The sequence below is a fragment of the Armigeres subalbatus genome, chromosome 1 (assembly GCF_024139115.2).
Source record: "Armigeres subalbatus isolate Guangzhou_Male chromosome 1, GZ_Asu_2, whole genome shotgun sequence".
NCBI classification, from domain to species: Eukaryota; Metazoa; Arthropoda; class Insecta; order Diptera; family Culicidae; genus Armigeres; species Armigeres subalbatus.
Genome location: NC_085139.1, coordinates 62,118,975 through 62,191,063, shown reverse-complemented (window position 1 = coordinate 62,191,063; position 72,089 = coordinate 62,118,975). Strand labels below are relative to the sequence as shown.

At 40.4% G+C, this 72,089-nt stretch overlaps 1 pseudogene; it reads right to left on the bottom strand.

The window, feature by feature from the left end:
• Positions 1–43: 43 nt before the first annotated feature.
• LOC134205648 (uncharacterized) lies at positions 44–2,030 on the bottom strand (annotated as a pseudogene).
• Between the last annotated feature and the right edge of the window lie 70,059 nt (positions 2,031–72,089).

Below are 72,089 nucleotides of genomic sequence, written 5' to 3'. Positions count from 1 at the left end.
CATAAATCCGGCCCTGATCATAGGTTTAGGAATTTGAGCGAGTAATTCAGAAATATCATCCTTTTGGATTTGGGTTCCGGGAGGGAGGTATACGTTTAGTATGTTAGCATTTATTGGTGCACCTACTTTTACGGCTACTGCTTCCAAATTTGTATTTAGGTCAATACTCTTGCTGTCTATGTCCTCTTTTACTGCCGTTATCACTCCACCAGCTGATCTGGCTCCACCAGGTCTTTGACGGTGGTATATTTTATACTTACTGATGTTAGCTTGCTGTTCTTTTTGGCACATTGTTTCCTGTAGACATACTACCAATGGGTTGATGGAGGCCATTAATAGTTTTAAGTCGGTTCTTCTTTTCCTTAATCCTCTGACATTCCATGAGACCGCAAAATTTTCGTTGTTTGCTGGACTGTTATTATTTTGTGTTATTTTTATATTATTTGGGATTGTTTTGACTACTTGTTTATCTTGGGTATGGTGTTGTGGTCTCGTTTAAGCTGTTAAATATTCTTACTACATATTATCGTCGTGGTGGGTAGATCCTATGGATTGTTCTGAATCCGATTCAACAAACTCCATCTGTTCACATGGTTGCATTGATGTGTTTCCTTTTTTCTTCCTAGGTGGTGAGAGCAAGGTGTTATCCAGACTCCTTGTGTGTTTGGGGCTGTTTTTGTTGGTATGATTTCAATAGATTTTCGAGCTTGTTGCAATCTTCTTTGAGTTTTTCCGCCTCTTTTTCTGCAATTTTTCTTCTATGTTTTTTCTTTCTTGTATGCTTTGTGAACTGAGTCTAACGTCTCCTGCATTTCCTCAATTTTTGTTTGCATTTCCGTCACTTTTTTTCATTTTCCTGGCAACATTTGATCAATTCTTCTTTGTATTGCATGAGCTTTGTCTCGAATTGTACTTCCATTTTAGCTTTCAAGGTGTCAGCATACATTTTCTTCTCTTCATTTAGCTCGTTGATTTTAGCTACGTAGGCTTTGTTTTCATTAGTAAGTTTTTTAACATCTTCTTCAACTGATGATATCACTGTATCTGAGTAAGCTGTTTTGCTCTCTGATTCAACAATGTTTCTGGCTTCCCAAAACGAAATGTTTCTGTCCACTTTCACTTTTGTAATAGATTTTTCTTTTTGCAGAACTGGGCACTCTTTGGAAAATGCACCATGCCCACCACCACAATTAATACATTTTGCTACGTTGCCATATTCTTCATGGTAGACTTCACTGCATTTACTGCACTTTAATCCTTGGCCGGGCAGCTGATGCTAGTACGACCAAACTTGAGACACTTGAAACACCTTAGCGGGTTAGGATACCATGGTCTTATCTGCAAGAGGAGGTAACCCAATTTGAATTCTTTAGGTGGCCTGGTTCCTTTCACGGTTATCACGAAAATGCCGGTAGGTATTTTATTGTCCTCCACGCCCTTCTTAATTTGCTTTACATTTATCACGCCTTGATCTGACAACATGTCTCGAATTGCGTCGTCCGTATCGTTTTTCACATCACGGCAGAACACTACCACTTTGCAGGAGTTCAATGATTTATGTTCATAAATCTTCACCGTAATTCCGTCCACTAGTTTTTCAATTTTAGCCAGGTTTTTGGCCTGACTTTCATTCCTCACTGTTACAAATATTTTTCCTTCTCTCGTTTTTTTAGCCGCAATTATTGTCCCACAGTGGCTCTGGATTGTTTTCTCCACTAATACTGGGGACACTCCATGGAAGCTTTTCCCCTCCTCCATCCTTTCCATTACCATAATTTTTTCCCCGGCTACACCGCCGGGGTTTTCCCCCATACGGGGGAAATTAGAACTGTTCATTAAATAAGCTCTGCTCGTTGGTTGGTTTTTAATTTGCACTCTTGGTAGACACTTGCGTTGCTTATTCGCGTTACCGATTTAGTGAGTAATCACTTTTACCCGAAAGACCGGAGGCGTAATTGGACACCTCTCAATGAATTAACTGCGATCGACCGATTGCGCCGATGCGACTTAACTCGACCGTAGTCAAACACGGAATGCCCCACCTTTTGGTGTAACAAAGTATAACGCAAGTTGGACCTCCCCCTCCCCCCAAAAGCGTTACGTAATTTGTTAACAGACCCTATGGGTATGCAATACCTTATTTTATCGTGTCGAAAATAGATCACCTTTTGTATTCTAAGATTTGAATATAATATTCTTGTAGACGAATCGATTTTGGACATCAGGAAGATCCGGAACATCGGAATTTACTTTGGTATTATGAGAGTGAAATCAATGCAAAGTCAATTATTTGAGCCTGGTTTGTCAGTAAAGGGTTGTCGGATTCACTGGAACGTTCAGAGAAGTAGCGAACAGCTTTTTCTTAACCGTTTGTTATAAAAATCTAAAAGCAAGATTATAGCCGTAAAATACAGTCCAGATAACTACTTTTATTCTTAAGCTTCTGTGGAAAATTCTAAGTCATAAAAACCCTAGCATCAAGGGAATGCCGTCCAAGAAATCTATGATCTCTGGTTTCAGATTTAAGGCAGTCCAGAAGAAATGGGTGAAATTTATTCCGGAATTCCACTGAATTTTGTTTCATTTTTTTGAAAACCATTTTTTCTGACGAAATTTTTTGAGCAAAAATCCGATATTAGAAATGCAAAACTACCCGAAAATCCACGGAAGTCGATTCCGATTCAAATCTCCCCTCAAACTGATTTTTTTTCGGACACCGCATATTTTTGTACCAAATGACTTGTGTTGTGACTGCTGATTCACTCGCCTGATCCCTACTTGTTATGTGTCCATTTATATAGTAAACCTATATACGACACACTGACTGACCAGTGACTAGCGGTGCGATAGCGAATGTGAGATACACAGAATAGGCAATAGCGGTTTAGTCTTACAGTGACCTGCATAATAAAAAGCCCACTTGCCGTTTTTCATATAAAATGGTCAACTTTGGAGATCTAGATCTCGATTGCGTGTGAACCAATTCTGCTGAAAATTTGACCAGAGTTCAGATATAACTTGAATTTTACCACATCTAAGTTTCGACTATATTGATTCATAGGGTAAATAATTATCGCGGTAATACCAAAACGATTTTTTTGGCAAATTTTTGGCAAAAATTTGGCAAAAAATTGGTTTTATAATATCTTAAAAACTACAACTCTTAGTGTCCAAATATATTCCGCAAACTTTTATGTACTGCCAAAATACGCATTTTTGTTTAATAAGTCATCAGTTTACAACCTATAGAATTCAAGATATTTAAAAAATAAATTTGTGCCAAAAAAATCATTTTGGTATTATAGCAATAATTTTTTTACCATATGAATCAATATAGTCGGAACTCAGGTGTGGTAAAATTCAAGTTATATCTGAGCTCTGTTAAAATTTTCAGCGAAATTGGTTTACACGCAATCGAGATCTAGATCTCCAAAGTTGACCATTTTGTATGAAAAACGGCGAGTGGGATTTTTATTATGCCGGTCACTGTATATACACTCTCGTGCTGGGTGCACGTGGTTAGCACAACTTGTACATACGGCCAAATGAACTTTTATGGCCTTTTTGACAAAATGACTTTCGGTATAGTGGCCTTCGGTCAACAGGCATCCGGCCGAATGGTTTTCGGAAAAACGGCCCTTCTACCTTCGGATGGCTGCTTCCTGCAATGTTGAAGCTTCGGAGTTGACGCGGGTAATGGGACGCACCCTTTGGTGGCTCTTACCGGGCATCGAAACTTGTTGTTCAAAGTTGTTGAAAGTACTCGAATCAACGTTTAAGCTGATCAGTTGGGTGAATAACTAATCTGTCGCATCTTTCATCGGTGCATCTTCGGATTTATCCTTGCTCCATTCAGGCGTCATGATCGTATCGTAGAGGTGGCAAATATCACCAGTTGTCTAGCACACCCACGCTTCCCTGTCTGCAGCAACATTTAACTTCCATCTCTAGAACCGAATACCGTTGACGGGACTCGCTCTGGTTCTTGCCGCTCTATTGCAGGCTTTGCTTCTCTACGCTCCTCAATTTTCCGCCAGGTCGTATCTGTAATCCACTCCTTCCGCTGAGTGCGCAGCCCATCCTAGTTGTCCTCGCTTGTTTCGATAAAGGCATTCTTGATGGCCCACTGCTCTGCTACGCTACCACCTTCTGGAACATACGCTTCCCGAGTTCCAAGTTCTCCAACGAACTATCTCTTCACGGCTGAATGTAAGAAGTTGATACTAGCCAGAGGGTTGGGGGATGGAATGAACTTCAACTTAAAAGGATATATTCTGGAAAAAGCGGGGGTAGGGGGGTAGCTAATATCAACGGTGAGAAGCGGTTGTGGTTCTCAAGCCGCTGGATACTATCCGCTCACCCAAATCTTCCTCGAGGAATCTTCCCCGGCAACAATACTATCACTTTGTTTTCTGTCTCTTCCCTTGGAAGGAGGATGGATGAATTGCCTTGAGGAGAAACACCCACACTGTCATAGCAGGTCGTTGCTGTTATACAAAATAAAACACTAAAATGAGATTGAAAGTCAAAAACAAGATTTCACGTTGGATTTAAACAATCGGGTACCAATAGTGGAGGTATTAGTAGAACCACATTTTTTTTTGAAAATTTGGAATTTACAACTTTAATATCTTAGCCAATAAATAAACCATGGGCATAGCCAGGATTTCGAGAAGGGGGGGGGGGCAACTTTTTTGGTCTTCTAAATCGTGGTTTTATAGTAGTTTTATAAAAACACATGAATATTAACATATGAAACCAAATCCAAACCAAATCGAAACAATAATGATTAAAACAATAATGGATTTAAAAATGCGTGATTTATTGCTCATCAGATATTTTTAAATAAAGTGAGAAAAATATTAACGAACTTAGTATTCAGAAAGAATATAAAATCGGCTATAACAATTATTATAAAAATCCTGCATTCTTCCATAAGTTTAAGAAAACTAGAACCATACATCTGAATTTCTAAACAAATCCTCTCTGAAATAATATTTATTATAAAATAGGAAGAAAATCAATATGCAAGCTTTCTCCAGGAATTCCTTCGATAATTTCTCCTGGCATTCTATCCGAAATTCTATCAGGGATTCTTTAGGAATGCCTTCTTCGGCAGTGTCTTCAAGAATTCCACCATAAATTTTGCCGGGAGTTGATCTGAAAATTCCACCATTATTTACTCCAAGAAAATCTTCACGAACTTCTTTATAGGTTCTGCAGAATTCCCTGCAATAATAATGTGACAATAATTTCGTGATGTTTCCCATAATTTTCAAGAATAAGAATATTCTGTGGAAATTCCGCAGAATTGCCAGTAAACATTCCTGAGAATTTCACGAAAAATCTTCGAATTTCTTGTGTAAATTCCATAAAATTTTCCGAGAATTGTTTCGAATAATTTCTTGTGAAAATTTCAAAGAATTTCTCTAGGAATTCCACCGGAAATTTATACCGAAATTATACCTAAAATGAAATCAACAATGGAATTTTCGGAGGAATTCCTAGGTTAATTCGCAATGAAATCCTGAAAGAATTTCGGTGGAAACTTCAAGATTTCCATTGGGAGATCCTCCAGGAGTTTCTCCGAAAATTCCTCCTGGAATTCTTCCACCGGAGTTCCACCGGCATTTCCAATTTCTCAAGGATTTCCTTCGAAAATTATTCCGGTAGTTCTATCAGTAGTTCCTCTGAAAATTCTTTCGGGAATTTCGGCAGAATTGGAATTTATTTAAGCTTCTTCAGGAATTTATATAGATTTTCCACCAGAAGCTCCTCCGAGAATTTATCTTCGAGCTCCTCAGAAAATTCTCCGGGAGGTCCTCTGATGATGATGATGGTCCAGCTACAAACCCCAACAAAGGTTTCAGCTAGACAAGATTTGTCTATAAGATGAATTCTCTTGTTTCCGAGAATGCTTCTGGAAGTTTCCCCGGGGTTCCTTTGAAAATTCTCCCGGGAGTTTCTTCAGAAATTCTTCCAAAAAATTACTTTGAGAGTTCCTCCGGGAATTCCACCAGCAATTCATCCAGGAGTTTCTTAGGAAATTCCTCCGGGAGTTCCACCTAGACCTGTGCGCCGCCGCCGCCGGTGGTTTTACACACGCCGCCGCCGCCGACGATTTTGGGTCGGCGCGCCGCCGATCATAATTTTGCCACGCCGATGACTAATCGCAATAAACAAATCAATTGACTGGAGTCGAGTCTAGTAAAATAAGAGACACTGAAGATGGCCTTACAGTTGTGAGACAATACATCGTGGTGGAATTGATTGGAATAGTACTAAACTCGTGTTATGATTGTTGTTGTTAGTTAGTCGTTAGAATGTTGTTGAGGTGGAACTCGTCAGAATTCAATTTCAAATCTACCTCATGTGATGGTGTATCTAAGACAGTGTGGTGACAAACATTGGTTAATAAATAGGTTGGTTGATTAGTTGTGAATTTGAATTAGGTTATCTACTAGAATTTAATCTACTTAGTAGAATAATACAAAAAATGTTTAACTGGTCTTTGGAATTCGTCTAAGCCAAAGCCTCATTCAGTTGGGCACCCAAATCTGTAGGCAATGTGTCCAACCCTCTGTGCAAAAAATTCTGCTCTTTGATTTTACTCCATCTAAACGATTTTACAATCTTTACTAAGTAAATGCTAGAAGTCTATTTGAATTTTCTAAATGTCCATATCGTTTGGATGGAGTAAAATCAACACTGTAAGACAACACTGCCTGTAGGTGACTCACAAATGATGTTTGTTGTGGTACAAAGGCTTTTGTGAAGGCTTGAATACATGCCCAAACGCCAAAACCACCTGGTATAATTCTTAGTAAATTCCTCCAGATATTCGTCCGAAAAGTTTCAATAAAATACCTCAGAAAATTACTCTATGTATTTTTCTGGAAATGTCTTACGAAATTTCTCCGAAAATTCGTTTAGAAATTCCATTACGGATTTCTTCAGAAAATCCTTCAAGAATTCTTCAGGAAATTCCTTATGGAATGCATAAAAAAAATGTTTCAGTAATTTCTACGAAAATGTTGTTAGGAATTTCTTAGGAGAATCGTTGAGGAATTCCTTAGAAAATTTCTTTAGCGATTCCTCCGGATATTTCTTAACAAATTTCTCAAGAAATTCCATTTGGAGTTTTTTCAAAAACTGTTTAGCAACTCTTTAATTTTTTAAAGCAATACCTCCTTATGAATTTCTTCGGCAATTATTCTATGAATTCCATAAATAAATTCTTCAAGAGATTGCATATAAGATTTCTTCCAAATTTTCCTAGGGAATTTCTTCAGAACTTCTTCCAGCTATTCCTTTAAAACATTATCCGGGAATTCTTCCAGAACTTCCTGCAGGAATTCCATCGAAAATGCTTTCATGGGTTCTTTACGAAATTCTTTCAGTAATACCTTCGGATTTTCTCAGTGTTAGTTGTTTATTTTGTTTGTTTTATTTTTTCGAAAATTCAATTAGCAACTCCACCGAAAACTATTTCATTCTCTAATTAATTTTTCAATGGATTTCCTGGAATAAATCTAAGTAGAAATCCCGGAGGCTTTTCGAAGAAACTTTTAAAGAAATCCCTTGAGAAATATCCAAAGAAATTCTTGGTGTATTTTTTTTTAGAATATTCAAGAAAATTTTTTTTAAGGTCCTCTTAATCTTCGGGGACTCACGCCGATGTCAAAAGTACAACATTTTTGAAAAAGCACGCTTCTCGTTCACAACAGAAGTGGGACTGCGTTAGCGGTTGGGGATCAAGCGAGTCACGGAAGGTTAATAAATTTTTGAAGAATTTTTGTAGAAATTCTTGGAGGGTTTTGTGCAGGAATTTCTAAATGTCTTTCCGAAGACATTTTTAAAAGAGGGCCTGATTGGATTTTCAAAAATAACGTTTGAACTACTTTAAGAGATTTTGAAGGTATTTCTGAACGACTTCCCAAAAGAATTCCTAAAGGAATTTCCATAGGAATCCATAGAGGAATTTCAGAAGAAATTGTTGAAGGAATTTTCTGAGGTATTCTCAACGGAATTTATGAAGAAATTTCTAATAGAATTTCAGAGGAAATGCCTACTGGTATTTCTGAAGTAAATCCTAGATTTCTCCATGAATTCCTTCGGATTTGTTTTATAATTCTCCAAAAACTCATAGGAGATTCGTCCACGAATTCCCTCGGAAATTGCCTGAAGAAATTTCACAAAACTCCTCCGGAAACGAATTTCAGAAAATCTTTCGGAAATTCTCTCAGCTATATTTTGGAATTTCTCTCAGGAATTAGTTCAGAAAAAGTTTCTTCAGAAATTTATTTAAGAAAACCTTGGGGAAATCGTAAAGATATTTTCCCAGTAACTCTTTAAGAAATTCTTAAGAAGTTCTAGCACGAAATTTTCTTAAGAATTCCTGAAGGAATATCCGAAGAATTCCCTGAAGGTTTTTTTTTTCAAAGTAACTCCTGAAGGAACTTCTGACAGTCTTAGATATCTCCGAAAATTCCTTTGTATATTCCGTCAAGACTTCGTTCAGAAATTCGGATATACCTTCTGAAAATCCTTCGCAAAATCTTTTTGAAATATCTACAGAGAATGTTTTAGGAGTTCCTTTGAAATTGTTTAAGAATTCCAAAACATTCTCTAAAAACTCCTTCAGAAATTTATTCACGGATTATTTCGGAATTTCTTTCAACTTTGGAGATTAGCTTTGGAATTTCTTTGAAAATTTATTTGTTATTTCTTCGGAAGATAATTTTAATAATTTCTTCGGTTTTTTTCAGTAATTCCTCTAGAAGTTCATTAGCAAGTTCCTTGACAATTTTTCCTGAAATTTCCATAGGAATTCTTCCAAAACTAAGTTAAGCAATGTATAGAGAATTGTTCCGGGTAATCCTTTGAAAATTCCACCAGTAAATTATTTTGTAATTTTATGAAGCTACCTACAGGCACTGACAAAACTAGCTCTATACACATCGTTATGGACGTAAAAAATGCAGATTATCGAATTATCTAAGAGTTTGAGTTGATAATAGTGCTCTCAATAGTTGGCAGCGTGGTGGATAATGGTAAATGGCGCAGACGAATGAATGAATCACGAATTAAACAAAGTATACAAAAATGCAGATATAGGCAGGTTGATAAAATAAGGCAGATAACAAAGAGTTGGACATATAGTGCGAATGCAGGAAGAGAGATCAGCTAAAGAATTTACAGAGAAGGGCAAGCATATAACAGTGAACACACACTTGGCAGCCTAGTTTTTGCATTTGTTGAGCTGGAGCTGCAACAAAGCTGGGACATGTCCATCCATATTACTCCGATGGTTATCTGCAACGTATTTTGGGAACGTAAATAAATATATGCTTCCGCCACATGGATAATATGGTCACTTATTTCTACAATACATACCTTAGGAACTATGAATTCCCGATAATTAGAATTATAATAAATTGTTATTCAGCAATGACTGACGTGTTGAATTATTTTGACAGCTAAACATCAAGCTGCGTAAGGTTCTCAGCTTATGTTCACTAATGTGAAATTCACGTAAATTATACCGTTTATTTTGGTTTAATTAAAAAAGTTTTCAGTCAAGAATCATGTGCCACTTCTTACTTTTTATAGATATCAGGTAAAATGAGTGGTGTGAGTGAAATTTAGTGGCTACGTGATTTTTCACGTACCATTAATGTGTAGATTATTTTTAGTGATATGACACCGAAATCTTATTCTTAACACAGGAAACAGTGAAGCAGGATTTATTGTTAAAATTTGATTAATCAAAAAATAACAAAATAGTGGTAATTCAAATAACATTTTGAAATTAGGTATTGATTAGTATCACCGGCTATTGACTATTTCGAATGTGCTGTTTTATGATCGGCAAACGCAGAATATTGCAATTTTAATCCGCTGAAGTCGGTTTTCATACGGACGATTCCTACCGTGTGAATCAAAACCGCGTAATTCAAAACCGTGAATCAAAACCGCGTAAAATTGATTTTTTCGTCCAGGCCGGCTCACGCCGCCGTGACGCCGCCGCCGATAATATGACCGGCGCACAGGTCTAGTTCCACCAGAAGCTATTCCAGGAAATTATTCAGGCTTTTTTGAGTAAATCATTTAGGCTTTCTTCAGAAATAAAGCTGGAAATTCCTCCCGAAGTTCTTCCGATAGTTTCTCTGGGAGCTCATCCGGGAGGTCCTCTAGGAATTCTTCTAGGAGTTCCACCTGAAATTCCTCCGGGAGTTTTTACGGGAGATCTTACGGGAGCTCCTCCAGCAGTTCCTTCGGGAATTCCTCCGAGAGATCCACCAGCAGTTTCTACTAGAATCTCTCCGGGAGTTTTACCGGCAGTTTCTCCGGGTGTTTCTCTGAAAAGGAACTCCCGGAGGAACTCCCAGAGTAATTTCCGGAGGAACTCCCGGGGGATTTCCTATAGGAATTTCCGGAGAAATTATCAAAGGAATTCTCGGAGGAACTGCCGGTGGAACTTCTGGGGAAATTTATTGAAGAACTACAGGAAGAATTTCCGGAGGAAATCCTGGAGGAACTCTCTTAAGAATTCTGATGAACTCCCAAAGGAACTTCCGTAAGAATTCCAGGAGGAACTTCTGGAAGAATTCTTAAAAGAACCTCCCGGAGGAATTCATGTAAGAACTCCCAGAGAAATTCTCAGAGGAACTTCTGGAGGAATTTGTAGATAAATGCCTAAAGAAATGCTAAATGAATTCCTGGAAGAAAGCCTAATTGAATTCCCGAAGGAACTACTGGTGGAACTTCAGAGGAACATCCGGTGGAATACCCTAAAGGAAGAGAAAAAATATTTCTGAAGGAACTTCCGAAATTCCTTTTCCCGTGAAATTCCTGCCAAATATCGTCCATGAATTCCCCGTAAAGTTCCTGGAGGTATTACCGGAGAATTTCTTGGAAAAACTCCTGGAAGAACTCCCAGAGTAACTCCCACAAGCACTTCCGGAGGAATTCCCAATTCCCTAAAGGAATTTCCGAAAAAATATCTGAAGGAATTCCCAGAAAAATACCAGGAGGAATTAATGCAGAAATTCCCAGATGAAATCGTGGAAGTATTCCCAGATGAATTGCTGAAGAATATCCCTGCGGTTGGCTCCGAAGAAATTTCTGGAAGAACTCTTGGCAGATATCCGAGTAAATTCCGAGTGAAGTCCGGAAGGAATTCTAGTACACTTCCGCGGAAAATTTCCAGAAGAAATACCTGAAGGAAATCCTGGAGAAGTACCTGAAGAAACTCCCAAAAAAATACCTGTAAGAATTTCTGGGGAAATTCTTGGACGAATTCCAGGAAAAATTCATGAAGATATTTCTAGAGGATTTCTTGAAGGATATTCTGAAGTAATTGCGAAAAGAATTCCAGATTGGAATGCTAGGAAGGAATGCCCGGAGAAGTTCCTAGAAGAATTTCCGAAGGAATTTCTTATAGATTTACAAGTGGAATTATGAAGCTAAATCGGAGGATTTCCGTCATAAATTTTTGAAGAAACTTCTTGTAGAATTTTGGGAAGAAATTCCGTATGTATTCTTGACGGAACACTCGAATGCATGCCTGAAGGAAATGCCGGATTCTTCCTGAAGAGAGAATAGCCGAAGAAATATCTAGAAGTAAATCTTGGAGAGAAGAAAAGAAATCTTCAAGGAATTTCCTCATGAATTTCCTAAAAAAATTTAGTGGGGGGTTTCTAGATAAGAAGGAATTACAATTACATGAGAAGAACCGTCTAAGACGAATTAAGTACTATCCATTTAATTCCACCAGTTAATTTTCGTTATCTTTGCAGATACGTATTTCGACCACAACTGTGTGGTCGTCTTCAGTGTCTTGTACTTGACTCGACTACTTGACTTGACACTACTTGACTACTTGAAGTCGAGTCAAGTACAAGACACTGAAGACGACCACACAGTTGTGGTCGAAATACGTATCTGCAAAGATAACGAAAATTAACTGGTGGAATTAAATGGATAGTACTTAATTCGTCTTAGACGGTTTAATACATTCCACTAAACGAGCTTAATATATTTTTCTGTACATGAGAAGGATTTTCGAACGATTTTCAGAGGAATTTATGGATAACTTTCCGGAGGAATTCAGAAGTTCCCAGGGGAGCCTCTAGAAGGATTTCAAGGAGAATTTTTGAGCCCGCAATGTTTCGAGTTGTTTTGAACTTTCATATATTATGGATCCTGGATGCCCTAATAAGTTTTGGGAATCTTTTGAATTTCAACCACCAATTTCTGTATATTATTGGATCGTAAAGTGCACATGTTTGAGGGAATTTATTTCAGTACCCGTTCAATCTTTCCACAATTTTTTCCCCCCTGCCCCCCCTTGGCTACGCCCTTGAAATAAACTAGTAAATTTGCTAATAAAAGTGATATTGATTTCATCATTTAACATCAACAACTACCAAATATTGCTTGCACCACTAATGGGTGTACTGTTCCTTTAGTGGCGGTAGAAATTAATTTTGGTTCCCATAGTGGTGCTTTCCATTGATTTGTTTTGAGACTCGCCACTATTACTACAGTTGCACTACTATAGGTGCAAGGGAGTCAAGTTTATTATGGCAAATCATTGTTTTCAATAGTTTTTCAAGCGATATCTTAGGAAAAGTTGTATTTGACATAATATTTAAAGCACGACGCACCAACGCACTACAACTCAACACATCCACGCAGAATAAGCCAACTTTTTTACGATATGATCGGTTATTGTATCTACTGCGGTTATCTGGGGAACCTCGCTAGTATAAAACACCGTCTTTTCTAGTCAATCTTGATTTAAATACATGTGGATGAAAAAGACTTATTCACATTACATTCAATCTGTTTCATCAAATTTCTACGCATCTTTGAATTTCTCGCATATCAATCTCTGATACAATCCCACAAAAAAGCAAGATCCATTTTAGAATCAAGGAAATGTATTATATCTTCACCTTTCTTTTCCTTTCAATTTGCAGCTACATTCGGACTCAATAGCTACCCTAATCGGGACTTATTATCAGGCAACCCTCGAAAATTCACATGACATTTCTTCCACATTATGCAGACATATTTTTCGATATGCTCCCATTGCTCCCATTCCAGCATAACATTACTTTCCCCTTTTTGTCAAAACAAACAGTTGTTTTTGGTCACTGTTTCATAGTTATCATCAGTCCATTATCAACATTAGAATCAATAACATTAAAAAACACCGTCACCAATAAAGATGCTTGCATGCTAACAATTATTCATGGATACGGAACATTCGACTGAATCCTATTTGCTCGAATCGTTTACCCTTTCTTACAGTCGATGTGAGAGGGGTCTTATCAAGCTCCGTCATTAAACAAGAATACTATAGTGATACCAATTCAGAGCAGTCCACAAATAGTCCAGCTTATACGTTAGTATTGCATTCAAAGCATATCAGTATATGATTCTGATAATCTCAAACCCAAAGTTTTCTATGGTACATTGTATGGCATTATATAGGGACTGAAGTATCAATACAATAAACATAAGTACACGTGATACAAACAATAAATAATAAATCTGTCCAAAAGTCACAGCTTCAATCTACATAGAAAAAACGAGCTTCTGATGAAGCACTAATTTCCAGCAATAACCATTAACATTTCAATTTGCTCCTCATTTCCAGTTGGTTTTATCCACCATCCACATCATTCATTCAGATAAACATAGGCCGTCATAAATATCAGGATTCGATCACGAGCTAATTCAATAGTGAAGTGAAGACACATCTTCTTCACAGTCCCAAGCCAATCATACTCCGTCGGATAAAAACGTAAAACCCGTTTTTGAGCATAAGAAGACTGAAAGTCATAACCTCAAATATACATATGTTCTACTTTCACAGCCGCTGATTGTAAGCCATCAGGATCATTTGGCCGAAAGAGTCGTTGGTCGAAAGGGTTTGGTTGAAAGGGTTGTTTGACCGAAAGGGTCGTTTGGTCGGAAGGGCCATTTGGTCGACTCACTTCGCGCTTCTCACTTTTTACAGCGAGAAGTGATAAATAAGGAGTGAGACATCTCACTAGTCACCTTTTACAGCGTGAAGTGTGGAATGAGGAGTTAGAATTGAGACATCTCACTTCTCACTCCTCATTTATCACTTATCGCTGTCAAAAGTGAGAGGCGCAAAGTAAGTAGTGAGACGTCTCGCTACTCACTTTGCGCTTCTCACTTTTTACATTGAGAAGAGGAAAACGAAGAGTGAGATGTGAGACGTCTTCCTTCTCACTCCTAATTTTTACTTTTCAAATGAACTATTTGGCTAAATGACCTATTCTGCCAAATGTCCTATTCGGCCATATGACCCTTTCGGCCAAATGTCCTATTCGGCCAAATGACCCTTTCGCCTAAATGACCCTTTTGGCCAAATGACCCTTCCGGCCAAATGACTCTTCCGGTCAAATGACACTTTCGGCCTAACGACCCTTTTTTGTCTTTATTATAGGGTCATAAAATCATAAAACGGTCTCTGGCCAGTGGCCACTCAGTGCCTCTTAAACATACTGAGTAAATCACAGCTCAACTCATAAGCGTGTACATCTCAGCGCAAGTATATCCAGTCCACACAAGAGGCAGCATCAACCAATGCAATATTATTATTTATTATTTATTGAGACTAAGGTTGAAGTGGCCTGTGCGGTATATAAGAGCCTTCTCCATTCGGCTCGGTCCATGGCTACGTGTCGCCAACCGCGCAGTCTACGGAGGGTCCGCAAGTCATCTTCCACCTGATCGATCCACCATGCTCGCGGCGCACCGCGCCTTCTTGTGCCCGTCGGATCGTTGTCGTGAACCATTTTTGCTGGGTTACTGTCCGACATTCTGGCTATGTGCCCGGCCCACCGCAGTCGTCCGATTTTCGTAGTGTGAAAGATGGATGGTTTCCCCAGCAGCTCATGCAACTCGTGGTTCATTCGCCTCCTCCACGTACCGTCCGCCATCTGCACACCACCATAGATGGTACGTAGCACTTTCCTTTCGAAAACTTCAAATGCGCGTTGGTCCTCCACGAGCATCGTCCGATCTCGTGTCCGTAGAGGACTACCGGTCTAATGAGCGTTTTGTAGATTGTCAGTTTGGTACGGCGGCGAACTCTATTCGATCGGAGCGTCTTGCGGAGTCCAAAGTACGTACGATTTCCAGCCACTATGTGTCTCCGAATTTATCTGCTGGTAAGTACACAAATTCTTCTATCACCTCGATTTCGTCACCACCGATGCAAACTCGAGGTGGGTGGTTCACATTGTCTTCTCTTGAACCCCTTCTTATCGTGTTTTTCGTCTTCGACGTGTTAATGACTAGTCCGATCCGCTTAGCTTCCCTGTTCAGTCTGATGTAGGCTTCCATCCTCTCAAAGTTACGTGCCATAATATCTATGTCGTCGGAGAAGCCAAATAGCTGGACGGACTTATTGGAAATTGTACAACTCGTGTTAATCCCTGCTCTTCGTATTACTCCTTCCACAGCGATGTTGAATAGCAGACACGAAAGACCATCACCTTGTCTTAACCGTCTGCGCGTTTCGAAGGGACTCGAGAATGTCCCTGAAACTCAAACTACGCACATCACCCGATCCATCGTCGCTTTGATCAACCGTGTCAGTTTATCCGGAAATCCGTGTTCGTGCATTAGCTGCCATAGCTGGTCCCGATTGTATCATATGCGGCTTTGAAGTCGATGAATAGATGATGTGTGGGAACGTTGTATTCGAGGCATTTCTGCAATACTTGGCGATTGGCGAACACCTGGTCCGTGGTGGAGTGTTCGCCCATAAAACCCGCCTGGTACTGCCCCACGAGCTCCCTTGCAATTGGTGCTAGTCGACGGCATAAAATTTGGGAGAGTACCTTGTAGGCGGCGTTCAGCAATGTGATTGCGCGGTAGTTGCTACAATCCAGCTTATCGCCCTTTTCGTAGATGGTACACACGACACCTTCCATTCAATCCTGCGGGAAAAGTTTCCTCCTCCCAAATATTGGTAATGACCCAGTACAGCGCTCTAGCCAGTGCCTTACCACCGTGTTTAAATAGCTCTCCTGGTAGTTGGTCAACCCCAGGAGCTTTGTTCTTCAGCCAGCCAATTTCCTTTTGGATTTCCTGGAGATCCGGAGCTGGTAGAATTATGTCCTGCGCGCGTTCTCCCAGGTCCATCACCATACCGCCATCTTCGTCTGCCACATCGCCATTCAGGTGTTCTTCGTAGTGCTGCCGCCACCTTTGGATCACCTCACGCTCGTTCGTAAGAAGGTTCCCGTTTATGTCCTTACACATATCAGGCTGTGGCACGTGGCCCTTACGTGAACGGTCCCACTTCTCATAGAACTTTCGTGCGTTATTAGCGCGGTACAGTTGCTCCATGCAATAATCCATCTTATTTTTTAATTGACAATCATTCTGTCCTTGCCATTAAACCAAATTATCAAGCAGGTCTGTCTCAAGAAACTCGCATATGTTTTCAATGAGGGTTCCTCCATCCTAATTATATCGAAATCAAGACTTTGTCTCATGAACACGTGTCCGAATTCCTCCACTCAACATGATTCAGTGCTGGTAGCCATTCAAAATAGTGACATTAGTGATCAACGATGACGAAAAACTAAGTAAATAGTGACTTCCAATTGTAGAAAAGTGACCAAATAGTGACTTTTCTATGAAGTTTTAAGCCCAGATAGAGCTACAAGTTGCATTGGCATTGTTTTGATATAATTCGTATATTTCAACTTAGTGTTTTATATTTGAAATCCTTATCTAGAATGCTATCAGAAACCAAGAAAAGAAAACACAAAAGCATGAATATTACTGCTACTGCCCACGCCCAACTTCACCGTAAGGAGGGAGATAATGGAAGCAAGAGGCCAGTGACTGCGACACTCTCGTAAGTATCACGGAGTTGGAAATTGAGGATGACATATGTTGGATCAGCTAGAAGATAGCAATGTGAGTAATGTGACCATGGTATCATATTAAGGGATCATATTAAGTAGCACACCTTGAGAAAGTTTTTACCCGTCGTCACTGGAACGTGTAGTGAATTACAAGTTATTACATAAAATTCTGTTGATAAAGAAATTTGTTGTTCATTATGAGCTCGAAGTTTTCTTAGTTTTCTGTATAAGAGCAAACGAATGATATAAAATTATCTAATTTATTCCAAGACGGTGAACTATTTTGACTCACAAAGCTTATAAATCTTTTTAATTTCTTTTGTCACATTGACTTCTAGATAATGAAGGTGTGGGAATGAAAAAATTAAGGCATAGATTGATAAAACTGAAAACTCATAAGTATTCTTTAAAAAAAATTATATTAAAGTTCAAAATTTAATTATTTTTCCGTAAAATTTTTGAAATTCACCCTCAAATAAATGAATTTGGAGAGGGGTGATGACAGAAGAAGATATTAAAATTTGTTCCCGCCTAATAAAGAAATCTTAAAAAATACGATTTTACCTTTTATTAAACTATGGTTTAATAACAATAGGGGCGTAACTGTATTGATTGATTTCTCTTAATCGATTTTATATTTTGTTGATAACACAATTGTTTCAAAAGCTACAACCGTGATTATTGATTCTGGTGCAAGATAAAATTATCCTATATCACACCAAACCATTAAATCATCGACAAGCGCAATTTGGTACAATAATTAAAATAAAACATCGAGGAAGAGAAATCGACCAATACAGTTACGCTCCTATGAAACTTAGTGCGAGAGTTGTACAATTTCTGTTGCTTAACCACCTTTAATTTTGTTGGGTAAGGTAAAATACTGAAACTGTAATTTGTTCTTTCCATGTCCGATCATAAAGCAAAACGCGAATACACTATACGTCCTATTCAATTTGTGCTCTTTGTGAAAACTTCTTCCTGTTGCAACAACTCTAAGATAAAGCGTCCATTTAAAACTATCGTTCTTCATCCCTAGACTAATCTCTGCAACATTGTTTCCAACATTCAGCCACAGTATCACATGATGTATTCAAATGATTGTTTGCACCCAATGAAACGTTCCCATGCTCGATTTGATTAATCGCTTTATCATTACGTTCATGCCCCACAGCTGGATTGAAAATAGGGAAAAATCGCAATGAACAATCCTAACCAAACAATCGCATGTATATCGGCAAAAAAAATCGAAGCAGAACCACAGTAAAATCATAAAATGTTTTGATTTATTTGCCGATTGTATCAATCTCGGTCTCCGTAGCCCAGTCTGGACCATTACTGATAAACACTTCCCGCCCAGACACGTCTTCTCCATCAGGTCCTCAGCTCTGCTGGCAGCTGCAAACGATCACAGCGCACAACTCTTGGCCGTTTCCTTCCGATGCAATTGGACAGAAAAACGTATACAGCACTCGCCTATCTCCAGTGCAAAATCACATTCGATGCTTGTTTTTTACGATTCTCTATCATCGTAAATTTGCCTTTGGCACACAGGCTGCGTGGACGAAGCATGAGCCTCGAGTGAGGAAAAAAAAGCTACCCATCTACACACCCCCACCCCGAAAGTGAACCACAACCACAACGGGCGCCGCACCTAGAATCAACGCCCAAATATTGGACAAAATACTGGAGATCAATATCGAATCGCCCGTATGGTGCAAAGTGAAGCGATGGCGAGGGCCGTCGTTAGTGTTTTGCTTTCAAAAGCATCCTTTCGGCTCGGGATGATGGTCGCCAGTTTCCGGCATGGAAAAAAAAAATCAAATTTACGTTACATTCAATGGGCGATGGGCCTTCATTGGATGTAACTTTATGGTGCCTATTGATTCGTTGCGGGATGATTTTTTTTCCTCTGGTTTCCTCCACAACCAACAACCGATCCATGTACAATTCGCGCCTTCATACATCTGTCTCTGATGACCGGAACGATCGGTTCCGGTGGGTTTGTCTTCAGCGGCAACCGGTCGCAGAAAAAAAACAAAACTCATGGACCAATGTTTTTTTCCCTATTTCGAAATGCTCGAGCCGTTATTCCTAACCATCTACCATGTAGGACCTGCGAACGAATACAGTTTCTGGACCGAAATGAATTTGAAATAGATTTCACTATAGATAGTAGAATCTATAGATGAGCGAAAGCATGGCTGAGTCGATTTTTTTGCCCGTGCACACGCACATATGACGTCACAGCCCTTAACGTTTCCATTGAAATCGTGACGTCATGCTCGTTTGGAGACACGTTTGACAGTTCGTTTGGAGACAGAGGATTTATCTTCGCTCATCTATATATTCAACTATCTATAGATTTCACCGGCTGCTGATGTTTTGTGTTTGTTTGTTTTTTTTTCAGTAAACCGTGATTTGTTAAATAGTGTGTGGGGCATTTCCCTCATTTGAGGCAGTGTAAACGACGAGTGGAATTGCTTTTTCAAAAAAACGAACCACGACGAAAGCTACCGCAACTACTTTAAATACTGGTCACATAATATGTAATGTAGAATTTAAATTTAGGTTTATTTTCCAAATATCAATCAAATAAGTTCAACACATGAAGAATAACATCTTGAGGAGATCCCTTTACGGGCCAACCGTGGATACCGCCGATGGCAAAAAACAGAGCTGCATTAAACAAAAGGGTCGACCGGAAGAGCCGCCCTTGCGTGCCAACCGAGGGCATGGCCGATTGATTTTATAACCTATCTTAAGATTAAACTTTTTAAAATTGTAACGTAATAGTGAAGGAAATAAAAATTAGACGATTAAGGACAGTACAATAAAGATGACACACTGCACGAATGAAAGGGGAAAACGGGGGTATGGTTGCGAAAGTAGTTCTTTTCCGTTATGGGGTGGTATCCATGCTCCGCTGGGCTGTCCTATGAAAGCTGGGTCCCTGCTCCGCACTCCAGTGCGGTAATTCCTTCTATAAAACGGCATCCCAACGGTCCATGGTGGTTATTAGATGATCTTGATTGCGATGTTCTCCGGTGGGATCTAATTACCTGAAGGAATGGGGCCTAGATTTAGTTGCCATGAAAGATCCAGTGTTTTTAGACAATTTCTGCCTTAAAGAATCTTTGATTTTTTAAGTGATCTCAATTGAAAGGTTCGAAAGCCGATATGATTATTGGCTAATTCCTGAGTCCGAATTTAATAGAAGGGGTCCAACTTTGTGATCTAGAAAATCTTCCGGAAGCTTTGGTGAAAAGGTAGAAGAGAGTCGTTCGATAACATGACAGAATGTTGTTTAAAGAATGGCTGAAAAACGGGAAAGGCAGAAACCCCCTCAGCTGAACAAAAACTCAAAGGTGCAGCCCAATCGGGTTGTACGCAAAGGTGACGTTGAACTACGAGGCAGTACTGGTAGTTTTCGTGATTGTCTACTGAGATTAAGTGAGCATTACAAACCATGGTGATGTATATAATTTTTAGACCAAAATTTGAAAAGGATGATGAAAATAAAATTTTCAGATAATCGAGGATGAACAACACTTTCAAGCGATCACATATCCAAATTATCAATTGATTAAAACTCGCAAGGGAGTAAAAGTCGTTCGATAATTGTATCTCGATTCGAAGCATTGGTAAATGCTACTTTTGAACTTTTTTTCCTTATGCTAATAGATTACTAAAAGCAGGCCAAGTTCCAATTGGAATGTAGTGCTATGGTAGAAGAAGCTTGCGATGCACTTACGAGTTTGACTGATTCACCAAAACCAATTGCTAAACTGTTAGTAAGTGTTCAGTAGTTAATAATAATACATAAATATTGTAACACACTGGAGTCAGCTTTTACGCGGAGGATATGGGCCGCGTAAATTAAAACAACGTAAAAAACCGCATTAATTCCAAAATATGTTTAAATAAACCGCGTTAATCCCGAAATTCTAATGAAAAAAAATTGCATAAAAAGCGATTCGTGTAAAAATAAAACGCGTAAAAAACAACTTCAGTGTACATCGGGAATGAAGCGTTGACTCTTCCTTGATCGAATGGTCCAAGAAAATTGAAAATCCATCGAGAAACGGCTGAGATATTAACGATCAAAGTCTATCATATTTTCGTGACGTTTTTCGATTTGTTGCAATCGTAAAGTGTACCCCAATATAGAAAAGACAGACGTAGTCCTACATCAAAAAAGGGGTTCACTGAGGGGGTGGGACTTAAATCCGAAGAACGCCCGTTCGCCTTTGGCAAAAGTCCGGATATCTTAATTTCGTGGTAGAGACTTGCATCCTTCAGAAAGCGAAATAAGGCAGCCGCATTTGCCTTATCGCCTAGAACATCACGGATGCTGATTGGGATACCGTAGTTCTACGGTATTCATGACTTGGCACAAGTCGCATTGAGACCGGAAAGGGCCTTCACCGAAGTTGTGGGAGACCCTGGTGTGGCCGGTCCAGGAGTCTTGACAGAATAGTCTGCTCTTTTTGTGAAGCAAAGTCGGGCCAGGGGCCGGTAGTCTCTTGAACCTTTCTTAGGGGTAGTGTATCGTTGCTGTTTCAAATCCGAGCCCAGTCCTGGCCGACGACACTTTTTGTCTATTTTTTAACGTCGTCGGCCGATCGGGTGTAGGGTAAGCCTTCAAGCCCCACGCAGGCGAGGGCTTCGGCATCAACGTTTCCTCTATAATGTCACAAAAGTCGGGATTCCAAGCAAAACAGGTGTTTGGTGACATACCTGCGAGGATTCCCTTGATCCACGGATGTTTAGGGGTGTGGTTCTGAAGAGCAGCCACCACACTGGCTGAATCCGTGGGTATCGCTATCGGCTTGTTAGCTGGGTGGCTGCGACGAAGATAGCTGCGGCTTCGGCGGAATTGCGGTGAGTTGCAATGGTGCATTGAGGAGTTAGGCTCTCGGGCCTGGCTTAGTTGGTACCAGAAACGCCGAATCCTACCCCTCTGCAAGAAACAGATTCATCCGTACACATTATGGTATGATTCCGGAAGCGAATAGCGATGAAGCGTGCGGCAATGGATTTCTCGAACTTGACGGGAGGCATCGACCAGCTTCTTGCTCCGTGCCAAACCATCGTGACTGTCTATTGTAGCTTGGTTTATACTTAGCCTAGTGTGCCGGTTGTTGGCACGGTGTTTTGCGGCTAAGGTTTTCATCAGATTGATCCGGAGCTTGCAAGCTACCTTCACGGCTCGGAAATATGGTAGAAAGGTGAGCCACCGGTCGATGTCCACACCAAGAACGCGTACGACTTTTCGGTTGGGTATAGTATCATTACCAAGCTTGATAGATGGACCTTCGATTTGATGGCAGCAATGGCAAACGTGGCATCGGATGGATGCAGCCCATCGGTAAATTACGCTAACCGCCACCTGCGCTTTTATCCTGGTTCGTCCGGGAGTTCCTCCTACAACTAACAGGAGGATGTCGTCGGCGTAAACGAAGAGGTGGACGTTAGCCGATAGTATGCCGAAGACCCCGTTCATTGCAGTCAAAAAGAGGGTGGCTGCAATAACCGATCCTTTGAGACCCCTGTTTCATCGGCATACTCTCCGGATGCAGAGCCGCCAATGAGGACCGTGAAGGTGCTTCCGGTCAACAAGTTTTTCAATAAAGGCACTGTGAAAAGTGGGAAGAGCGAAAAAAGAAGAGAGACGTCTCACTTCTCACTGTACAAGTGAGTAGACGTTTCACTTCTCACTTCACATTACTCATTTTTCGCAATGAGAAGTGAGAAACGAGAAATTATTACTGAGAAGTGAGATGTTTGGCATCTCACTTATTACTGATCATTTTTTACTTCTTACTTCTCCCTGTGATATGCAAGTAGTGCGAATTGAGAAATGAGACACAGTCTATATTTTTTTCAAATAGCCCTAATGATTATCTAAAACATTGCCGAAGACACCAAAACGATCGGACAAGCCGTTTTCAAGTTATATTTTTTTTTAAAGTGGTCCAGGTGTTTTTGCTTAGGCCCTTTTCAAAAGTTAGACTAGAGTCAAAATGGCAAACCAATTATGCAAATTACGTTTTTTGATCACAAAGAAAGTATATGCGAATTTTCAGGGAAATAAAAAAAAAACATAATTGAAATCTCGAAAATATTTTTATTGAAATTCAATTAGAAATTCCGATTGTGATATTTCATTGCCATTGCATTTATTCGTATACCTCTCGGCAATATTGTTCAAGCATTTTGCCAAGACGAGGATCATGCTAAATATCAGTCTACCCACATCAATGTTCAAAATCTGACAATCTCCGATCCTCCGGTAGCTTAGTATGCGAATACATTGTTTAGACATTGTCAGTCTGTTCCTGATACTATTAATTGCAGTTGATGCTTGTTCAGTAGCTTTATCTACAGAAGAGATTATCACTGCAACTAATAATGATGGATGATGGAACTACAAGAGCTCATCCAATAGCTGCCATATTCTCCAAGACGTTGGCCGAAAACATTATCAAGATATAAGCAATCAGCGAGTAGCATAGCTACCAATGCAATGGTGATGTTGTTATGAAAAGACTAAGACAGTAAACTCGTAATATGGGGGAGAGGTTGTTTTGCCGAAACCCATTCGGCCGAAAGCCATTTGGCCGAACGGGTCATTTGCTTAGCTTAGCTTAGTTTGATTGACTGTGCACACCGTAGTTTCTAGTCGTGATTGGTCGAGAAACAACAAATATGCACAGCTCACCAATTGAATTGTTTTTTTTTTAATAGAAAGCCATTTGCACTGTAGGTACATGCTTCGGAGTTTCTTCAATAACGACCAATAACGATGCCGGCCACGTCCTCACAATCAATAAATATAAGGGGAGGGAAATTAGTTCGAGAGACCGATGAATCCTCTGCATTTCCATGGGTGCACTGGAAAGGGATAGTATATTATTTGGGAAGGAAATCTGTTAGAAATCGCCTTGGTAAGCGACTAATTACGTCCTTTGACCGACGACATATTCATGATGATACAAAGACGGAAAAGCAACGCGTGTCTAACGTAATTTCTCGAAGACTCATTCGATATCTCAACTTTTTCGCGACGACTAAAACACGCACTGTACTTACTTGCTCGATTGCTACAGAAGACCGAACGGGTCATTTGGCCAAAAAGGTCATTTGACCGAAAAAAATTTTTGGTCGAATAGGCCATTTGACGTCACTTCTCAACCATCATTTGAAATGAAATGTCTCATTTCTCACTTCTCAACTCCTCATTTCTAACTTCTCTCTTTTCACTGTGAAAAGTGAGAAGTGCGAAGTGAGAAAAAGGACGTGTCACTAATCATTTCTTACTTCTCATTTCTCACTGTGAAAAGTAAGTAGTGCAAATTGAGAAGTGAGACGAACTACTCATTTTTCACATCGAGAGACGATAATTGCTTTCTTCTCACTTCTCACTGTGAAAAGTGAGGAGAAAGACGTCTCACTTTTTACACAGATAACAGACATACAGGCTAGAACAAATATTACTCAATAAGCTGTGTAAATAAAAGTACGTTTGAATATTGACTGTGGCAATACGTCGTTTGGTGGCGCTAGGCGTCATTCATGGTGTCATGCGTACCAGCTGTCACACCTATCAAACAAATCTCGGGTACTTATTCAAAAGGACGTATGTGATTTTGTAAACAAAGATTCAAACGTCGATTTGTCCAATCTGATGACACTCCCACGCAAACCAACACCACCAACAGGTAGCCGAAGGCTTCCCCTGCCTGTCTGTGGTGATAGTTTGCGTGGGAGTGCCATCAGATTGGACAAATCGACGTTTGAATCTTTGTTTACAAAATCACATACGTCCTTTTGAATAAGTACCCGAGAAATATTGCACGCCAGAATGATAGCATCAAGCTTGCCGCCTCTTCCAGCACGTGATAACTGTTGATTTTTTTATACATGCACTATAGAAGATGGAAGTAACAAGGTAAAAAACAAATTCTTTTTGTTCTTTCAAGCAATTCAATTAGGTACCAAGTAGAATTTTTGCTATCCATGCCGCTTTTAATTTCATATTGTTTAATATACATTATAAGTAGGGGAAACCGCCAAATGTTGAACGGCTAATTTTGTCGTCTATTGTTGAACTCCCATAAGAAATACACGTGCGTGCAACAATAGGCGAAGAAATTAGCCGTTCAACAGTTGGCAGTTTCCCCTATATATCATGTTCAGATTACGGCTAGTTAACTATCGAAGAGAGGTAGCGTTCCAAAATATTGTGTATCCGGAACAAAGTTAGAACGCTTTTTATACCGAAGTTGGATTTTTCTCCAGAAACAGGCAACTTTCCCAACTTCGGAAGTAGTGCGCTGGATTCGCCTAAAGATGCGCTAAACAACGCATCAATTAGTATGACAGATAAAACTTCGGAAGAAAGTTCGGTTCGGAAGTCCCGACTTCCGAATTCTAAGTTGGTGCTTCAACGACAATAATTCACTACCAGAAATGCCAGTTAGCTTCCTATACACTTTCCGAATGGAATGACTAAACGGGGTATATCTGAATGATAGAAAAATTATGAATATCCTTGAGCACAAACTATGTCCTTTCCATTTTTTTAGTGTTCTGGTACTGGCTGTGGTGACGATGGCTGGGAATCGATATTTTCGCTCCGATTAATGGATATTTTGTATCGATTATTTTATGTTCGATATTTGACCGTATCGATTTTTCGTTGCTGATATCGGATTTCGATTTTTTTTAAAGTAAAAATATAGCACATTAGGCACAATCTGTTAAAAACAGCGAATCTTTGATGTGTGAATCGATGATCTGAAATGGGAAATCGAAGTTTCCATTTTTTTTTGCTCGTGCTTTTAATTTTTTGGGCGTATCGATATATCGGAATATCGATGTTTCAACGCCGATATTTTTCGGCATCGATATTTCGATATTAAAAACATCGATTCGGCAGTATTTTATATTTTTCGCCCCTTCCTATGTGGCTGATGAAAGCGACGGCAAAGATTCAAAAGAATTATGTACAATAATGAAAATATAGTCAAAGGTAGTAGCTGTTGTTCACCAACGAAATATCTTATCACAAAACAAAACATGCACTCATCGATAGAAGCAAAATCGCTTGCGTTAGTGTGAGAAAGAAACATAGCATCAGAGTGAACAGGAGGGTTTGTTGTTCATGTCTGATGAGTCATGGCGCCTAAAGTTTTGACAGCTTCTCGATGAGAGAAACTTTGTGATGCCAGCGCCGCCATGCGATTGCCACTTGTGTTGCGTTTCAAAACAATCGTTAAATTCCTTACACACGATTGAGAACGGACTTGTATGTCTGTATGTGTATGTGTATGTGTGTATTCTCTGTGCTTTTTACTCATTATTTTTAACTTCTTCAATGATTGATAAAACTCACAAATGTCACCGCTCTTTATTAGATGTTCGAAATATACTAGAAAAAAATAATGGAGCTTTATAAAATCAAAGTGAAAAGTTTTGCAAACGCTTTTCCTGGTTTTTCAGTAAATAACCAAAATAAATTGGTAGCTAAGATAGCATGCAGCGTTTAAAGCAATTCGGCGTCGGAAGCAGATATTGTCAAATTATTTTATATCAGCCTCCATTATAGCGAGCGTGGAAAGCAGGATAATACCAACATTTTTTTTATTAAGTAACGGAATTAAATCGTTATTGTAATTGTTATTCCTTCTGATTCTTTGTCCACATATATAGCTATATATGTAGACAAAGAATCAGAAGGAATAAAGTTTGGCTGTTACGCTCTTTTCAAATGTTGATCTAGATTTGTCTTTATCGCTTACCATTGTCAACCAAATGCACTTGTCAAGTAAATAATAATCCTAAATCCTTCATTGTTCGAAGGAAGGAAATTTCAAAACGTTGGATTACCAAGGATTTGATTCCTTAAATACCAAACAGTGAGTCTACGATGAGCTCTCGATTATGACCAGTCATCCACGGTCATTGGATTCCGATTACGGTCGATCGATGATTTTGTTCGCAGTATGACTTCTCGTTCCGTTCCAAAATACCCCTTCAATCCGGGAGGAACAAAAGGACGAAAAGGTCACCCCACCCGTGTTGCTTATGGCACTGTTATCCCCTTCGAATACTGTACTACCAATCCGATGCGAAACGAAATCTCGAAGTCTGGGCAACGTGCGCCTACTCACAACGCATAAAAACGGTACTTTCCTTCCGTCCATTTGCGTTGCGGCAGAGTCATCAGGAATTGGCGATGACGTTCCCTGGAATATGTAAGGGGGTGATGGGTGCTGAATGCAATTTGTGCACTAATGTTTTCGATTTTGTTCGTTGCATATGAAAAAGTAAGCGTTATTCGTACTTTCGTGAAACCTAAGCAAATCATTATATTCTTGTACCTTGCGGAGTACGGAGGAGGAACGTATTAGACCATGATCCCTCTGGTTGCTGGATCAGGTTTTATGGCTGAATGATAATGGGCGGAACGGAGGGAAACGATTTATATGCAAAGTGGAAGCCCGTTATTTTTGTCCTTGTTTATGGCTCTGTAAACACTGTTTAAATACACTAACTGGTGCCATCGGTGGTGGCTTGAGCGAGCGACTTAGCTTTTGGTGGGCAGAATCAACATGGACGCGCCTCGCAATGAGAACACAAATCGGCAGAACGACGGCAGAAGATGCATATAAATGGGGAATAAATCACGTGCTTGTGTGTAAATGTGAAATTAGAATTGAATGACAAATCTCAAGTTGCTCGCAGGATCGACGTGACCTAATGACTAGAATACATTCTCGCTAATGTTGGAATGCTAATTTATATCCTTCTATTATTACAAAGTACACGCTTGCAGCGAAATTATCATAGGATTAGTATGTTGCGGAATTTCACGAACAAAAGAAGATTGTCACTAACATCGTAAACAAGCAAATTGCAGAAAGTCCTGAGCAAACTTGAAGTGGTATTGTGCAGCATCCGTCAAATCCGCAAGAGGATTTCCTCATGCCTTCACCTCGCCAATATGCAATCATGAGCAAGCGGAATGATTTTTACGACCGTATCAAGTAATTTTCAAGTGACTTCCCACCGACTTCTAAGCTTACCGACCGAGCTTTATCCTTCCTAGAGCTTGCCCTGCCCGATACGCACATCCATTTTGGGGTCGGAGGCCCTTTGTTCGCACTGTGCACAACCGTCCTAGAATGTGGGAAACGACTGCCGCCGCGTCAAAGACATCAAATATAGCGTGAGCATCAGCCTTGAGCCTATTATACTCGATGGGAGATTTGAAAAGTCAACCCTGGGACCAGTAATGCAAGCCAGCAAGCAAACCAACGATCAACTCCACAACAAGAGAATGGGATTAGCCTTTTTTATGGCCTCATGCCGGTACGGGCGCGGAGTGTGAATCACGTTCCGATGTCATGCTGCGTGCTTTGGTGCGTTTTTTTTTGCTGATAAATCGTCAAACTGACGATACGATGGACGATGATTCGTCTCGGATGAGTTGTGATGGCGAAGAACAATGCGAGCAGTTGCTTTTCATTTGCCGGTAAGCACGCGATTATTGGATGATGCTTCCAGTTGGGGGTAAACCGGATAGGATCAAATCTATTTCTGCCACTAGAAGGAATAGATAATTGCTCCGAGAGCTTAGACCTAGAAATTTATTTTGAATTAGTTATGGGTTTATGTATATCTCTGTTTGTATTTTAAGATTAGTAATAACTTTCTTGAATCGATTTGGTGATAATGCGCTTAAAATCGTAATGAGATATATGTAGGGGAGGCAGGGTAGGCTTGAACCCTTTTTCTCATTTCTAATGTATCAAAAATAAATAAACTGTAGCCAAAAATAAGTAAACTTACGCGGTTTCTGCACAGACTCATTGGTGGATGATTTTTGTTATGGAAATTGTCTTGTGATTGCAATCTTGTAATTTGGGGAGCCTTGATCTCCTTTCTATGTTATCTACACCTAACAAGCGGATGGCAGATTTTAATACAGTTCTGCATAAGAACCTTACAGAAACTGTAAATTAATTTGACATATACAATTTCGGAAGGGGTCCTCCTTATGCTAGCGGTAAGATTCGCGGCTATACAGCAAGACCATGCTGAGGGTGGCTGGGTTCGATTCCCGGTGCCGATCGCTAACTAGTTTTGAACCACTTGGCCGATTTCAACTAAATTTGGTACAACCATTCTCTATTCTCAAATGAAGTTAACAAAGGGTGTGAGAGGGTCATTTGGAAAAGGGGAAGGATTTGGTTTAGAAAACGAACAATTTAGTGTAGCTTTCAACCCCCAGGACGATTATAGAGTAAATAGTTGTGAAAATGAGCAGGTTGTGGGTGGATAGAGGGGTATTGTTTGAGAATGAACAGTTGACTGTAGCTTCTGAACCACTGAACCGATTTCAACCAAGTTTGGAACATATATTTTAAATCCTGAGAAGTAGAAAAGAAGGCATGGAAACTGATGGGAAACTCTTGAATGAAACACATGTTAGGAGTGTTATTGATTAAAGGGGAATAAATGTTTTTTTTTAAGGAAACGAGTAGTAGTTTACTAAGTGAACGCACAGAGTGATTTCAAGGAATGAGAAAGGCTGAAATATAAACGAAGAAAAAATAGAATAAATAAAGGAAACGAAAGAAGGAGGAATAAAGAGGAAAAAGGGAAAGGAATAAAGAAGGAAAAACAAAGTTGGAAAAACGGAAGAAGGCAAAAGGAAGAAGAAAAACTGGAAAAAATAAGAAGAAAGGAGGAAGATAGAATAAAATTAAAGAAGGGAAAACGGGAAGAACAAAGAAGATGGGAGAAGAAATAATGCCCGAGAGTTGCGTTTTTCAACCTATTGTAGTACTAAGCCAAATTTCCTCACACCAAGACAAGCCACCCGAGCACACTATACCCATCCAGTTGCATCTATGTAGGTATCGATTTATCTTTCGTTAATCTTCCTGCTTATGTGCGTTTAGTGCTGAAATAAAACATTTGAATTGCACAATTCACTTTTCAAGTCCGAGCAAAGTCGGGTTTATAAAGCTAGTATCTGTTTAAAAAGCTTACAGAATTGTATATGCCAAGATTTTATACAATAATTGTCAGATCTGTTTTTTGGGTGTACGCAATAAATATTTTTTCGAGCCAAACCTTCCCCGAGTAGCACACATGTCACAAATAAGGTACAGTGACATATATAACAGTCTCCAGTAGCCTTGCGAGCAAAAACGAAGGATTGCCAATCCGGAGATGGCGAGTTCGATTCTCGGTTCGATCTAGGATGTTTTCGGGTGGGAAACATTCTCGACACCCTGGGCATAGTGTATCCATTGTACTTGCCACACAAGATACATACTCTTGCAATGGCGGGCATAGAAAAGCTTTCAATTAATAACTGAGGAAATGCTAATAGAATACTAAATTGAAAAGCAGACCAAGTTCCAGTTGGAATGTAGAGCCATTGAAGAAGAAGAAGAAGAAGAAGAAGAAGAAGAAGAAGAAGAAGAAGAAGAAGAAGAAGAAGAAGAAGAAGAAGAAGAAGAAGAAGAAGAAGAAGAAGAAGAAGAAGAAGAAGAAGAAGAAGAAGAAGAAGAAGAATAAGAAGAAGAAGAAGAAGAACAAGTTGCTGTGAATTGAATTGTGCTGCTGGGGTTTATTTTATCTGTTAAATCTACATTAAACTAGAGGCTGGCTTGAGAACAATTTTATATACATTTGGTTTTTTATTTTTTCGACAAATTTTTGTAGGGATCAAATGTTCCCATATTGAGACAACAACTTTAAATAAAAATATCTTCAAATTGTGATAAAATGTTGACATTTTTGTTAGTACAGATCACTTTGCATATTTATGGATTTAGGCTGCGTTGTCCTACACCAACGGTTCTCAACCTTTTTCTTGAGAGGTACTCCTTCGCACTTTTGCATCGTTGTCCAGCATAGTAGGCGAAAATACGCGTTGTGGGCTGCCCATGCGAAATTTCCATGCGAATCTTTATTTCAGATTTTTACCATTGACTCAACCCTGCTCGTAATTTTATCATGAGGAAATATCATATAAACCCTTCGGAAACGGTAATAAACATATTTGCTGAAGGAATGAAGAAAATGCATCCAGCGGATCTCGAGTTATGCGTATACGAGCACAGATAATTTAATTTTTATATATAGATTCATAGGTAGATAGAAGATAGATGAAACTGAAAATTAACGGGATATATGACTCTCCATAAAGTTGGCGGAAATTAGCATTATATCGAACACTTGGAGAGAAGCTTCTGAGACTCTTGAAAGGCAGCTTTCGAGCCACTTAAAATGAGGCTTCTGAGCATCTTGGAAGGACGCCTCTGAGTCTCTTAAATGTTGGCTTCCAAGCTTCTAGAAAAATAAATTCAGAGATCCATTGGAAAGAGGCTTCCGAGCTTGTTGAGAGAAGAATTTCGGGCCTCTCGAAAAGAGGCTTTCGGGCCTCTTGAAAGGAGGTTTCCGGGCCTCTCAAAAGGAGGCTTCCGGGCCCCATGAAAGGAGGTTTCCGGGCCTCTCGATATGAGGCTTCAGAGACTCTTGAAAAAAAGGCTCCCGGGCCTCTTAAAAAGAGGCTTCCCGGCCTCTTGAAAGGAGGCTTCCCGGCCTCTTGAAAGGAGGCTTCCCGGCCTCTTGAAAGGAGGCTTCCGGGCCTCTTGAAAGGAGGCTTCCGTCCTTTTTAAAGGAGGCTTCCGGGCCTCTTGATAGGAGGCTTCCGGGCCTCTTGAAAGGAGGCTTCCGGGCCTCTTGGAAGGAGACTTCCGGGCCACGTGAAAGGAAGCTTCCGGCCCTCTAGAAATGAGGCTTCCGGGCCTCTGGAAAGGATACTTCCGGGCCTCTTGAAAGGATACTCCCGGGCCTCTTGAAAGGGGACTTCCGGGCCACGGGAAAGGAAGCTTCCGGCCCTCTTGAAATGAGGCTTCCGGGCCTCTGGAAAGGATACTTCCGGTCCTCTTGAAAGGATACTTCCGGGCCTCTTGAAAGGAGGCTTCCAGGCCTCTTGAAAGGAGGCTTCCGGGCCTCTTGAAAAGAAGTCTCACTGGGTCTCTTGAAAATAGGCTTCCGGGCCTCTTGAAAGTAGGCTTCTGGACCATTTGAAAATAGGCTTCCGTGCCTTATGGAAGGAGGCTTCCTGACCCCTTGAAAGGGAGCTTCCGGGCCTAATGGAAAGAGGCTTCCAGGCCTCTTGAAAGGAAGCTTCAAAGCCTCTTGACAGGAGGCTTCCGGGCCATTCGAAAGGAGGCTTCCAGGTCTCTTGAAAGGAGGCTTCCAGGCCTCTTAAAAGAAGGCTTTCGGGTCTCTTGTAAGGAGGCTTCCGTGCCTTTTGAGAAGAGGTTTCCGAGCATTTTTAAAAGGAGCCTTCCGGTTCTCTTGAAAGGAGGCTTCCGGACCTCTTGAAAGGACGTTTCCGGCCCAATTGAAAGGAGGCTTCCGAGCCTCTTGAAAGAAAGCTTCCGGGTCTCTTGAAAGGAGGTTTCCGGACCTCTTGAATGTACGCTTCCGGGCCTCATGAGAGGAGGCTTCCGGGCCTCATGAAAGGAGGTTTCATGACCTCTTGAAAGGAGGTTCCCGGGCCTCTTGAAAGGAAGCTTGAGGGCCTCTTGCAAGGAGGCTTCCAAGCCTTTCGAAATGAGGCTCCCGGGCTAGTTGAAAAAAGATTTTCGGGTCTTTCGAAAGGAGCCTTTTGGGCCTCTTGAAAGGAGACTTCCGGTCCTTTTGAAAAGAGTTTTCCGGGCTTGTTGAAAAAAGTGTTTTGGGACTCTTGAAAGGAGGCTTCCAGGCCTCTTGAAAGAAAGCTTCTGGGTCTCTTGAAAGGAGGCTCCCGGGCCTCTTAAAAGAAGGCTTCCGGTCGTCTTGAAAGGAAGCTTCTGGGTCTCTTGGAAGGAGGCTTCCGGACTTCTTAAAATAAGGCTTCCGGTCCTCTTGTAAGGAGGCTTCCGGGTCTTTTGAAAAGAGGCTTCCGGGCCTCTTGAAAGGAGGCTTCCGGGTCTCTTAAAAGGAGGCTTCCCGGCCTCTTGAAAGGAGGCTTCCCGGCCTCTTGAAGAAAGGCTTCAGGGCCTCTTGAAAGGAGGCTTCAGGGCCTCTTGAAAGGAGGCTTCCGAGCCTTTTGAAAGGCGGGATCCGGGCCTCTTGAAAGAATGCTTCCGGGCTTCTTGAAAAGAAGCTTCTGGGTCTCTTGAAAATAGGCTTCTGGGCCATTTGAAAAGAGGCTTCCGGGCCTCATGAAAGGAGGCTTCCTGACCCCTTGAAAGGGAGCTTCCGGGCCAAATGAAAAGAGGCTTCCGGGCCTCATGAAAGGAGGTTCCCGGGACTCTTGAAAGGAAGCTTCAGAGCCATTCGAAAGGAGGCTTCCAGGTCTCTTGAAAGGAGGCCTCTAATCCTCTTAAAAGAAAGCTTTCTGGTCTCTTGAAACGAGGCCTCCGGGTCTCTTGTAAGGAGGTTTCCGGGCTTTTTGAGAGGAGGTTTCCTGGCCTCTTGAAAGGAGCCTTCCGGGCTTCTTGATAGGAGGCTTCCGGACCTCTTGAAAGGACGTTTAAAGCCCAATTGAAAGGAAGCTTCCGGGCGTCTTGAAAGGAGCCTTCCTGGCCTTTTGAAAGGAAGCTTTCAGGAAGCTTTCAGGAGGTTTCAGGACCTCTTGAATGTATGCTTCCGGGCCTCTTGGAAGAAGGCTACCGGACTTCTTTAAAGGAAGCTTCCGGGCCTCTTGAAAGGAGGCTTCCTGGTATTTTGAAAGGATGCTTCCGGACCTCTTGAAAAGAGGCTTCCGGGCCTCTTGAAAGGAGGCTTCTGGAGCTCTTGAAAGTAGGCTTCCGGGGCTCTTGAAAGAAGGCTTCCAGACCTCTTGAAAGGAGGCTTGTTGAAAGGAGGCTTCCGGGCCTCTTGAAAGGAGGCTCCCGGGCCACTCGAAAGGAGGCTCCCGATCCTCTTGAAAGGAGGCTCCCGGGCCTCTTGAAAGGAGGCTTCCGGACCTCTTGAAAGGAGGCTTCCGGGCCTCTTGAAAGGAGGCTTCCGGTCCTCTTGAAAGGAGGCTTCCGGGCCTCTTGAAAGGAGGCTTCCGGTCCTCTTGAAAAGAGGCTTCCGGGCCTCTTGAAAGGAGGCTCCCGGGCCTCTTGAAAGGAGGCTTTCCGGCCTCTTGAAAGGAGGCTTTCGGGCCTCTTGAAAGGAGGCTTTCGGGCCTCCTGAAAGTAGGCTTCCAGGCCTCTTGGAAGGAGGCTCCCGGCCCTCTCAAAAGAATGCTTCCAGGGCCGGTTTTGAACTTAATCTAAAATTAAAAAAACACCTAAATAAAGATTAAAAAAAAAATAAAAAATGCTTCCAGGCCTCTTGAAAGGAAGTTTCCGGGCCTCTTGAAAGGAGGCTTCTGAGCCTCTTGAAAGGAGGCCTCCGGGTCTCTTGAAAGGAGGCTTCCGGGCCTCTTGAAGGAGGCTTCCGGGCCTCTTGAAAGGAGGCTTCCGGGTCTTTTGAAGGGAGGCTTCCGGGCCTCTTGAAAGGAGGCTTCCGGGCCATTTGAAGGGAGGCTTCCGGGCCTCTTGAAAGGAGGCTTCCGGGTCTCTTGAAAGGAGGCTTCCGGGCCTCTTGAAAGAAGGCTTCTGGGCCTCTTGAAAGGAGGCTTCCGGTCCTCTTGAAAAGAGGGATCCGGGCCTCTTGGAAGGAGGCTCCCGTCCCTCTCAAAAGAATGCTTCCGGGGCTCTTGAAAGGAAGTTTCCGGGCCTCTTGTAATGAGGTATTCGGGCCTCTTGAAAGGAGGCTGCCGGGCCTCTTGAAAGGAGGCTTCCGGGCCTCTTGAAAGGAGGCTTCCGGGCATCTTGAAAGGAGTCTTCCGGGCCTCTTGAAAGGAGGCTTCCGAGCCTCTTGAAAGGAGGCTTCCGAGCCTCTTGAAAGGAGGCTTCCGAGCCTCTTGAAAGGAGGCTTCCGGGCCTCTTGAAAGGAGGTTTCCGAACCTCTCAAAAAGAGACATCCGAGGTGTTTTGAAAGAGGCCTCCGAGCTTAAAAGGGGGCTTCCGGGCCTCCTAATAGGAGGCCTCCGAACCTCCCGAAAGGAGGTTTCCGAATCTGTTGGAAGAAGTCCTCCAATCCTCTTGAAAGGAACCCTCCGAGCTGTTTAGAAGAAGACTTTCGAAGCAACTGAGCTTTTCGGAAAGCTTTCAAATGGAGGCTTCCGAACGTGTAGACTGTAGACTCTCAATTTCAGTTCAGTTCTTTTTTTAGCTTTATTCATGTGTTTTTATAATCTGTGTATTAAAAAACACTTAAATAAAGTTAAAAAAAAGTTCAGCAGCATCTTCTTAACATACCATTCATTATTTTGTTTCGATCAGGTAGATTGCATAGAAGATTTTTAAAATTTCTTCATTCGTCTTTTTGTTTTTTTGATCTTTGCTTCCACATCCTTTCATCCACTGGATTGTGAAGGAAATTATTCAATAGTCTTTAAGTTATTGATCGCCATGCATATTATGTATAAGACAAAATTTTGAAATAAAAAAAATTATACGTATATCAAAACTGTATCAATAAGTTTTGTTTAGAATCCGCCATTACGCATTTTTATCCGAGGTACCCCTGGGCCCGGTGAAGGTACCCTCAGGTTGACCCCAGGTTTAGATCCGCTGTCCTACACTAGTTGGCAAAAAAATGCCCTTTTTGTTTTTCACTAATTTTTAACAATTAAATAAAATTCATTCAATGAGTTCAAATAATAGATGGATATCCAGATTTTCTAAATGTGCGCCATTTTGACAGATCAACGTGACTTTTAGAAAACACAAACATCCATCAATTAGTTGTACTCACTGAATGAATTTTATTTAATTTTTAAAAATTAGTGAAAAACTAAAAGAGCTTTTTTTTGCCAACTGTGTAGTACAACTCTGGGGCGAGATTGATTCTCTCCGTTTTAGTTTCTTTTATATTTCAACCTTTTGATCTTTTGGACCGTCTGTTCTTTTTGATATTTTGTTTAATTCAACCTTTTGCCCCGTTCGACATTTTGTCCCTTCGACCATTTGTCTTTCAAGGTTTTGTCTTTCGTCCTTTTGTCCTTTCGGCCATTTGTCCTTTCGATCCTTCGTCTTTCGACCTTTTGTTCCTAACCCAAATTTTAGACCAACATTTGAAAAGGATGATAAAAAATAGATGAATCAACTGTGGAAATCCAGAAATTCGAGTGAAAAAAAAACGCATAAAAAGCGATTCATGTAAAAAAAACCGCGCGGAAAACGACTTAAGTGTACATCGGGTATGACACGTTGACTCTTCCTTGATCGAATGGTTCAATAGAATTGAAAATCCATCTAGAAACGGCTGAGATAATAAGGATCAAAGTCTCTCATATTTTCGTGACGTTTTTCGATTTTTTGTAATTGTAAAGTGCTCCCCAATATAGAAAAGTCAAACGTAGTTCTACGTAGAGAATAATGTGATCTACACATGGGACTGGAAGAATGACCAAAACATTCCTCAAACTTTCATTAAATTTGGCGTCCGATGTTTGGTTTTTAAATCTTTCACCGAAGCTGCAGAGGCATTGGTGGGTGATTTTTCTACATACAAAAGCTATACAAACAAAAGAAGGTCGCAAAACTTCAGATAATTGCTAGTTTTCGTAACAAAAGTTCCGTAACAGAGCAAAAGCTCATTCATCCACAATCAGCTGCTGAATTAGGGTACACCATTCAGAAAGTGGATTCCAAGTGGGAAGACTGTACTGCATATGACAGGCTATCAGTTTTCAGGGTCGGCTGTAGAGCATTTTCAGAAACAAATCGAAAAGCGCTCACCGAAATCCAGTTGATATGTTGCCAGTCAATAGGTGGATAATCTTGCAATCTTCTCTTCAATTTCTTGTTTCAGGTTCCAGCTAATGTAGGCCTCATCTGGCATTGATCGCCTATGCATAGCTGGCTGCCTTTTCTGTCTCTATCCATCACCAGTAATCAGTTGTCCCAGAGGTAGTAGCAGACTTGAAATATGATGTGCGGTCCCTTCGTAAACAGCGTGGTTAGCGACGTGTTGCCATGTACCGGGTGTAATGAAGAAATTTTACTTGTACGTCACATACCATTCCGGCCTTAGCTTCAACCGTCTAACCACAGACAAACTGACGTAACACTAGAAAAATTACCATGGACCATGACTTCAACGTTCAATTTGAAATTGATTGATTGCGCGTTTCACAACTAGAGGCGCTAGCGTCGTAATCCTTCGAGTTTGACATTTCACTCCAGCGCCTTCTGGTGACAATGTCATACGAAACATTGTTCCGTATAATATGCTTGCAAGATGGTGGTAGACGAGCTGAGCGATGGATTTTTCAGAAAAATGTTCAAGCTGTTACGTCTGTTTGTCTGTGGTCTAACCAATCCGATCGATGCCGCTACCCAACTTCGTTCGACAAAGACTTTTGTTTCCGATGGGGCACCAATCTGCAACACGTTCAATTCTGTCCATAGAGTTTTGTCAACACAATCGATCTCAAAACATAACACCGCAGCACTTTAGTTCTTGTATTCCTAAAATCTTCATTAGTTCGATAAAACGGGGCTACGAGTCGCAGATTATTGGCAAATGTCGAAGCAGATGATAGGAGTATTATAAAACAAAAACATTTGCAAGGACGTGGCCATGTGTGTTGAGAAAATCGGGTCTACTTAGTTGTAAATTTTGGCAGAAACTGAAATGACCGTGGATATGTTCAATCGACGCGAAATTGCTGGTGGGGATTCTCATCGATTAATTCTCGACGAAAAATTACAAAACAAAACTTTGCCAGATTGTTTCGGTCGATTTACTGGCCTTCGACCATCTTCTGTGGACAAATCTTATTTGTCAGTCACTTATTTGCTAACAGTCACTTATTTGCTAACAGACAGCCATTACTAAGTAGTCGAAGGCCAGTAAATCGACCGAAATGTCCGGATAGTCTGACAAAGTTTTGTTTTGTCATTTTTCGCCGAAAACTAATCGATGAGAATCCCCACCATAAATAATTGTTAATCATGCATAATAGTTCTAAATTAAAGAAAACAGACGTCCCGTGTTTCGCGGGACAGTCTCGCATTTTCACTATTTGTCCTGCACTGAAAAGTGTCCCGCAAAGCGTCCCGCGTTACACTTATTTCAAGATAATGTCCCTCGAAACACAGGTTTTTTAAATAGCAGTTATTAAGTACACATTATTAAAGAACTTATTGGAATTTGAATATTGAATGAATCAAAATATTCATGTCATGCGTTTTGTAGCCTATATTTTGAATTAGAAGCTGATACGTTGAAATAATAAGCATTATAAACGCTTTTAAAAAGTGCGCCTCGATTATTTTTTGACGCCTTTTGGAGCGAAACCATTTTTCGGCAAATGAGCGAAGCAATGAGATTTTGCCCAGAAACCTCAAGCGTAATGTTCTCTTTGCAAAATTTCAAGCGAGTTCATTCCGTGCCGATAGTTCGAACGAGCCAGACGTGTGTGCTGTGTCTCATCGCGGATTGTGTTCGGTAGTGCGAGTCTATTGTGTGGTGCACGCTATGTTTAAAGGCAATTATTATGCAAAGTGAATGCACCTCGGATGTTAAGCCGTTAGGTCATAGTTTTTGACCTCTAGTTTAAGGATCCGTGTCGATTGAAATATTTCATCGGTGAAAATTTGACTTTTTCACTATTTAAGGGGATATTTTTAACCTAAAAATCTATTCTGATTTTAAAAAAAAATTTGAAGCAAGTTATATAAAATCCAGGCATCACATTTTTTTCCTGATACTTCAAGGAAAATTTTCAAATAAAAACAATTTTCATATGATGAAAGTAGCAGAAGTTATACTAAAAATACTGTTGACACCGAACATATATTCCATTTTTCGATAGCGAATTCTTGTGTAACTGCATATCTCATACGTGTTTTTTGATAAAAAAAACAGCAACCCTTCACCACTTGTTACCATAGAAACAGAATTTAACGCTGAACAGGTCAAGGAACTATATTTCAATTGTGTTCAAAATCATTTTCTGGAAGGAGGAGACTATGACACAATTTTAGACAAAACCCCTCCTTCAGCGCTACATTAGCTAGTGGGATTGGTCTACCAATCTTCGGCCCTGTAGCAAAAAAAAACCATCCAGACAAATTTGAAGTCTGGCCATCAGAGGTCAACGCAACTCATCACGCTCAACTTGGTTTCACTGGGCGTTACTGCCAAAGTCTTTTAGTTAAACGGGGTGTTTTGAAAGGAAAATAATGCAATAGTTATTACAAGGTATTGGAGAGTCTACCACAGGTAGTTGATTGCTGTTTTAGTGTAACATTGTTGGACTTCTATTCAGACGCCATACGAGCTTTTTGTTACAGTTGGATAGCAGCCGGGCTACCAATCACCGAAAAATTTCTTATTTTGAAATTCCATGTTCTTGATTGAGCGCATCACAGGGAGGCCTTACAAAGTATACGGAGCAAACAACGGAAGCCATCCACAGAAATTCCTATACTATCTACCAAAACTACAAAATGCCAGATAACCACGAACAGTATGCAAGAAAACTGTTATCCACGGTGGGAGCATATAACAGTGGTCACATAATGCAGACGTCCATTGAGGTTCAATCAAGTTTGAAATACAGAACATACATAAATACTACTTTGAACTAGTTCGTAGTTTTATTTTTTTATTTGAAATGTTAAAGAGTGATATTATGTTCTTAATTAATAATACTTCTTCTTATTGGCATTACATCAACCACTCTGACATATCCCGCATCGGAGCTTAGTGCTCATTTAGTACTTCCTCAGTTATTAACTGCGAGGTTTCTAGTCCAAGTTACCATTTCGCATTCGTATATCATGGGGCTACCATGATACTTTATGCCCAGGGAAGGTGAGAATATTTCCTAGACAAGGCCGGGAATCGAACCCAGCCACTTTTAGCATGGTCTTGCAGTGTAGCAGTGCATCTTACCGCACGGCTATGGAAGGCTACCGATCTATTCATAATAAACCGTAAGGACATTTAAGACTGGCAGTAATTTTAATTTAACTTCAACTTTTTTCATCATATGAAAAATGTTTTTATATGAAAATGATTCTTAAAGCATCAGGAAAAAAATTAGTGGTTGGATTTTATATAAGGTACACTGGGGGAAGTGGAAAAGGAAAAATCGATAGTGCATGTTTGAATTAGTGTACAACCAGTTTAAATGATCTAAATGCGTTCAATCAAAATGGGCTATCAAAAACAGTTAATTTTGCACCAACTGTGCGGTAATTCATACCATTTTGGTCGCTTGAAATTTATGAAAATAGATTTTAAAATTGTGAGTTGTTTTTCCACTTACCCTAGTGGGATGGGGTAAGTGGAAAACCCATGTTACCTTGACCTTCCATAGTGATGAGTAGTTACATATAATCAAAATCAATACGATAATTGCTCTGAGTATCTTTTGTGGAATAATTTCATCATTTTAACGGAATAGATCCTCAAGGAATTCTCGTAATAGTTTGGGGAGGGCTGGTTTTTCCTTCTCGAACACTAAGTGTAGGTAAAATCTATATGTTCGCCCCAAAGATGAACTTTTTAAAAGAAAAATGGGAAATACAGGGTTATAAACTAATCAACTAATTTTAACGAATTGAGATGATGTCTGTATGTGCGTATTTGTATGTATGTGTGTGCGCAAAGCACGTACAAAATTATCAGCTATTCTTAAGTTCTTGTCCTTAACCAATTTGTTCGCCAAAAATTGCATTTAACGGCGAAACTTGTTATGAATTAAAAATTATGTGAATTATACAATATATTTTCCTATCAGTGCTATTTTTAACTTTCTTATACATTTTTTTTCATATGTAAAACATGTGAAAGGCATCAATACCGATAGGTGGATTAATCAGCCATTTTCTCATTTATATTAGTCCAATCACCACTCGAATCACAATGATAACAAAGAAGGAACATATTAAGATTCATAGCTATCGAAATAAGCTCTGGAGGGAGAAAAAATGCGTAATTAGAACATTTTCCACTTCCCCGCAGTGTTTGATACCTGAGGTAAGTTTAAAATCTTTGAATTATTTACTTTCTTGGTACAAACCACTATCAATTGAATGGGATTAGTTTAATTGTATTGTAACGGTCACCTGTGATATATATTCACTGAAAAAGGACAATTGGTGCGAATAAGAATTGATTTTATGAATGCAAAAATCAACTTTTCGCGAAACCTAGAATTACAGTTCCAGCGTTAACCGTGTTAGTGTATGTATTATACAAATTTCAACATAGTATTAGTGTGAGCATCAAAGTATATTCTTGCATAATGTTATGATGTGGTAAAAACTGTAAAGTATGTACAATTTCAATTTTTCGAGTCGCTTTTTACACTTACCCCCTTTTTCCACTTCCCCCAGTGTACCTTAACTTGCTTCAAAAATTTTTAAAAAATCAGGATAGATTTTTAGATTGAAAATTGTACCTTAAATAGTAAAAAAGTCGCAATTTCACCGATGAAATATTTTAATCGATGCAGATCCTAAGCATATGCGGTATTTCGAAAAATTTCGTTTCAGGTGGTTCGAAACGAAATTCCGCGGAATTTCGCGGAATTTGAGCATGGCGAAATCTGATTTCTTGATTTCGTTTCGTTTCGATAAATTACAAAAATTTCGCTGGAAAAAACTAACGTTTAACGAAATTTAACGGAATTCCGCGGAATTTCGAAGCAAATCCAAACTTCTAGCTTGCTTTATATTATCCAAAATTTTGGCTGCGCCGCTGAACAAAATCATAAAGCTGTTTTCAAAATTTTAAATTCAACAAATTTGTCTTTTAATGCCTACTACCTCATTCTGAGTCGATAAATACGTATTAAGTTTTCTTCTATAAAACGACTGAAGACAGAATGAGGGTATGTAGTAGGCGTTAATAGAATTTATTTTATAAAAATTGATTAAAAGAAAATGAGAAGTATCTTTAACTTTCCGCAATTCGCTTCAACTTTCATAACACGAGAAGTCGCGTGTTGTAAAACGTACAACATGCCGGAAATCCGTTATAATAAAGCCAATTCAAATGATATCAACGTGATTTTTTCGGGAAAATAATAAAGGGGATATATACTCTCATTGAGGGCATTTTTTAAGTCCAATGGATGTTCTGCAGGTCCTCCGGAAGATCCAGAACCAACGGAACACCAGTGAAAATAGTCAATTTTCTTAATAAATGGCGCAATGTTTCTTAAAACAATTCCAAAACTCTGGCGTAGTGAAATTTTTTTTAATTCCTTCTTTAATCCCATGTGGCCCCATGAGTCAAGAAAAAAATAATTTGGAATCCTCCCACTTAGCGCTAGTGTATATGAAAGTGTGGTGTGGTTCGATATCTCGGGATCTATGGGATTTAGGAAATTGCCGTCTTCTACAAAGTTGTTCAAAGACTGTAGACCAATATGTTGAGAAACTGTTTAGTTCAGAATTTAGCCGTAAGGCGGCGCTAGTGTATATGAGAGATCAGTTCTTCGATATCTTGGGATCTGTGGGACTTAGAAAATTGCCGTCTTCTATAAAGTTGTTCGAGGGTTGGCGCTACTGTATATGAGAGATCAGTTTGGTTTGTTATCTCGGGATCTGTTGGATTTAGAAAATTGACATCTTCTATAAAAATATTCGACCATTGGAAACCAATATGTTGAGAAACGGTTTAGTTCAGAATTCAGTCGCAAGGCGGCGCTAGTGTACATGAAAGATCAGTTAAGTTCGATATCTCGGATATGTGGCATTTAAACGCGCCATCATTTACAGTTATTTGGGATTTGATAACCAATGTGTTCAGAAAAGTGTGCTTGGTAGTCATATGGCTACTGTTTTTGTCTTATACGCAGGAGGCCTTGGGTTCTATCTTGGGCTCATTTCATTCGCCTACTTTGTATCTTTATCCATATTGCTCATGTTCCAGCAATCGCTAGAACATGAAATGAATTTCCGTATCGTTTCCATTTGGTTTCCAATCCTGTACCTTCAACTTGACTAGTCTAGCAGTAACAGTTTAAATTGGAAATGCAGGAAAATCTTGTGTCTTACATTCAATTGAACCGTTTGTTTGAGAAACTGCATATGTAACATTTTTGGTAAAAATGAGATTTTTATATATTCTGAATCCTCGTCCAAAAATACGTATTCTGGCAAAAAATGCAAAAATTAAATTTTTTGTTCAGGAATGTATGAATTTTTTTCTTTTTGTTTGAGAAACTACATATATCCACGTACTTTGAAGAGCAATTTGTGCTTACATTTTTTGCACTAAAAGTGCCCCAGGGTGTTGAGTTTTGCCAAAAACTATTGATCTGTATCGAAGAAATCGAAGGATTTGGTGAAAATTTGTTCAAAACCAGTTTTTTGTTGTTTTCTCTTAAAAGTGTAAAATGGACTTATGCAGTTTCTCAAACAAATGATTCAGTTAGAATTCCGTCTTTTGCGTTTCTATCACATCCCAACAAACAATCTAGTTTTTTAGCTGAAGTAGCTTCCTTTTGGCTAAATAAGACCTTTACTGCCGCTAACCGCAAGTCGGATACCAAATGATATTGTACTATTTCCTACATGTATATGGCGTCCATATACAGATGTGCTCGCCATGCGGTTAGCGGCAGCTTACCAGCATTCAATGTTTGTTGGGGTTGGCCACTCGTAATTATTATCGAAATTATTATCAAGAAACTGATCATACTAGCCAGGATTCACATCGAGTTACAGTACATAGAGTAAGGCAAAATGTATTGTATGTACATCAAGTATGTATGGTACCTCATTGAGGAATTTTCAGGAACTTAGATGGCCATTACAAACAAATCATACTTGTCGAATAACTTAACTTAGACGAGGTATTGGTTTGGTAATCAATATCGCTCGAATACCTGATATGGTTATTTTCATCAATGACTACTATTTTAGTATTATTATGATAAAATTCATCTTTCATTTGTTTGCGTAGTATATTCATGGGTTATTATTATACCTATGGTGAAGGTGGAAAACTCTATACAATATTGTATGATAAAAAGCATTGACTATCTTCCTGGTCATTATCAGAAATGGTTTAGTAGAAAAATGTTGGTCTAGGACGCACTGTACAAAACGACCATTTTCACGGACGTTCCAGATTTGCGGAAAGGCCGTCTGGTAGCCACCTGCGTTCGTAGCAGTGAAAGAACTATGCATAAGCTCAAATATCATCATCAGAAATGGCTTAGAACAAATTGCGTTGCTCTAAGACGAACTTCTCAAAATGACCATTTTTCGGTCGTTCCGGATTATCCGGAAGGCCATCTCTTGGTCACCGGCGGTCATAGCAGAATAAGAACTGTGTATTCACTCTGAGATCATCGTCAGAAATTGTTTAGAAAAAAATGCGCTGCTGTAGGACGAACTTCCCAAATTACCATTTTTACAAACGTTCCGGGTTTTTCGGAAGACCGCCTGGTGGCCACCTACGGTCATAGGTGAGTGAGAACTGCGCATTAACTCCAAGGTTATTGTCAGAAATAATATAGAAAAAAAGACTACTACTTTAGGTTAGCTACTTTAGGATGAATTGCTATTGAAATAAATAGATAATAAATTACTGGTCACTCTATCTAAACACTTTTATTATCTTTTCAAGTGATGGAGAACTATTTTTTAGGAATACATGGTGGTTTGGTGCAAATAGGTCAACTGACTAAAAAGATATACCATTTTTTCTCAATGTGTTGTACTTTTTACAACAATATGAGTCTCGGAAGGTTAACTCAATTTTTGTGATAGGGAAGATCCTTTAATTACGTAACGCAAAAATTGGGCATTTTCAACCCCCCCTCCCCCCTATGTCACACTTTTTGTATGAAGCATCTAAAAATTATGTATGGGTCGTCACACTTCGCCCAAACCCCCCTCCCCCCTCTAAGCGTTACGTAATTTGTGGACGCTCCCATATAAATTCGATTGATTTTTACATGCAAGCACGGTTTAAATTTATTTCGATTTAAAGGGACAGTAAGTTCGATTGAATGTTACGTTTATTTGCATGCTCCAAATATGTGCATGAAAATACATTTAAAATCACAACATATTTTTATCTGTGTATGCTCCACAATGAATTCCTTTGGAAGCGCTACAAATGCTGTTGTATTGCCTTATCGTCAATAAGATATAAACGGAAACGCGGTGATTTAGCATACCCTTCTTCTTCTTTTAATATAACTCTATTGGTCGAGAAACAGTTATTTGACTTCGAAAAAATGATAGGGGAAGTTCACCGGTTTTTGGCCAACTTAGTGCCTAATTTGGCCAACTCTGAAAAATACTTATTTTTCCAAAATAATCGATCAGTTGCAAGCAGCGTTGAAGAGTGAGGGATATATCTCTTGTTGGAACTAATAAAACCCTTGCGAATTGCTTTATTTTTGGAGTTATTCGCAAAATTGGCCAAATTAGGAACATGGCCAAAACCGGTACAGTTACCCTATCAGAAACTTTATGTAAATCCAATTCAATAAAAATTCCGCGGAAAAAAAACAAAATTTCGTTTCGTTTCGAAAAATTTCGAATTGAATGAACCTTGATTTCGTATCGTTTCGAAGTATCGAAAGTAAATCTATTTTTCGATTCGTTTCGTTTCGAATTAACATAGACATTTTTAATTTCGTTTCGTTTCGTTTCGTTAAGAAAAAGTGTGTTATCGCATACCCTTAGCAGATCCTTAAACTAGAGGTCAAAAACTATGATCTAACGGCCTAACATCCGAGGTGCATTCACTTTGCATAATAGTTGCCTTTAAACATAGCGTGTGGTGCCTACCTACGGATCCAAGGCGATCGCTGTCGGCGAGTGAAGTAGCTGCTTCTGGCGACGCCAGTGAAGCAGGCTATTGTTACTGCTGCTACCTACAGCAGCAGGGGCAGATAAGTAGAAACGTTTTTATTGTTCTCCCATCTGCTTGATTCGGAGTGGGACTGATAGAATAAATAAAATTAGTTTTTTTTTAAGTTTTTTTTTTTCTGATTAGCTATTAGTCTTAAGTTAACATAAGCAAAATCATCCTTCCACCTTGCGGGGTGAGAATGGAGACAGAGACTGTGGAAGGCAATGGGCCTCCAAAAGATGCAGGGCGTACACGATTGTACCATGCGGCTTCGCCTGGGCCTTGCACAATGGTCGGATTCGTCAAATTTCACGACATAAATCGATAACTCGAAAACCATCAGTGCTAGAGTTTTGACGTCTTCAGAAGAAATGATCTACAAGAAGAGATCTATTTTGGGTGTAGGTTGTTATTAGGGTGGCCCTTCGGTGAAAATATTTTGGAAATGTATTTTTTTACCCCTTTGAGTTAGGAGTTCATAAAGTTCTACAAAGTTGTAGGAAATTTAATTCTAAGCATTTTTGCTCAATAAACATTTATTTTATCTCATATAGGTGATGTTTTATGACAAAATTACTAAATAGGGTGGTCCCGAAAAAATCAATTTTTAGATTCCACTTTCATCAATTCAGAATATTATCAAAAACTGTCTTAGCATCGCTTCACGATCTTTGGATGGCGCATCTTTTGGTTACATAAGATGGCTGATTGCTTCATTTTCAAGCATATTATATGCGTTTTTTCATGAAAAAGTGATATTTTTCTGAGCATTCTACTGCAGCTAGTAGCAAATATTAGCAAAAATTTCAATCGTAATCTGAAAGCATACATGCAGGCCCATCAAAGCCATGGTATTTAATTTGTCCATGTTTGTCCACTTTTGTTTGATAATCATATGATTTTTGTATGAAAAATCAGCTATTTCATGGGAAACACATATACCATATCTCTGATTTTCGCAATATTTGGTAGAATCATTCTTTTTCGAAAATAAATAAACTCACTTTTTAATTTTGTCCGATTTGGTCGAAAAAATCAACATTTTGCAGAAAAATATTTTTTTAAAACATAATCTTTGAACTATTGGACCAATTATCAATGTTCAAGGAATCACATGTAGTCATCGGCGACCCTCACTTAGAAACTGTGAAAATATAATTATTCTGCCAATAAGCCATGAAAAATCAACTTGAATTTTATGATTTTGTATTTCGCCACAAAAGTAGCGCTCTTAAGCATTTATTTCATGAGAACACCTTGAAAATCGTTCCTGTAGCTAAAATGTCAAAATGATTTTTTCGGCTTCTTTTCCACACGAGTTGATTTAAATATTATAGATAAAGAATAATTTTGTGTGGGCTTTGTGGCCGTGTGGTTAGCGCCGTCAATCGTCTAGAAACATGGACTATGAAGCGTGGGCTCGATTCCCGCCTCGGTAAAGAATGAAACTTTTCGTGATCGAAAAATTCTCCACCGGTCACTGGGTATTATGTGTCCTGTCAATTGTCTACGTGTTAAATGTTCAGTCTGTACGACCTCTGGTCGAAGACGGTGTTCTTGTCTTTTATTCTACCAAATATTGTGAAAATCCAAAAGATGATATATGTGTTTCACCCTAATTTTTCGTACAAAAATAATACTATCGTCAAACAAAAGTGGACAAAGATGGACAAATGAAATACCATGGATTTGATGGGCCTACGTGTATACTTTCAGATTACGATTGAAATTTTTGCTAATATTTGCTACTAGCTGCAGTAGAATGCTCAGAAAAATATCATTTTTTCATGAAAAAACGCATATAATATGCTTGAAAATGAAGCTATCAACCATATTATGTAACCAAAAGATGTGCCATCCAAAGACCGTGAAGCGATGCTAAGAAAGTTTTTGGAAATATTCTGAATTGATAAAAATGGAATATAAAAATTATTTTTTTCGGGACCACCCTATCTAAATTTAGCAATTTTGTCATAAAACATCACCTATATGAGATAAAATAAATGTTTATTGAGCAAAAATGCTTAGAATTAAATTCTCTATAACTTTGTAGAATCATATGAACTCATAACTCAAAAGGGTAAAAAAATACATTTCCAAAAAAAAATTACCGTAGGGCCACCCTAATGACAACTTACACCAAAAATAGATTTCTTCTTGTAGATCATTTCTTCTGAAGACGTCGAAACTCTAGCACTGATGGTTTTAGAGTTATCGATTTATGTCGTGAAATTTGACGAATCCGACCATTGTGCCTTGGGTTGTTTACTTTCGGCAGAAAGTGAAGAGCCTAGATTTTCTGGGCATAAAACGAGATTTGACGCGTCGTTTTACGAAGCTTGAATTCAGCCAAATCAACAGGAACAAACTACGCATCACCGCACCTACATACCAGGTGGCGAATGAAATTGCTGGCGACAGGGCGTACAATGTTGAATATTTAGTTTATGCCCTCGCGGAGGTCGAGATAGAAGGCGTAATCAACGCAGCGAGCTTGACTTGCAAGGATGTGCTTGCAGGAAAGGTCGCCTAAAGAACGCCCTGCAATCTACCGTGGATATTCTGGACTGCAAGGAATTGCACTCAGCAGCCACGGTAGATGGCAAAAAGGTTTATTCCAAGTCGGGCTCGCTTCGGGTGACATTCGCCGGTTCGATGCTTCCAAAGTATGTAGATATAGAAAATATGTTGTTTCCGGTGCGTCTTTTGTGCCAAGGGTATTTAATTGTACCAACTGCAAACAACTTGGTCACACTGCCGAGTTTTGTGACAACAAACCACGTTGTGGCAAATGCTCAGAAAGACATCGGGAGGAGTTCTGCCAGCAACAAGCAACAAAATGTGCTTATTGTGGTTTGAATCCTCCCCATGGTTTGCAGGAATACCCGGTGTACAAAAGCGCACCCAAAAGTGAAGCGCTCGTGGGTACAGCGCTTCAAGCAGTCGTATGCAGAAATGGTTAAGTCGCAAGACACATCCGCCACAGCCACTGCATCGACTGCTATTTCAGCCACCGTTCGTGTGGAGTGATTATTATGATTCCATATCCATTGATGAATTGGACTCTGACGCAGCCGATATGGATGATCCTGCGGAGGTACACGTGCCCGAAAAGAGGAAGCAACCGTCTTCCCCGGGATCGCGCCGCAAGAGAACAAAAATCATCCATAAAAGCTTGACAAAATCTGAAGGTAATGGGGGTTTATTTAAAATCCCGAAGCAATCTGTCCCTACTGCTTCTTTTGATCCTAGTTGCAGTAAGACATTCCCGCCATTGCCTAAATCCGATGTTTCGAAGAAATATCCGGCTAGGAGAATCAACGAAAGAAAAAAACAAATTCGCACTTCTAGAAAAAGTATTCCGTCCAAGCGAGGATTGATCTCCTTTAAGGACCTTGTGGACCGTTTTTTGAACTTGTTCAATATTCCGAATTCATTGAGGCCAATCATTGACCTCTTTATTCCAACAGTTGAAAGTTACCTGAAGCAATTGACTGTTTCATGGCCCCTTCTTGCAGAAATTGTATCTTTCGATGGATAATACGGCCAACACCGAAGATACAATCACTGTGCTGCAGTGGAACTGTCACAGTCTGAAAAATAAATTAGACGTGTTCAAGTTTTTGATTCGCAATTCCGATTGCGATATATTTGCACTCTGTGAAACATGGCTTTCTTCTGAAGATGAAATCAACTTCCACGATTTTAACATTATTCGCCAAGATCGGGATGATCATTATGGTGGCGTTCTTTTGGGGATAAAAAAATGCTACTCCTTCTACAGAATTCCCATTCCGACTGTTCCCGACTTAGAAATCGTCGCATGCCAAGTAAATGTGAAGAATAAAGATCTTTGCATAGCTTCAGTGTACATTCCTCCAAATGCCTCTATTAATCATCGACATTTTTGGAGCGCAGTCTTCCTCCTATCATCTCCAGTATTGATATTGGGTGATATGAACGCACATGGTATTGGATGGGGCGAAACGTATGACGATTATAGAGCGCCTATTTTCTATGATTTGTGTGACGATTTCAATTTGAATATTTTGAACACTGGTGAAGTAACTCGAATAGGACCAAATGGTCAACAAAGCCGTATTGATCTGTCTTTATGTTCAAATTCACTATCATTAGATTGCACGTGGAAGGTAATTCAAGATCCCCATGGTAGTGATCATATGCCGATAGTTACCACAATTAAAAGTAGCTATCAACAATCTGAGCCAGTTAATGTTCCTTTCGACCTCACGAAAAACATTGACTGGCCAAAATTTGCATCGGCGGTAAAAATTGGTATTGAATCAACTGATGTTCTTCCACCTTTGGATGAATATCGATTCCTAACTGAGTTGATTCAAAAAAGCGCACTAGAAGCTCAGAAACGACGCGTTCCAAGTACATCTGTCATAAGAAGACCAGCCACTCCTGGATGGGATGATGAATGTACTAAGTTGTATTCTGAGAAATCTGATGCCTTCAAGGCCTTCCGTAAACACGGAAGGTCCGAGCTTTTTGAAGAGTATTTGAGGCTCGAAAGAAAGCTCAAAAATCTTCTCAAGGCAAAAAAACGAAGCTACTGGCGACGTTTTGTCGAGGGACTATCACGAGAAACCTCAATGACAACACTTTGGAAAACGGCCCGCAACATGCGGGACCGCATTTCCACCAACGAGAGTGAAGAATACTCCAATCGATGGATATTCAACTTCGCAAAAAAGGTCTGTCCAGATTCCGTACCAGCAGAACCGCTATTTCGAGAATCAATCACTGATCCCGGTTCTTTGGGTGGACCATTCTCAATGCTGGAACTTTCTATGTCTCTTCTTTCATCGAATAACTCTGCTCCGGGATGCGATAACATCAAATTCAATCTTCTTAAAAACCTCCCAGATATCGCAAAAAGACGATTACTTGACCTGTACAACTGTTTCATGGAGTACAACATTGTGCCACCTGAATGGCGACTGGTGAAAGTAATAGCTATTCAAAAGCCTGGAAAACCAGCGTCTAATCACAATTCATACCGACCGATTGCCATGCTATCATGCATGAAAAAATTATTGGAGAAAATGATCCTTTCAAGAGTCGACCATTGGGTCGAAGAAAATGCATTGCTTTCAAATACTCAGTTTGGATTTCGAAAAGGGAAAGGAACAAACGATTGTCTAGCGTTGCTTTCTTCAGATATACAACTGGCCTTTGCGCACAAGGAGCAATTGGCTTCAGTATTCTTGGACATTAAGGGCGCTTTTGATTCAGTTTCCATAGAAGTACTGTCAGGCAATCTGCACAGTAGTGGATTACCCGTTATTTTGAATAATTTTTTGTACAATTTGTTGTCAGAAAAACAAATGAACTTCACACTCGGCACTCTGACAACTTCCAGAAATAGCTACATGGGCCTTCCCCAAAGTTCGTGTTTAAGTCCCTTGCTTTATAATTTCTATGTTAAAGATATTGACTATTGTTTGGAAGGACAATGCACGCTCAGACAACTTGCAGATGATGCCGTGGTCTCTCTAAGAGGTCCATGTGCAGCTGTCTTGCAAGGACCATTGCAAAGTACCTTAGATAATCTGACTGTTTGGGCCAGACATTTAGGGATCGAATTTTCACCGCAAAAAACTCAATTGGTTGTGTTTACTAAGAAGCGGTATCCTGCTCAACTGAAACTCAAGCTGTTGAATGATGACTTCAACCAATCTTTATCTTCTAAATACCTTGGGGTCATGTTTGATTCCAAATGTACCTGGAAACTCCACATTGAGTATTTGATACAAAAATGCCGGAAAAGGATCCATTTTCTACGTTCTATCTCCGGAACATGGTGGGGTGCTCACCCGGAAGACCTCATCAAACTCTATAGAACGACTATTCTCTCTGTTTTAGAGTATGGCTCCTTCTGCTTCCTCTCAGCAGCTGATTGCCACCTGATCAAATTGGAACGAATTCAGTATCGTTGTTTGCGTATTGCCCTTGGTTGCATGCATTCAACGCATAACATGAGCCTGGAGGTGCTTGCTGGAGTCACTCCTTTAAAGCACCGTTACTGGGAGCTCTCACTTAGAATATTCATCAAATGTGGAACAAGTAACACACTTGTTCTAGATAACTTCGATAATATGCTTGAACTAACTTGTCGTTCAAGACTCCTGAGAGTTTATCTCAACTACATATCGTCAGATCTTTGTCTTCCGTGTTATAATCCCCCTCGAGTTCACTTCACCAACGACAGTTCCTCAATTGTATACGATCTGTCCATGAAACATGCTATTCAAGGAATACCAGATCATCTTCGACAAATATCTATTCCCTTCATTTTTTCTGAAAAATATGAACATGTCAATTGCAACAACAGATATTTCACTGATGGTTCTCGCATCAACGGATCCACTGGCTTCGGTGTTTTCAATGTAACTTCAACCACCTTCCAAAAACTTCAGGAACCGTGTTCGGTTTATGTTGCTGAGCTGGCAGCAATTAACTTCGCTTTGGGGATAATTTCCAATCAGCCTGTAGATCATTATTTCATCTTCTCGGATAGTCTTAGTTCTATCGAGGCACTCCGGTCGATGAAACCTGTTAAGCACGCATCTTACTTTCTTTCAAACATAAGAGAGCAGATGCGTGTTTTGGTCGAAAGATCATTCAAGATTACCTTTGTTTGGGTCCCATCTCACTGCTCAATCTACGGCAATGAGAAGGCAGACTCGCTGGCAAAGGTGGGCGCACAGGAAGGTGAGGTTTATGATAGACAATTCTCGAGCAACGAGTTTTTCCCATTAGTCCGTCAGAGTACTCTTCAAAGTTGGCAAAGAAATTGGACACACAACGAACTTGGACGGTGGCTATTTTCTATAGTTCCAAAAGTTTCTGGGCGAGCGTGGTTCAGAGGTGAGGACTTAAGTCGAGGCTTCATTCGCGTGATGTCGAGACTTATGTCTAATCACTATTCACTAAACGCACATCTGTACAGAATAAACCTTGTCGATAGCAACTTATGTAGGTGCGGAGCCGGTTATGATGACATCGATCACGTAGTTTGGTCCTGCTCGGAAAATGACGCCTCCAGAGAGCAATTATTGGATACCCTTGTGGCCCGAGGTAAACAACCCTTCAGGGAAGTTCGAGGTGTTTTGGGAGATCGTGATGTTGTCTATATGCAGGCCATTTATAGTTTTCTTTGTGCTTCTGACATCAAAATTTAATATTTTGTTTTTTTTTCTTCTTTCTACAAAGTTTTTTTTTTGTTTAGTCTCTGTCTTTTCGTTCCGTAGAGCTCCATAGCTCTTGCCATCCGGAAGATGCTCCCAGTCGAACCATTCCTCGAGCATGACGACACGCCACATCGTCACTGACGCCAAATGCCCGGATGAGTAGCTGAAATTTACTTATCCCAAATCCTAAGCCCCGTCCATCCCTAAACATTGTAAACTAACCTCGAGTCACCACGAGTACGCTGGCTCCTTCCCCTCTCTTATTAACTGTATAATAAAATGATATTGATTGTATATATCACAAAGAACCATGGCTCCGTAAAGTGTTATACACGCCTGAGCCTACCAAATAAACGAACTTGGAAAAAAAAAAAATCAAGCGAGTTGGCTCGTAGATGACGCATCGATGATTGAGATTTGAGAATGATTCTACCATCATTGTTCGGTTTTCGAGGAAAATGCATCTCATGGGAATAGAAACTTGAGCGTGTAGTTGAATTTTGTTGAAAAAAGAAATCCGATGTGAGTTAGAAGAATGTTAAGTAGATTCTACCTTATTGCATAAAACGAAAAATACTTTGAAAGTAAGAAAAGTGAAACGTGTAACCAATAGAAATTATATCTAAAATTTTTGAATACACTGGATTCTGTTTAAACAAGATTTAAGTTTTCTCAATATCGTACTTTAACGCATAATAATTACCATTTGATTTTTCTTTGAATTATTCAGGATTTTTTGAATCATGTTGCAAGGTTTTTGGTGGCAAATTGAAGTCACACGATCAAAATTAGGAGCCAAAAAAATCGCGTTAAAACATACTCCTGAGTATAAACAAGGATTTTAATTTTTGTTTTCCCGCGCTGGTACAAAACATATCTGGTCACTTTACTAAATAAACTTTTACTTACATTGAAGTGAAGTATAAACTTGAAATAATGACTAATTCGGAGTACTTGCTCATTCGGAGTAGTGTCCCATTCGGGGTGATGGCATTCGGGGTAGTGACTCATTCGAGGTAATGGCGTTTGGAGTAGTGGCTTACGGATAATGGCATTATGGGTAATAGAAGTATAGGTAGTGACAACGAGTCGTATTGTTTGGGTGAATCATTTTTAATTGTGAAAATTGTAATTTAATAAATGTGATTTTAGGCATCTGACGATGGCTGAAGTGTAGTGAGCCGAAACTCGTAACGCTAAATGGCTGTCTTGATTTATTTTTCACCGAAAAAAGCCAATCAAAACAACAAATAATATTCCACGGTGATTAAACCCCAGTCAGTAAAAACTACAAAGCCCCTGGGGTTGACCAACTATTAGGAAAGCTACTTAAAGAAGTTTTTTTCACTTAATTGTTTATTACAATTTTATTTCAGTGACGCTTCCGCACGCTTTCTGTCGAAATAAAATACATTTTCTTATGCCTCGGTGACGAAGTTGCTCACGATACATAAAATATCATCCCGTCGATACCATGACAGCACAAAACAAGAAAATCCCACCCATCGCCACTCGATTTACACCAATCAATCTTACCAGCCTGAAGTAGCCTTATATCTACCCTTTCGCAAAATTCTAATCCTCGGCTTCAAATCTCCTAACCATCAAAACCTCAAGCCGTCGTGTCGGTCGGTTCAGCACAAAACCGCCGCACATTGATGGTCCATTATCGCAAAGTGCCTTGGCTGCTACCAGTCTGAGAAGATGCTGGCTACAGTTTCCCCATCGAGATTCCCATCCTGGTTACCAATTTTTGTCTGCCAGCACGCAGAGGAAGCAATAACTCGCTTTTCTGCGTACCTACATACCTATAAGGTACATTGCCGATCTAGATTCTGAAGCTCAACTCTCGATGTAATCGAGTTAATCAATATCGAGGTGCAAATAATGGGGTCTCATTATCATCGGTGGGGTGGTTTCCTCGTAACTTTCGTGTCGCTAGCTTTCACGTGATTTATTCGCGCCGCTTTGTTTGCGCCATTGCGGGGGATTGCTTCCTCGAAAACGTTGGCGTAATATGTGAGTTATTCGAGGGATTTACAGATGTAGCTGCTCTATGGATTACATATTAGTGAACATTTTTTGTTCAGTTTGAAGTGCGTTATATTGCGACACCGTTGATTTGTTCAGACAGATCCTGCTAAAAAAAAACAACTAGTGGAAACCGTTGCTTCCTCGAGAAGTAACACCGACAATGTTGTGGGAATCAAAATACCATCGCACTTATTACTGAGTAAAGGAAAACTGGGTGAGGGTGGCTCGGATAGATGGTAGTGGGTGATGCAACGGCGAATATGATGCGCATCCTACAAACATGCCTTTGATGTTTTTGCCTGTGATTCTAGACGAGATAAAAGCTTCATCCCAGAACCGCTATTGTTCTAGTGTTGAAGCTATTACCAACTCAAATCCCTTTTCCTGGTGGATCAATGCAACCCAGCCCGTTGCACTAAAATGAACGAACAAAACGTAAGACAAGTCGTTAATCCCCATTATGCTGGCGCTACCGTTAGGATCTAACCTTTTCTGTTATTACTATGATGATGCTTCATTATTACTATGGGACGTGAATGGAGCACAATCCAGGATTTCGGTAGTTGGATGCAATAACCGGGACGTGTATGACGGGTGCTTAGTAGTAATTAATTTTAATTAAAATGTGAAACGCTTTGAGAGTGGTTAAATTTTAGCTCATCTGAGGTTTGCTTGCGAAACATATTTACAGATGCTGCTTTGTGTATGGCGACGATTACTAAAAATATGAAATGGTCGGGGTTCAGCCAAATCGCACCAAGCGCCAACGAAAACTTACTCATTTTTCTGCTCAAATTTTCGTTTAGCAGATTTAATTAGTCGCAAATCGTATCGAATATCCCTCCACCCATAACTGAGGATATCCTACTGCAAATGTACGCTTAATTTTGTATGAAACTATTTCCGTTGACTTTGTACGAACAAAATATCACAAGCCAGTCGAAAAGCTGCTTGGTGCGGTTTGGCTGAACCCCAACCAATTGTACAAACTGTAAATACTAGAAATCTTAAAAAGTAGTGGACGTAATATTTGAATCGCCCCTTTCCCTACATTACGTTAAATGTATTATATTTCCCATTATTTGTTGTGAATTGAATTTGATAATTAGGCTATAAGTTGTTGAATTGAATTAAGGTTAAGTTATCCAGAATTTCTTATAAAAATCATTCGGTTTTTAATATTTTCGTTTCAGTTTCATTTTTCATAATTTATTGATCCATTTATAATTTTTTGCCTTTCTCGTATACTAAGTATACGTAAAGGCTATAATTTCACTCCAAAACCAAACTTTCGATAGAAGGCTCGGAGACCCATAGTGTTATATACCAATCGACTCAGCTCGACGAATTGAGGTGATGTCTGTTTGTGTGTATGTATGTATGTGTGTGTGTGTGTATGTGTGTATGTGTACAAATTTTGTAGACACACTTTTTGGAACTTAGCATTACCCGATTTACTCGCAACAAGTTGCATTCGACGGGGAATGCGGTCCCATTGTTTGCTATTGAAAATTGGCCTGATTAGACATTGCATTTCGGAATTAGTGAACAATCATGGTTTTTGGCCAAGGGCCTCCCCGTGGAAAAAAATTTCAAAATCGAAAAACATTTTTTTCAAGAATGGTGGGAATGCATAGTAATTAATGCAAAAACATGCAAAATGATAGAAAATATGCGATCTATCCCCCTAAAGTGCTTTTTTGACCTTTCCTATGTGATTTTTTCAGTACATTTTACGATGCACGAGAAAAGCATCATCGCCGCTAGGTGGATTGATCTGGGTTTTTTTCTTTTTTTTTTAATACCCTCCTCTGACTCCCATACCAAAAAGCTCACATTCTAAGCCCCCTGGTAATGGACACTTACTAACAAACAAATTAAAACGCGGGGTAGAAACTACTATCATGAATTAAGGTGAATCCCAGTGGAACTTAGCTCCTTTGAAGGGATTCCCGAAACAAAATCAAAAACTATATTACAACAAAGTGATAACGATGTGGCTTTATTTAATTATACATACTATTAAACTACAATTAACATAAGATGCAGGGAAAAACTAGCAAGTGCTAGAAAACCCGCATTCGCAAACGGTCTACACGATTAGAAAAGAAATTCGTTTACATTCCTAATTACATACTGCTTCAACTTGTTTTTAAAAATGATGTTATTTGTTATTGATTTCAAATCTGTTGGAAGTGCATTATATTTGGATGGACCGTGGTATGTGATGCGCACAAGACCTATGTTCGTGGAAGCATTGCTTCTCAATAGCCCATTAGCATTTCTAGTGCTCTGAAAGCTGTCTCTTGTCGAAAATACGATATTGTGATGAAACTTCGAGTTGTATAAAGCGTTATGCACAAATATGATCGTTTGAGAATAACGTAACCCGATGATAGGAATAATTCTGTGCCGTAGACTAGTAGGGAGTGAGTGCTAGTAGTGGACCCCGTGCGTATAATGGACCCCCTGAACAAAATCCCAAATTAAACGCTGGAATCGACAATTTTCTGGAAGCTTCCGTCGGGTGAAGTTGATTCATGTAGCAGGACAACAGTTCCATACATTTGTTGTGAATTTTAGTCGTTAATGGGTCCATTACTAGCACTCACTCCCTATAAAGCGAAACGGTAGAGGATAATGGAGGCAAGTTAAAAATCACTTTCACACATCTGTTTTGTAATATTTGAATCTTTTTAAGTTTTGACTTAGCAGCATGACCCCAAACAATAATGAGATATTGCAGTATAGGATGAATGCACGCATAATAAAATCGCAACAGGGCTTCAGGAGGCACAAAAGAGCGGACTCTTCTCATAAGTCCACATAGCGAAGATACTTTACATGCTACATGTTGTATGTGCTTGTCCCATGAAAGGCAAGGGTCTAAGTGAACCCCAAGTATTGAAAGGATGAAACTTTTTCTATACGCAAATTTCCGATGCATGGATCAGAATGCGGCAATATTTTTTTCCGTGGTGAGTGGAAAACCATGTACTTTGTCTTTGTCAAATTCAAAGAAAGCATATTACCATTAAAATACCATATGAGACTCCCTAGGTCTGATTCAATGTCTTCCACTATTGATTCCACATTGTGATGAGGGTAAAACAATGCCGTGTCATCTGCAAAACGTCGAGGAATTCCACGAAGTTTTAAATTACCCAAATCGTTTATAAATATCAAGAAAAGTAGGGGTCCTATATTACTGCCCTGAAGGGACTCCTATTTCAATTGATCGTAAACTACTGCGAACACCATTTATTACAACAAACTGCTTCTTTTCTGATAGATAACTCTTGATCAAATCGTTGGCAACACCTCTAATTCCATAACGATCAAGTTTATCTGATAAAATTTTGTGGTCTATAGTGTCAAACGCTTTCTTTAAATCAATGAATAATCCGCCCACAATCTTTTTCCGATCAATTTCACAAGTCAACACATCAAAGAGCTCGGTGATAGCAGTTGCTGTTCCTTCACGTTGCAGCCTTCACGAAAACCGTATTGATATTTGTACAGAACATCTTTATCACACAAGAATTTCATAATTCGGCTAGTCAAAAGCTTTTCAAAAACTTTGTTGAGAATCTTTTGAAAAATTTGGCGTCAGTTGTAAGAACTGTAATCAGTCAAGCGATAAATCAATAAAAAATGTTAGGCAGTTTCGAATATTGCGAAATATTATTGCATCTTATCGTCTGTGAAATGCAATGTGTGTGGCATTGGACAGGCCTATTATCATGAACAGGCCTATCATGCATGTGTCAAATGACAGATCCTGTCAGTCATCGTGAGTATACACATTCACGGCCGGTCGATCCCATCTTCCTCGCGAGTGCAGCAGTACAAACATGATGGGTGACAAATATGCGCGATGTTGAATTGCACATTTGGCGATCCTGCCAGGAGTGCATAAACAAGAAGTGCCCGCAAGAAGAACGGTGTTATTGTGGATCGGAGTGATCACAATTCTGCGTGGAGGGACGCCCGCATTCAAGTATTTCTTCCTCTGCGTTGGTGGGACGCCCGCAAGAAGAATGGTGTTATTGTGGATCGGAATGATCACAATTCTGCGTGGTGGGACGCCCGCATTCAAGTGTTTCTTCCTCTGCGTTGGTGGGACGCCCGCAAGAAGAATGGTGTTATTGTGGATCGGAATGATCACAATTCTGCGTGGTGGGACGCCCGCATTCAAGTGTTTCTTCCTCTGCGTTGGTGGGACGCCAGCAAGAAGAACGGTGTTATTGTGGATAGGAGTGATCACAATTCTGCGTGGTGGGACGCCCGCATTCAAGTGTTTCTTCCTCTGCGTTAGTGGGACGCCCGCAAGAAGAACGATGTTATTATTGATCAGAGTGATCACAGTTCAGCCAAGCAAGAGTATCTTGCTCAGCGATGGTCGAAGACCTACAAGTAGTTTGGTGTTGTGGATCCGAAATGTCACAGGTACACAAGAGGATTGATTTAACTGATATAAGATATTCGGCCATGATTTGGAGCTGTTCATCGACCTTTTTTTTAGTTACGGTATCTGGTTTTTGTTGCTAGTTGTTTCACAAATGTGAATGCACAGTGCATTGGACGTGTGCTCGAAAAAAGTAGAAGTAGTGGTAGTGATTTGAAGTACACGTGAAATGTTACTTCACGAGTTGTGAGTAGAATTGAGAGTCGAGACGCCCACTGCATGGTAGTTCCTTCAGAGTGGTTTCCCATATTTATGTGAGCCACCATTTAAGTGTGTTCTTCGATTATGAAATGAGATGCACGCAATACAATGGAGTGCCGGGAATGATTGTTTGCTACAAGATGCTTTTGTATCATGATGAGAGAGTAACCGGATGATACATAATATGTCGTAGGTGTTATTTTTTTCATGCAGAAAAGGGTCAATGCATTTTTTTTGGAGAAGAGGGGAGATGTGTGCCGTTGGACAGGCCTATTATCATGAACAGGCCTATCATGCATGTGTCAAATGACAGATCCTGTCAGTCATCGTGAGTATACACATTCACGGCCGGTCGATCCCATCTTCCTCGCGAGTGCAGCAGTACAAACATGATGGGTGACAAATATGCGCGATGTTGAATTGCACACAATGCAATCGTCTTATTTATTGTTCCAATTCAAACACAATTTTTTGGCTTCAAATATTCCGTCGGATACCATCGGAAATTCGTCCAGAATTTTCAGCAAAAATGCTTTCCACAAATCAAGGACAAAATTTCATGAATTTGCTTGGGAGTTTTCGCACGAATACCTAAAGAAGTAAAGGAGCTCCTGAAGGCGTTTCCGACATTCTTAAATTTCTCCAAGAATTTCTTCAGAAATTTCTTCAAGTACTTTTTCGGAATTAAATCTAGGGATTTTTCCAGAAAATCCTATGGAAACTACTTCGGAGATTAGTCCAAAAATTCCTTCGGAAATTCATAGAAACAATTTCAAGAAATTTTCGAAAATTTCTTCGGAAATTTCTTTATGAGTTCTTGTAGGAATTTCTTAGGATTTTTTTACAGAAATTCCTTTGGATTTTTTTTATGAAATTCTTTGAAAATCCATTGAAATTATCTTCGGAGTTACCCAAGAAATTCCTTCAGGAATTTGTTCGGAAATTTATTTGGGATATGTTTTAGAAAATCTTGCAGAGAAATTCTTTTTTAAACGCCTCCCGGAATTTTCTGGAAAGGCCTTTGTTAATTTCGAATAAATTTCTTAGAAGATTTCCTCCAGGAAAACCTTTGTATTTTTTTAGTTAAACCATATGAAATTTCTTCCGAAATCGCTATAGGAGCTGTTCCGGAAATTCTGGTGTTCCTGGAATAAATTCCGTAGGTATTTCCAAAGAATTTCCCGTATAAATTCTTACCGAATTTCCAAAGCTATTTCCCAAGGATTTTCTAAAAGAATTTCCAAAGAAATTCTTAACAGAATTCGTTGAGGAATTTCCGATGAAATTCAAAGTAATTTCCTGAGAATTTGCCGAAAGAACCCCTGGGGGAAATTCGGAAGGGATTCGTTCTGTAGTTCCTGAAAGAAATTCCAGCGGAATTTCGGGAGCCGAGGGTATGGAATTTGCGATCGAATACCTTGAAGAATCTGAAAGTATTGCTAAAAGGAAGGAAATTCCGGATAGGTTTTCAAAAGAATTCGCAGGTGCATTTGTTAAGGAATTTTCGAAAGAGTGCCATAAGAATATTTTTGAAGGTATTTGAAGTTTCATTTACGGAGGATTTATGAAAAAAATCCTTGAGAAGAGAAAAAAATCAGTGACTAAGCGAAATAATTCCTTTGGGAGGGTTTTCCGAACGAACTTTTGAATAAATTCATGAAATATCACCTGGATGATGACTGCAGAAATTTACTACCGAAAAAATGAAGTATGATGATGGATCGACTGCAATCCCGATATTCCTGATTCAAAACAGGGTTCAATTTTGCTACTGGAAAGGAAGAAAATCTTAGAGAAATTCCTGGCAGAATTCTCGAAAGAATTTCTTCAGATGTTCCTGAAGGAATTCATGTAGTAATCTAAATAAATATATGGCAATTCCAATAGGTTTGAAAGTTCCACTGGAAATTCTGTCAAGAATTCCTTTAGAAATTTGTTTTGAAATTTTTGTCCAAAGTCTATTCTGGCTGCTCTAGGGAAATTTTTTCTGAAATATGTTTGGAATTTCCTCAAGGATTTTCTTCTAAATCTTTTACAGAAATTCTTTCGGAAACTTCTTCTGTAGTAATGTATAAAATTCCTTCTGTAGTTCATTTAAATATTCCTCCAGGGATGCTTTCCTAAAATTTTCCGAAAGGCCTTTGTAAACTTCTCCAGAAAATTCCTTTGGTAAAACGATGTAAAATTTCTTGCAAAGTTCCTGCAGGAATTATTTCGGAAATTTTGTTAAAAGAATTCTTTCGGAAAATTATGGAAGAATGAAATACCTACCTGGATACCTTTTTGGATACAGCGTTTATACACCTATGTCTGGGGCGATATTCTTCCAGTTTCCCCGAATGTTTAGGGTCCCCATGTCCGATTCAACTGCGTGCACGAAGTCGCCGGCCCCTATCTGGTTCGCTGTTGAATATTATTCTTGCTATTCCCTCTTCCGAGATTCGCACTAAGTGACTAGCCCACTGAATTCTGCCGTGTTTTATACAATTCACAATATTTTTTTCTTTGAATACTTGATACAGCTCATAATTCATGCGTCTGCGCCACACACCATTTTCTAGTTTCCCTCCGAGTATTGTACGCAGCACTTTTCGCTCGAAAACCCCGAATGCTCTCCGGTCCGCCTATTTTAATGTCCATGCTTCATATCCATAAAGGGCCGCTGGTAGAATCAGAGTTTTGTATAGAGTAAATTTCGTTTCCGTCTGCATGTTGCGGGACCTAAGCTGGTTACGTAATCCGTAAGCACTACCTCTGCACCAACAACACTAGGTTTTCCCCTATCTCTACCTACCACCATGTACTTTGTCTTGGTAGAGTTAATGGTTAAGCCTTTCCTCGCCGTCTCCCTCTTCAGTGGGACAAAACCCTCCCCTACTGCTCTGCGATCGATTTCAATAAGGTCGATGTTGTCCGCAAAGCCCAGGAGCATATGCGACCGTGTGATGATAGTGCCGTTCCTCTGCACGCCAGATCTCCTAAAAGCGCCTTCGAGTGCAATGTTGAACAATAAATTCGAAAGTGCATCACCCTGCTTCAATCCGTCTAAGGTAACAAACGAGGTTGGCACTTCGTCTGCAATTCGAATACTTGATTTCGAACCATACAGCGCACAATGGTCCGATTCAGTTATTTAGCAGGAAAAAACTATTTTCCTCCGTTTTCGTTCTATTTAGACACTTGGTGTCTTCAGTGAAGTTGTTTATAATAAAATATTGCTTCTTCGTTTCTCAAAACTGAAATTAGACTTTTTTATTTCGGGTTTTTTTGTGGATGACCTCTTCAGCAAACTTGCAGTGAACATTATTTGATGCAACTTTGCCGAAGACACCTTGTGTCTAGCACATAAATTTAGTTCAGTAAATGAAATTTTCGATTTTAACCTAGGGTGGCCCCAAAAAATCAGTTTTTCTATTCTAACTTGTTTGTTTTGAGTTTTACGAGAATGCGGTCTTCAGAAGAAATGAAGAGCAAGTGATGGTGCATATTTTTGCTGAACACATCGTGTTTATAAGTCTTACCATTTAAAAGTTATATGCAATTTATACCAAAAAACTATGCAATCTCAAAATGCCTATATCTCATGGAGATGGTTCGATTAATTTTTTTTTGAAGGTGTTATCTGAAAGAGCACATATAGAGTAACTTTTACTGTAAAAATTACGGTAACGTATTTTTTTTAAATTGAATAAATCGACTTTGAAAATTTCTTTGAAAAAATTTTAATTTACTAGTATTTCACTATATATTAAAATTATGAGTAAATTACCTTTAGCAAAAGTTCAAATTTAAACTTAAAATACATATTCGATTATAATTATTTAATCAGACTAAGGCCGAAGTGGCCTGTGCAGTATAAAAGAGTCTTTTCCATTCGGCTCGGTCCATGGCTACACGTCGCCAGCCACGCATTCTACGGAGTCATCTTCCACCTGACCGATCCACCTTGCCCGCTGCGCACCTCGCCTTCTTGTGCCCGTCGGATCGTTGTCGGTCACCATTTTCACCGGGTTACTGTCTGACATTCTGGCTACGTGCCCGGCCCACCGCAGTCGTCCGATTTTCGCGGTGTGAACGATGGATGGTTCTCCCAGCAGCTCATACAACTCGTGGTTCATTCGCCTCCTCCACGTACCGTCCACCATCTGCACCACACCATAGATGGTACGCAGCACTTTCCTTTCGAAAAATCCGATACAAAACTTTTATTAACAATGTAAAATAAAAACCCTAATTGATCCACCTTGCAATAATATTGCCATTCCCGTTCATTGTAGAAAAAAAATGATACAGAATGACTCGACTTTGAAACTTGCAGTTCGTTTTGAGTTGCTTATATGTTTTGTACAAAAACGCAATAGTTATAAGCCGATCGCCGAGTGATAATTTCCGTAATTCTAGTTGTACTAGGGTGGCTCAAATTTGAATGGGAAAAACTTTTTTCAATTTTTTTGATGGGCCGCCCTCTTATTCGGTTCTATTTGATGCCTTGATGCTCTGGACAAAATTTCAGCCAAATCGGTCAACGTTTGGGCGGTGCTAAACTCGTTGGAAAAATGTATGCAGAAACATCCAAGAACAGTGAATTGCAGTTGGACGGCACAACTTAAGAAGAAGAACTAAGATACTCATCCAGATATTGAAGAACTTAATACAGAATGTTATGCTGAAAACCATGAGAAGATTAGAGTTTGCCCGGCTAAGATATTAGCATTTCTTTGTAGTGGGGTTTGAGCAAATTTCGTTTCTTTTACCTTTGAAAAGAAATAAATTCACCCCTACAACACTCGATTTATTTATTTATCATCAGACTAAGGCCGGAGTGGCCTGTGCTGCACATAAAAGACTTCTCCATTCAGTTCGGTTCATGGCTGCACTTCGCCAACCACGCAGTCTGCGGAGGGTCCGCAAGTCGTCCTCCACCTGATCGATCCACCTTGCCCGCTGTGCACCTCGCCTTCTTGTTCCCGTCGGATCGTTGTCGAGAACCATTTTCACCGGATTACTGTCCGACATTCTGGCTACGTGCCCGGCCCACCGCAGTCTTCCGATTTTCGCGGTGTGAACGATGGATGGTTCTCCCAACAGCTGATGCAACTCGTGGTTCATTCGCCTCCTCCACGTACCGTCCGCCATCTGCAACCCACCATAGATGGTACACAACACTTTCCTTTCGAAAACTCCCAGTGCGCGTTAGTCCTCCACGAGCATCGTCCAGGTCTCGTGTCCGTAGAGAACTACCGGTCTTATAAGCGTTTTGTAGATAGTCAGTTTGGTACGGCGGCGAAATAAACGTGTGCATATCCTAACGAATGCAAAAAACAACTGCGGGAATAGTCAGAGCGCTTCCCAAATAAATGTATCTACGCCAGCTGCACAAGACAAGCAAACGAAACCTTTGGCCAGAAGAACGTATGCTGCTGTGGTTGCCGCCGATGGAAATCCAAATCATACTTCACCTTCCGTTGGAGCTGCCTCTGCAAACGAAAGCATTGATCTTCGTAACCCTCGTACTGGAATGAGTAAATCAAACTCCATATCATTAAAAGTTGCAAACAATATGCTTGCTGTCAATGATTCAGAATCATTCTACGTCACTCCTTTTGCACCCGATCAAAGTGAAGAGGACGTGAAAAAATATGTGATCGATATTTCAAATGCCGATGCCTCGTCGGTGTATGTAACCAAGCTAGTTCCTCGTGGGAAGAAAGCCGTGGACCTTTCATTCATTTCCTGCAAGGTGACCGTCAGCACAACGGTATCAAGCATAATAGGCGATTGTTGAAACTGGCCAGATGGAATCAGTGTGCGCACTTTCGAGCCCAATACAAAAAACGTATCAGCTACACGTCTTCCAAATGCCCTGTGAACAATTCGTTTGTTTCTTTTCGTTCTCCAGCACACACGGGACACATAATGATCCCTGGCTTATCAGGTAAGTCGAGGAATAGTATATGTCCCGCCGAAGCCGTTAGAGATACTACATCAAAATTGAACAGAGACCCACAATTTCAGTTAAATACGGCAAATATCGACCAATCAGCCAACAACCTCAGTATACGTGTTTTATACCATTCGGCCAAGCTTCCGATTTTGTTAGGTAAGCAATTGCATGGTATATGTCAAGCCGAAGCAGCACTAGATACTACACCAAATTTGAATGGAGACTCACTATTGCAGTTAAATGTTTGCTCTCCTGGCCACTCCAACCAAACCTATCATCTTGTGCATCCAATTGTGAAGTTTTCGTCGTTTGATGACCGCCCACTTGGACTTAGATACCACTTGGCTGCACTTCCTGTTTCGTCAGGTAAGTTTGGAATCGGTATATGTCCTGCCGAAGCCGAGAAGGATGCTGCACGCAATTTAAATGGATTTCCATCCCAACAGACCAACAACCATCTGGCTAATTGTTTCAATCCAATATTGGCAAATGAAGACCCTGATGTTCCTCGACTATACCACTTGGCAGCATTTCCTGTTTCATCAGGTAAGTTTGACAGTGGTGTATGTCTTGCCGAAGCCGGGGATGATACTGCACCAAATTTAAATGGGAACTTACCGTTACAGTCGAACAATTCATCGGTACCATCAATTGACGATGCCATTGCTTCCATCGACACGGAAGATCGAATGCTGCTGCTATATTTCCAGAATATTGGAGGCATGAATACGACGTTATCGGAATACAACCTGGCATGTAACGACGCCAGTTACGATGTAATAGCACTTGTTGAAACATGGCTCAACGACAACACTCTATCGCAGCAAATTTTCGGCTCTGCCTATACAGTATTCCGTTGTGACCGTTCCGTGTGTAATAGCGAAAAACGTTCAGGAGGTGGTGTTTTGTTGGCTGTGAGCTCCCGTTACACCTCTCGCATCATCTCCCCTCCCACTGGATTGAAAGTCGAACAATTATGGGCAACGATTTCATTTAATAATTGGACGTTATATATATGCATCGTTTATTTTCCGCCTGACCGTGTCAATGATGTTGAGCTGATCAACGCTCATTTAGACTCACTCATCTGGGTAGCCAGCCAAATGGACATCAACGACAACATCATTATTTTAGGGACTTTAACTTCCCTGCTGTGCAATGGAAAAGGAACAGTTCCGGTTATTCTCATCCTGACTCTATTCAATCTACGATTAGTGAAATTTGTTGCAAACTGATTGATGCATACAGTATTGCTGGTTTGGTTCAAATCAACAACGTTATCAACAGTAACGGTCGGTTACTGGATCTCGCTTTTGTTAGTAACGACCTCCTGAATATTGTTGATTTTGCGGAAGCACCGGCGCCATTAGTGAAGCACTGCAGGCATCATCCTCCGCTACAGCTTTTGATTCATGCTCCAATTCGCACCTCGATTTCAACGATAGAAGAAATCTATTATGACTACAATCGAGCAAACTTTCAGTCCATGAATCTGTTCCTGGAAAGCATCGATTGGAGGAGCTTATTGTCAACTTGTGAAGTAAACGACGCCACGGCAATATATTCCTTATGCGATTGACCAGTACGTTCCAAAAAAAATAGTGAATGAACCAAAACATCCTGCATGGTCGAACACGTTGCTGAAAAGACTAAAATCGAGAAAACGACGGGCACTGCGGGTATTTTCTAAGCATAGAAATGTCAACAACAAACGACGTTATACTGTAGCCAACAACAGATACAAACGGCTAAACAAACGGCTTTACTGTGCGTACCAAACAGATATACAGAATAAGCTGAAGTCTAATCCGAAGCACTTCTGGCGGCATGTGAACGAACAGCGAAAAGAGAAGGGACTTCCATCAACTATGACCAATAGTGTTTCGAATGCTTCTACGGTTGAAGCTATCGCAGAATTATTCCGCTCGCACTTTTGCAGTGTCTTCACTGATGAACGCCTATCCAGTGATGACATTCTTCAAGCAGCTTCCAACATTTTTCAGTATCCAGCATTCGGAAGATTAACAACGGTTTCAATTCAGGAGGTTGAATCGACTGGCAGGAATTTAAAAATCTCAACGAATCCTGGCCCCGATGGAATTCCTTCAATCGTACTTCGCAACTGTATATCCTCCGTCTCATTACCACTTGTAACAATATTTAACCTATCACTTCGCAATGGTATTTTTCCTGACATCTGGAAGGAATCCTATGTTTTTCCAATCTTCAAGAAAGGGAGCAGAAGAGTAGTTTCAAACTATCGTGGAATCGCATCTTTAAGCGCGGCATCGAAACTATTTGAGAAGTTAATTCTGGATTACATGACATTCAATTGCAGCAGCTACATTTCTGAGCATCAACATGGTTTTACTTCCAACAGATCAACGGTTACGAACCTGATATATTATACTTCCTCGATTGTTCGCGAGATGGAAAACGGTTATCAAACAGATGCCATCTATACTGATTTCTCTGCAGCTTTTGATAAAATCAATCACCAGATTGTAGTAGCAAAGCTGGCACGTCTTGGTTTTGAGGAGATTTTCTCAAGTGGATTGAATCATATTTGACCAAACGCTGTATGTCTGTAAAAATCGGTAATCACTGCTCGTCTACATTTGAAGTCACATCAGGGGTCCCACAAGGAAGTCATCTTGGGCCGTTTATATTCCTACTGTACCTCAACGACGTAAATTTTCTTCTAAGCTGTTGCAAGCTGTCATTCGCAGATGATTTTAAATTGTATTTTACCATAAAATGTGCTGCCGATGCAATGTACCTACAAGACCAACTAAACATTTTTGTTGGCTGGTGCGAAACGAACAGAATGGTGCTCAATCCTTCAAAATGTTCGGTAATAACTTTTACACGCAAGCATCAACCTGTTCTTTACGACTATCACCTGAAAGGCTCAATATTGAAGCGAGAGTCCGTTATTAAAGACTTGGGTATTCTATTGGATTCGAAATTAACGTTCAAGGACCACATTTCATACGTAACATCGAAAGCATCGGCTCAACTAGGCTTCATCTTCCGTGTGGCTAAAGGGTTTAGAGACGTATATTGCCTGAAAGCTCTGTACTGTTCCTTAGTCCGTTCTTTACTTGAATACGGCTCGATTGTGTGGTCTCCATTCCACCAGAATGCCATTCAAAGAGTTGAAACAGTGCAGAAAAAGTTTATTAGGTTTGCGCTTAGATTTTGCCGTGGAGCGATCCAGGTAACCTCCTCGATATGAAGATCGATGCAAATTAATAAATTTAGATGTTCTTCACGTTCGTCGAAACGCTTCGAAAGCAACTTTCATCGCTGATCTCCTGACGCATCGAATCGACTGTGCTGCTATACTAGGACAGCTTAGCATCAATATTAGAAGGCGAATTACGAGAAATGCTGAATTCCTTCGCTTACCTATCATGAGAACAAACTACGGATTTAACTCACCTATTAATAGTATGTGTCGCGTTTTTAATCGGTGTTACAGTGTTTTTGATTTTAATTTGACCAGAGTTAGTATTAAGACATATTTTTTACGTTTATTGTCGCGGAATTGTGATTAGTTAATTAGTGTAGGTTTGTTGCTTTCAAAATGTCAATTGTATACATAGTTTTAAGAAAGTTCTGTCATTAGGAAACTGTATTCTGTTGATAGAAAAGATGAGAAGGTTTTGCGCCCATTTGAGAGAGAGTTCTTGTATGCTCAACTCAAAAGGGCTTTTCCCTCCTCCCAAAATAAAATAAAATAAAAAATAAAACTCTATTCGATCGGAGCGTCTTGCGGAGTCCAAAGTACGTACGATTTCCAGCCACTATGCGTCTCCGAATTTCTCTGCTGGTATCGTTATCGGCGGTCACCAGTGAGCCCAAGTACACGAATTCTTCAACCACCTCGATTTCGTCACCACCGATACAAACTCGTGGTGGGTGGCTCACATTGACCTCTCTTGAGTCTCTTCCTATCATGTACTTCGTCTTCGACGTGTTGATGACTAGTCCAATCCGTTTAGCTTCGCTTTTCAGTCTGATGTAGGCTTCCTCCATCCTCTCAAAGTTACATGCCATAATATCAATGTCGTCGGCGAAACCAAATAACTGGACGGACTTCGTGAAAATCGTACCACTCGTGTCAATCCCTGCCCTTCGTATTACTCCCTCCAAAGCGATGTTGAATAGCAGACACGAAAGACCATCACCTTGCCGTAACCCTCTACGGGTTTCGAAGGGACTCGAGAATGCCCCTGAAACTCGAACTACGCACATCACCCAATCCATCGTCGCCTTGATCAACCGTATCTGTTTATCCGGAAATCCGTTTTCGTGCATTAGCTGTCATAGCTGGTCCCGATCGATTGTATCATATGCGGCTTTGAAGTCGATAAATAGATGATGTGTGGGCACGTTGTATTCGCGGCATTTCTGCAATACCTGACGTATGGCGAACACCTGGTCTGTGGTAGAGCGTTCACCCATAAATCCCGCCTGGTACTGCCCCACGAACTCTCTTGCAATTGGTGTTAGTCGGCGGCATAAAATTTGGGAGAGTACCTTGTAGGCGGCGTTCAGCAATGTGATTGCGCGGTAGGTGCTACAATCCAGCTTATCGCCCTTTTTGTAGATGGGACACACGACACCTTCCATCCACTCCTGCGGCAGAACCTCATCCTCCCAAACCTTGGTAATCACCCAGTGCAGCGCTCTAGCCAGTGCTTCACCACCGTGTTTAAACAGCTCTCCTGGTAGTTGGTCAACTCCAGGGGCTTTGTTGTTTTTCAGCCGGCCGATCTCCTCCTGGATTTCCTGGAGATTCGGAGCCGGAAGTCGCATGTCCTGCGCGCGTACTCCTAGGTCCATTACCATACTGTCACCGTTGTCTGCCATATCGCCATTCAGGTGCTATTCGTAGTGCTGCCGCCACCTTTGGATCACCTCACGCTCGTTCGTAAGAAGGTTCCCGTTTATGTCCTTACACATATCGGGCTGTGGCACGTGGCCCTTACGTGAACGGTTCAACTTCTCATAGAACTTTCGTGCGTTATTAGCGCGGTACAGTTCCTCCGTCTCTTCACGGTCTCGATCTTCCTGCTGGCGCTTTTTCCTCCGGAAAATCGAGTTTTGTCTGTTCCGCGCCCGTTTGTATCGTGCCTTGTTCGCCCTCGTGCGGTGTTGCAGCAATCTCGCCCATGCTGCATTCTTCTCCTCAACTAACTGCTCACATTCGCCGTCATACCAGTCGTTTCTCTGATCCGGAGCCACCGTGCCTAGTGCAGCGGTTGCGGTGCTTCCAATGGCGGATCGAATATCTCTCCAGCCATCTTCAAGAGATGCTGCGCCTAGCTGCTCTTCCGTTGGGAGTGCCACTTCCAGCTGCTGCGCGTAGTCTTGGGCTAGTCTTCCGTCTTGTAGCCGCCCAATGTTAAGCCGCGGCGGACGACTCCGACGCGTGTTGATCACCGTCGAGAGTTTTGAGCGCAGACATTCTGCGACGAGGTAGTGGTCGGATTCAATATTCGCACTGCGGTAAGTGCGTACGTTCGTGATGTCGGAGAAGAATTTACCGTCGATTAGAACGTGGTCGATTTGGTTTTCCGTTACTTGATTAGGTGATTTCCATGTGGCCTTGTGGATATTCTTACGGGGGAAGAAAGTGCTTCGGACTACCATTCCGCGGGAGGCTGCAAAGTTTATGCATCGTTGGCCGTTGTCGTTCGATACGGTATGCAGACTATCCGGTCCGATGACCGGTCTATACATTTCCTCCCTTCCTACCTGAGCGTTCATGTCACCGATGACGATTTTGACGTCCCGCAGTGGGCATCCATCGTATGTCTGCTCCAGCTGCGCATAGAACGCTTCTTTCTCGTCGTCGGATCTCCCTTCGTGTGGGCAGTGCACGTTGATGATGCTACACACTCAATTTATTTCGCCGAGATCTCAGCATTTTTTGTTTATTTTCCCGAGGTGGGCACCGCCGATTTTCAGCAAACATGATTTTTGCCGAGATCTCAGTAAAAGTGACGTTTCAGTTGCTGAGATATGGTAAATATTTTACCGAAAATCTGTAATAAACCAATTTTTGTACCGAATTTCAGTTCTGAAATTTACTGAGGTACAGCGGTGCCCGATTTTGCCGAGCTCGAGAAAGAAAAACTTAGTGTGTATAGTTGAAGAAACGGCCTTTTATCCTCAGCTTGCACATCCTTGCGTTGATTGGCTGCCACCCAATCACGCGTTGGCGCATCTTTCCCAGCACTATGAAGCCGGTTCCCAGCTCGTTGGTGGTGCCACAGCTTTGGTAGAAGGTAGCCGCTCGATGCCCGCTTTTCCACACTTTCTGTCCTGTCCAGCAGATTTCCTGCAGCGCTACGACATCGAAGTTGCGGGGATGTAATTCA